A 72,089-nucleotide genomic window follows, 5' to 3' on the forward strand; every position below is an offset into this window, starting at 1 on the left:
TATCGAATATGGTGTATGAGTACAGTGTATGAATGTCGTGAGCAGTGTATGATTACAGTGTATGAATGCCGTGAGCAGCGTACGATTACAGTGTGTGAATGTTGTGAGCAGTGTATGAATGCCGTAAGCAGTGTATGATTACAGGGTATGGATGCCGAGAGCAGTATATGAGTTATAGTGTATCAGTACCGTGAGTGGTATGTGAGTACAGTGTATCAAATGTCGTATTGATAATGTAATGCATCAAATCAGTATAGAACAGATTATGCAAAGTTTTAGGACTGAGGTTGAAAGAACTCACCGGGATACTGTAAATGCTCAGCAAGTCTATGCTCCTCTGTAGCATCCCCATCACTGAGGCTGACAACTCCAGGGCCTTCCCAGTGTACTTGATAGAAGCCTGCAAAGGTGTTGAGGCAATTAGTAATCTGCGGGATGTCAACTGAAATGAAATAAATGTACAGAATGAAAAGCATTGCATGTACCGGGGTCGAACCTCGAACTCCGATGAGCTCATGATCAGCTGGGGGAGGAGCAATCAGAATCTGGTAAGTCTCTCTAGCCTACCTACGGCGTGTCATAGTGGTGGGCAGGGTTGGCCACTCTGCTCTCCGTCCCCTCCGGGAACCACTCCTGTCACGGGCTTGAGTCGCCCTCGGCGCTCCTGCTCCTCCCACTGGGGATGTAGGCCTCTCTCTCTCATCTCGGTGAGCACTGGCCAGAGGCCGCATGAGATAAGTCTGGATGAAGACGCCGTAGTCGTCCTCATCTTTGAAAAAGTCAAAGTCCCAGCCGATAGTGAAATCAATCATCTCTTGCAGGGTGTACCTCTTTGCATGCCTCATATGGGTGAGAGGTGGCCTCGAGACTATCTACTAAGGTAAACCAAGGGTCTGACACAGGAAGCGCTCTCCCAAGTAGCAGATCGGACCCTCCAGCAAGACTCGGAACCAGGTAGTCTCCCGAGCACCCATGTACTGGTCTCTCACCGCATCAGGCAGCACCGCCCAGGGCTGCCAGGTGATCTGCAAATGACAGGATATACAGTTGGTTATCTGCTATTGCAAGTACAATGTAAACCAAAGCTTAAATGAACTGTAATGTTTGAAATACCTTTGCTACGGCTATGGTGTCAAAGTATTTGAGGAAGAACAAGAAAGACTCCCGCGGCCTCTGCTCGCACCTCACATTGTATCGGTGAGAATAGGGAACAATGAGGGGCATCTTCACCTCAGGCTCTGGAGCAAGCCTCGAAAAGTAGGCATACACCCATAACTACAGAATGTGAAAGGGCAACAGTGAGTATGTTTATCAGTAAGGCAGAATACAGATAAAGCAGAAATCAGAGAATGATGTGCAGTGTATCGTGCAGTGTGTGAAGTGTCTTGTGCAGTGCGTGCAGTGTACAGCCAGTGTAAAGCAGATTGCGTGTATGCAGTGTGTGTGGTGTACGGATAATGTAAGGCAAAACTGTAAAACAAAAAGGGAAGGTGTACCTCCTAAGCTCGCCAGTAGCCTCGTAACAGATGTTCGCTGCGGCGGGATGAGGAACTCATGTACCCGTACAATGTGTCTAGGCTTGCGCCACCCCAATCATAGCGTCAGATCCAGGTCACATCCACCAGTGTGCTCAGTAGATAGAGTCCAACTGTGTTCGCCCAGTCGGCGAAAAGAGTGGTGCCTAGCAAGAACATAAGAAACCCTTGGGCATACTACTCGGCCTCCTCGCTGGTCGTCGACACCTATACCCTGAACTGGTCCTCGAACCACAAGTATCTCACGAACCCTGGCCGAGAGAGTGGTGGACGAGCGCCAAGCAAGAAGATCTGGGCAGTATCCCACTCGCCCATGTCGGTGTCAAAAGGGATTAGATCACCCCCTATTTTGATGGCAGTGAGCATGGGGAAGTCGAAGGGAGTCATTGTCATCTCCCCCGCTACGGAAAGGTAGAAGGAATCGGTGGTGTCCCACCACCTCTCCACCAGTGCATCTAGAAGGGGCCTACTCGCAGTGAGATGCGAGAGTCCAATGCAGAAAATGCCGAAGCCGGCCTCGCCGACGATCTGGCGGACCTCATCAGGCAACTTCATGTACCAACCCTGGGCGATGGTATTCCCATACCCCCGGAAGGCATGGGAATCTCCCTTTGTTCAAGACAGACAATTGCAAAGCAGTGTCAAAGATATAGTGTTTGAATGCGTTCAGAATTGATAAAAATGCAGTGTGTGTGCATGTGTTCAAGTTGGTGCAGATTATCATGTATGAATGTGCTCAGGGTCAACTAAGCATGTGATCTACAAATGTGTTAGTGATTATCAGATAAAGGGCAGTATCAACTATCCAAGATATACGACCTACATTGCAGAAAGTAAAGAGGAAAGGCATACCTCAGCGGCGCCATAAGAAAGGTGCGACTCTGGCTCGCGTAGTAAGAGCTCCAATGGCGTACCTCGTGCGAAGCCCTTGAATTGGCGAATGCTGTCGGGAGGCAACACATGTATCGCGGGCCGGTATGTTGCCGGGTCGAACGGTTGAACGCTGAGCGGCAAGAGCTTGACCTCGGGATCAATATCCATCTCCGGAGGAGCCCCACCCTGTGGAGTATCGTCCACCATGTCGAGAAGAGTGAGAAAATGGCTGAGGGTACGAAAAACGGGCAAGAACGCCAAACATCAACTAAAAGGGGTGAAAAATGGAAGAAAATGTCGAAGTGCAGGAGAAGGCACGGAAACCAAGGGAAACTTGGGGGAAACAAACCCCAGGTAGTGGAAATCAAGAAATGAACATCGAATAACCGTTTCGATCGGTTCAAAGTGTTTGAAACGAAGAGGGTTTTGCGAATCGAATGTTGCGGGAGGCTTGAAAATGGGAGAAAAGCTCAGATCGAAGGGGGAAAATGACCTAGAGAGAGAGAAGAATGTTTTTCGGCTAAGGAGAAGTGAGGAAATAGGGTTTGGAACCCTATACTTAAAGACCCGAGGCAAATGGACAAAATTGCCCCGAATTTGCCATTTTTGGCCGATCGGCCAAATTGTTAGCCGATTGGCTAAATTGTTGGCCGATAAGCTCTTTTGATGGCTGATGGATGGCCGATGGCTTCCCCTTGTGGCCGATGTATCTGAAATGTCCTTGTTTAGGGTAGTTTTGTTGTTTGGTACCCTCATCTCTCAAGAAAGTGCAAGAAAATACACTTTTGAAGCTTAAGCGGCCTCCGTGGTGACCTCGAACCGTGTCTTCTGTGTGCGGCACTCGATATGCGCGAGGTGTATCCTTTTTCGTATCCTTTTGTATATTGCAGGATTCGAAAATTGCTTTGAATATGTTGCATTACAGTGTTTTGCCATGTTTGCAAGGTGCGTATTTGTTTTACGCCTTTTCACTGTTACATTGAGCATGCCTCATCTCGTTTTGAAGTTGCATCTCAACATTGTGAATAGCATGCCTTTACCATGCTTACATTGAATATGGCATCCCTATGTCGTTGCATGGAACATGCATGTTGCGTTGTCACTTAGAATATGTATTGTCACGCTTGCATAGCATATGCATGTTGTATTATTTTGCATAGAATATGCATTTCTCCCTCTTGCATAGAATATGCACCATAGTATTCCATAAAGCATACACCACCACTTGTTGCATTGTCATGCACACCTTACTTGCGTTGTCGCGCACACTTGTCGCATTGTCATGCACACCTTACTTGCATTGTCGCGTACCACTTGTTGCATTGTCATGCACACCTTACTTGTGTTGTCACGCACACTTGTTGCATTGTCATGCACTTTCACTTGCGTCGCTACGCACTTTTCACTTGCATTGTGTATGCACACGTTTATTTCATATTGGAATGTGACGTTGAATGTATGTTGCTACTATATTGTACCTGTTGAGTTTCTTTCTTATGCAGGCACGATATTGTATGTACGGTTCATTTGAGGCTGGTGGAACCAGAAGGTACAATGTGTACGTTTCATTCAGAGGAATTCCAGGTAAGACCTTTCCTGCCCTCTGAGTTCGCTTTGTTTCGGTTAGGAACACCCGCGTGCGCTCGGTGTTTACGCTATACCCTTGTTAGAAGCATTGGGACTCACTCCGATGTATATCCAACTCCTCAGTGTTAGCACTGCTTTTTCTTTTCTCTCTTGCGTGTGATACGCTGAGAGACGCTTTTTTCCTCTCTTGCGTGTGATACGCTGAGAGATACTACCTTTTCCTCTCTTGCGTGTGATACACTGAGAGATGCTTTCTTTCCTCTCTTGCGTGTGATACACTGAGAGACGCTTTCTTTCCTCTCTTACGTGTGATACGCTGAGAGACGCTTTCTTTTCTCTCTTGCGTATGATATGCTAAGAGATGCTTTCTTTCCTCTCTTGCGTGTGATACGCTGAGAGACGCTTTTATTCCTCTCCTGTATGTGATACGCTGAGAGATGCTACCTTTTCCTCTCTTACGTGTGATACGCTGAGAGACGCTTTCTTTCCTCTCTTGCGTGTGATACGTTGAGAGACGCTTTCTTTTTTCTCTTACGTGTGATATGCTGAGAGACACTTTATTTCCTCTCTTGTGTGTGATACGCCGAGAGATGCTTTCTTTCCTCTCCTGCGTGTGATACGCTGAGAGACGCTTTATTTCCTCTCTTGCGTGTGATACGCTGAGAGATGCTTTATTTCCTCTCTTGCGTGTGATACGCTGAGAGACGCTTTCTTTCCTCTCTTGGGTGTGATACGCTGAGAGATGCTTTCTTTCCTCTCCAGCGTGTGATACGCTGAGAGATGCTACCTTTTCCTCTCTTGCGTGTGATACGCTGAGAGATGCTTTCTTTCCTCTCTTGCGTGTGATATGCTGAGAGATGTTTTCTTTCCTCTCTTACGTTTGATACGCTGAGAGTTGCTTTCTTTCCTCTCTTGCGTGTGATACGCTAAGAGATGCTTTCTTTCCTCTCTTACGTGTGATGCACTGAGAGACACTTTCTTTCCTCTCTTGCGTGTGATATGCTGAGAAGTGTTGCTTTTTCCTCTCCCGCGTGTGATACGCTGAGAGACGTTGTGTCTGAGACTCTGGGTATTCTCGGTAGTTGCTTTTAGCCTTCTCCGCGTGAGACGCAGTGAGACTTGCATAATTTTCATACATCCTTTCTGCTGGAATGTGTGAGGTTATTGTTTCTTATTCGCTTGCTTAAAATGTTGTATTTATTTTGCATGAATGCTTCATCACAGCTTTCTTTTCATAATCATAAGTTATGTTCGGCATTGTGCATGTCATTTTGCATCTTGCCCCTGCTTGCGGGCGCATCTCTTTGTTATCTTGTATGTTTGTCTAAGTCTTCGGTCTCGTCAAAAATGGATCGTCTCTGGGCTTTGACATTCATTCCCGTCATCTTATGACTTGCAAGTTCTGTCAAAGAGGGGCAACTGTAGACACCCTATTTTTTACCATCCTCAAGACTTAAACGTCATTGTTTGAACACTCGATGATCATCCATACTCGTGTTCGTTTTGAGTTCCCGAAAGTCTCAGCTGCACACCTCGCCTTAAGATCTCTCAACTTGTCTGTTTTGTGCTTGATTTTGGACCAAGAACTTGTGGTTTTGCTTCTGAGGGAAGGCGGTGGCTTGTTGCCCATCCCTACAACCCATCGGCCAAGCCTTGTGCTTATCGGCCTTGTTTTCTTGTCATCGGTCATTAGTAGTGGCCGATTGGCACTCTTTTTGGACGATCGGCCATATCTTTTGGCCGAGGCCCCTTTTTCTGCTTTTGCAGATATTTTTCTTCCAACTGGTGCCAGCTGTTGGTCACTTGGTGTATCCTCCATACACGTGTATGGATGGATTTGGACCAAGTTCTAGCTTGCTAAACAAGCTTGGAACTTGTTTTTCTATAAGAAGGGAGACCCCTCTCCCTTTCTAGAGGTTCTGAAAATCTGATATAGAAGATATATATCACTCTCTCTCTATATTTCCTCTCTCTCTCTCTCTCTCTCTCTCTCTATTGCCCCTTGTTTGTGCCTCAAAGTGATTGTTCTTTACACAGTTTGCCTAGAACCCCTTAAGCAAACCTCTTGACCTTTGAGCTGAGGTTCCATAGGACTTGTTTTAGCATCCTAAGGTTGGTTTTGGCACATAAAAGTTGCTGGTTTTGTTGTTCTTCAAGGGTGACTCTCATATCTTCTTTTAAGCTTTGTTTTGATTGAGTACTTAGCCATATTTGCATGCTTCTTTTGGCTTAGCTTTCAACTGAAAAAAGACTTGTTTTGAAGTGCTTAACATGTTGGTTTGAGACCACTTTGGTGTTGGGGGTGGTCTACCCCCTTTAGAGCCTTGTTTGGCCTTTTTTTTGAACCACCTCTTTAGGCCTTCGAGGTCATCTCTTTTTGGCCTTTCTACCACTGAATTCTAGAGGAATTTCAGTGGTGAAAAGTGTGTTTTGAGGCCTCAAATAGGAGGGGGTTGTCCCCCTCCTCTTCTCTTGAATGTTTGTGTTGATAGCTCACCAAGTTGTCATGTTTTTATGCCTCTTTGTGGCTCCATTTCAATATGTCTTAGGCCTTGTTTTGCCATGATATAACACTGTTTTGGCCTGGTTTGATCATATCTTGCATGCTCCTTGCACTCGTAGTGTAAATCCATTCACTAGCCTAACATGCATCATGTGTTTAAACCATCATTCTAGCATGTTTTGGCTTAACTCCAAAAAGCTTTTGTCCATGTTTTAGCATGCTTAAGCTCTGATTTGTGCTTTTTTGGTCATGCATGACTTGCTTTGTATAGCCATGGTTCAATCTAGCTTGTTAGCTTTGTGTATTGAGTCCATTAGCATGCATTACTTGGACTATTTTCATTATTTGGCATCATTTGAAATGTGATTTCAATACATGTAATGTTGCCATACACTTGCATTTGTCACTCTTTCCATGCTTTGTAAGGTTGGTTCTTTATGCCTTGAGAATGAGCCATTGCGTATGCCATTTTACCTAAACTTGTAAGTTGCCATATCTGTGTGTATTTGGTCTCATTTTGCCATGATATAACTCTGATTCTTATTGTTGAAGTCACCTCATGCTTGGTTTTGATAGGTGTAGTATAATACTCCTTATTAGCCTTACAAGTTCATGCTTCATGCTCACCATGCTAGCTTATTTTGGTTTCCTTCCATGCATGTTTTAGACTCATTTTGGCATGTTCTAGGACTGTTTTGGGTTGTCTTGGCCATATGCTTCGTGTTTTGTATAGCTATAGTGCAAGTATCTATGCTAGCTTCAAGTTTTGAGCCTTCTAGCATGCCATGCTTACGTTGTTAGGATGATTTGGCATCATTTAACATGACATTACAGAGCATATAGGACTGCCATGTTCCCACTTCTTTCACTCTTTGAATGCCTCTAAGAGTTGTGCATTGTTACCTAGCTTATGGACCAATATGTGTGCATGCATGTTTTGCCCTTTTGGTGCCTTAGTTTTGGTGTCATGGCCACTAATTTGGGCATGACTGAGGTCTGTCCATTTTTAGTTTATGTCCATTTAGCATGTTGTTCAAATGTTTTTACATTGCATCATGTTTGCTTGCTTGAGTTGCACAACATTTTCATGCTTGTCGCATTGCCTATTGTTGCATGTTGTTGTATGCTTGTTGCATTGCATTTCCATGTTGTGTGCTTTGCATTGTGTTTGGATAAGGTGTTAGTCCAAACACGAGAAACGAGGGACGTTTCGCACTTGAAGTGACGAAACATGCCTCATTTCTCGGTCACCAACCCTTTTGATCGCGCATGATAACGGTTAAGGCATTTATGTGTTTTTGTGCATTCATTTGACATTGATTTGTGCAACTCGGCCTCTTTGGCCATCATGCATTGAGATGCGTGATTGATGGCTCGAGAGTCGAGCATTACACTCCTTTGAACCTTAGACATGATAAGGAGTGTGGTGGCAAACACATTTTCTTGCAAATACATTGCCAGGCCTCTGTTAGTGTTCTGTTGCAGAAGAGGGAGAATTTGCAGAAAGTGTTGGCCGATCGACCATCAGAACTGCCGACCGGCCATCTTAGTCTACCGATCGGCTATCAATTTGGCCGATAGCCATAAGCTCTGGCCGATGGCCACTCCTCTTGGCCGATGACCTCTCAGCATGTCCATGAGGTGGATCAGAAGTACTTTGGAGGTTGGCACAGTTTTCAGGAGTCTAAAACAGTGCAAACAGAGGCAACATGAGGCACGGTAGTGGATTTCCAAGCGAAGCCGACCGAGCATGCATCTCTTCATCGCCCCCGAGGCCATTTCAGTATTCATGATTAGTTCGTGTAATTTAATCATTTGATTGGCTTTGTAGTATTCATTTAGCTTAGCATAGCTATTTGTTTCAATTCGGTTGTGTAATAATTAATTAGCTAAGTTAGTTAATTAGTTGTGTTGTAATAATTAGTTTAATTAGCGTAGCTAGTTAGCTTCTTATTCGGACCGTCCATCGAGAGGGCACAATTGTTGTAATAAGCGTGCGTGTGTGTGATGCATGTCTTCCAACCCCCATTTCTTTCTTTTTTTATTTATCTGCTTTCAGTGGTTAGTTTTAGGGCATGTTTCAATTAACATCCTTATGCTCGCATGTTTGCATCATTCATCTGTTTTGCATGCACCGGGCTCGACGCATCATACTAACTACATTGTATTTCAATTCCAATTTGAATACATGTATCAAGTTGCATTCCACATGCCATCTTAGAATAGCCGAGCCTATCTTACTTGCATTTTGCATGTGTTGCATCAGCCATCTTAACATGAACTAGGATCATGCATGATTTCTAACTAGTTCTTGGTTTTGGCTCGGAGTACACTGTGAGTGTTTTCGCTTTAGCATCCTTGCATGTGTGTAAGTGGCTGCCATGTCTAGCATGCTTGCCATAAGGCTAACTGCTTAAGTGATTAACTGTTTGAATGCCTGTGGGTGAAGGTTGGATTGCTTGATTTGGAACAATTCATCGAATGTGTGTTTTAAGCTCACTTGAGAGTGGCAAAATCATGTTTTCTAAGCCCACTTGAGGGTGGCAAAATCTATGACTTAGCCTACTTGCGAGTAGTACCTCTAAACCGTTTTTGAAACCAACGAACATGAAATGTTTTGTTCCAACTTAGGCGATCTAGTCTATACTTGTATGTTGTGCGCATCACATAGTAATTCTATGTTAATAACTGGAATAAGGACGCATATGTTTTCAAAAACAAAATATGATGTTAGTAAAGGCCGATCTTTGATCGAGCGAGCCGAGGTGCTCATTGCATGACCTTCCCCACTCGTACCCAAGTTCCCGAGCTGAGGCAACTTTGGTGATGACGGACACATGGCCTTAGGCACGAGTCAGGGTTTCCTAAATTTTCCAAAATAAAATATTTAGATGGCGACTCTGTATCTGGCAAAGCAGTATATGTTTGGCACTTCTTTATTAAATATCAATTTTCCAAAATGATTTGCCGGATTTAGACTCTTTGGTGATTTATCGGTCTCACATCGCACTTTGTGAGATTGGATTCAGAACCGTGACACGAGTCCAAACTGTTGTAGCTAAGAACGAAGCGATTCGCGCCCTCACGCGTGTGAAGAGCGGGAGTTCTCGGGGCGGTCTACAGTAAGTTTGAAATTGAATGACGAGATAATCTAGACAAAAAAATCTGATCTTTTGGTGTTCTAAGACCAACAATTCATTACTATAATGTGTTATTCATCTCTTTAATGGATTCAATTTCTAGTGATTAATTTTGGTATCAATTAATTATGATTGGTTAAATTAGAAGAGAGACGTACGGACGAGAGAGACAACTTTGTGTGATTCCTTCCCACTAACCCAAGAGTGCTGGCAGGGTCACACTATAGCTAGAAACTGAGCTGACTAAACAAGAGTTTATTGGACTGAAAATAAGTAGAATGGAATAGTCATTTTATAGTCTCCTCATGTGATGATCATTATTTTTTAATGGTGAATGATAATTTTATTTTTAATATATTTTTTAGTAAAACCAAATATGAATATAACATTATGATGAGATGATAATTTTATTGCACTTAATTAACCAAACACTAATTTAAGGTAGTTGAATCCTATTAGATGCCTGAGAAGCAAGCCAAAGCCATTAACATATCTGATTTGATCTTGGTGCAAGTTCCACTAAGTCGTTCCCACTTCATTGACACAAGTTTGAATTTTCCACACAACTGATCCAATCAATCAAAATTTCCAGAAGAGAGGGGGAAAAAAATCTAGTAACACTGTTTGGTTTTGGACACTATAAATAGCACAGAGATTGAGTTTTTGTTATTGAGTTGCTTAATGATGGATAAATTCATGAGAGTTATAGCATTTCTAGTTCTTGTGATTCTCACCATAGCAACCATTAATCTTAGCTCTTGCAATGGTTACGTGGTTTGCATTAATAGTGAGAAACAAGCTCTTCTATGCTTCAAACGAGAGCTCAAAGACCCTTCAAATAGGCTCTCCTCTTGGGATGTTGAAGATGATTGTTGCAAATGGGCAAGGGTGGTTTGTGACAAGTTAAATGGCTATGTAATTGAGCTCCACCTTCAAAATCCCAACTCTATAACTCCAGTGGTTGGCAAAGTTCATCAAAGCTCGGCCTTGGGTGGCAAAATTGATCCTTCTTTGGTCAATTTGACGCGCCTAAACTACCTCGATTTAAGTCAAAATGATTTTGGAGGAATTCATATCCCAAGGTTCATCGGAAGCTTGGCAAACCTACACTATCTTTCTTTATCCAGGGCAGGATTTGGAGGATCGATCCCCCTCCAGCTCGGAAACCTGTCAAGTTTAAGCTTTCTAAGTCTAAGTGGTGGTGGTTCATAACCTGGTGTCAAATTAAGTGTTGTTAACCTTCAATGGCTTTCTGGTCTTTCCCGTTTGGAGCGCCTCGACTTCAGTCAAGTGAACCTCAAGAAAGCATCCCATGATTGGCTATAGGTGATTAACATGCTCCCTTCCTTGGTAGAGTTAAATATGTCATCTTGTGAACTTCATCGTGTTCCTCCTCAACTTCATCGTGTGAATTTCTCATCACTTACTCTCCTAGATCTTTCTAAAAATGACTTCAACTCCTTGATACCTGGGTGGATATCGAGTCTCAGTAGTCTCGTTTCACTTCATCTTAGTTCTTGTGGTTTTGGAGGTCTTTTCCTGATGGTTTTTGCAACTTGACCTCTCTCAAAGTCCTTGATTTGTCTCAAAATAACCTTAATTCTTCACTACCCAGTTGGTTATTTAGTTTGAATGGTTTAGTTTCTCTCAACTTGAACTTCAATCGCTTCTAAGGTCCAATTCCACATGGCCCTTGGAACTCGACCTCTTTGAGATCCTTTGATGTTTCTAAAAATGAACTTAATTCCTCACTACCTAATCCATTATTCAGCTTAAATGACCTACTTTCTCTCAACCTACGTCAAAATGGATTTGAAGGTCCACTTCTCGGTTCCCTCTGGAACATGACCAGTCTTCGAGATCTTGATTTGCCCGAGAATAATTTCAATTCCACCATTCCACTCAGTCTGTGCAGTTGCATCCATTTAGAATCACTCAACCTTGGCCACAACCAATTCCAGGGTGCAATCTTAAGCAACGTTGGAAACCTGACCTCTGTCACCATCCTCGATCTCTCATACAATAAACTTGAAGGCAGAATACCCGTGTCGATGGGAAATCTTTGTAACTTGAGGGTTATCAATCTCTGAAGTAACAAACTCGCGGTACAAGTGTTGGACGTGTTGAAGAGCTTGTCTGGATGCATTTTAGAATCTCTAGAAAATTAGGACTATGGGAAAATAGACTTTTCGGTCATTTCACTGAGCGACTTCGACAATTTAAAAATCTACGCGAACTTTATTTTCAAAACAATTTAATTTTGGGTCCGATTCCAATGAGTGTAGGAAGACTGTCATCCTTAGTAGTGTTAGATTTAAGCTACAATAAGTTGAACGGAACTCTTCCGAAAAGTCTTGGACACCTTTCAAAGTTGGGAATACTTTATATCTCTTATAATATGTTGGAAGGGGCTGTGTCTGAAGACCATTTTGCCAATCTGACATCTCTGGTGGAATTATCAACATCCGGAAACCAATTGAGTTTCGATGCAAGTCCAAACTGGATTCCCCCCTTTCCAACTCGAATTGGTATATTTGCGATCTTGGCAGTTGGGACCTGTAGCACGCGCCCGCGAGGGACCCTGCGCTACACGCTACAGTTCGGACTTGATTTTGTTTGCGGTTCTAAATCTGAACCAAAGAGTCCAAATCCGGCAAATCGTTTTGAGAAAACAGATTTTTGAAAAGAAGTGCCAAACATGGACTGCTTTGCCAGATACAGAGTCGCCACCTAAATATTTTAATGGGGAAATTTAGGAAACCCTGACTCGGTGCCAAAGGCCACGTGTCCGTCATCACCAAAGTTGCTTTGGCTCGGGAACTTGGGTACGATCGGGGAAGGTCAACTATGAGCACCCCCTCTCGCTCGGTCCGAAGACCGGCCTCTACTAACCGTGATATATTGTTTTGAAAATGTTATGTGCTCTTAATCCGGTTATTAGCCTAGAATTACTATGTTATACGCACAGCAAACAAGTATAGACTAGATTGCCTAATTTGGAAATAAGCATTGCATATCCGATTGTTTTGGAAAAATGTTTTGGAATTTTCTACTCGCAAGTAGGCTAAAACACGGATTTCAATGAGTCATTCCAACTCAGACAATCCAACCTTCACCCACAGGCATCCAAACAGTTTATCACATAAGCATCTAGCCACATGGTAATCATGCTATCATGGCAACACTCACACGCATGCAAGGATGCTAAAGCAAAAGAACTTACAGAGTATTCCAAGCCAAAACAACAACTAGTTAGTAATCACACGCATGATCCTAGTTCATGTTAAGATGGCTAATGCAACACATGCAAGATGCAACTAAGACAGGCTCGGCTAATCTACGATGACATGTGAAATGCTACAACTGACACGTATTCAATTTGGAATTGAAATACAAATGCAGTTAGAATGATGCGCCGAGCCCGGTGCATGCAAAACAAATGCATGAATGCACGCATGCATAGCATAAGGTATGCTAATTTAAATATGCCCTAGTCTACCATCATAAGCGGGTAAATAAAAGGGAAGAAAGACGTGGGGTTGGAAGACATACACACACTCACGCACACTTATTACAAAATTGCCCTCACTCGGAGGGTCCAAATAAATATTACAGTCCGAATAAATAATACATCGATTATTACAGAATTTCTAATTAATTAATAGAATGAATGCAAAAAGAAAGGTGGCCACAGCTCCCGTCTCGGGATGCGCGAATGATGCATGCTCACACTCGTCTCGCCCGGAAAGTCCGTACCATACCACTGCCGCCTCGGTTTACACTGCCCTACTTCTCTGAAAATTGCCAAAGTTCTGGGATAGGTCCCCTAAACACTGTGGAACACCATCGGCTGGAGGAAATGTCCACCAGCCATTGAAAATATCCATCGGCTGCTGGTGAAGTAATTGGCCATCCACCAATGGCCGGTCGGCACCATATACTGACGGTCGGCTAAAAATCCCTACAGAATTTGGTTTTTGACAGCAACAAGGACAGATAGTGTATGGCATGGAATTTCAAGCAAGTGTATGCATGGTTACTCTCCCAATCATGTAACGGACTCAAGGGAGTATGGCCCTTGACCCTCGGGCTATCAATTGTGCATTTGATGCATGATAGCCTAAGGAGCTAAGGTTGCAATTCAATGTAAAAATGCATGCAACACACAAATGAGGACCAAGATCCTATCATGCCAAAGTCAAGGGCCTCGGTGACCGAGGGTTGAGGTGTGTTTTGTCACTCGAAGTACAAACACCCCTCATCCCTCAAGTTTGGTTTGACACCCCAAACCAAACAATGTAATGCATGTATGCACTTGTGATTCAAGTTATGCAATATGAGGCTAAGTAAACAAACATGCCAAATGCACAATGCTAGGCATGCAAGGTGTAATGCGATGCATTCAAACGTGTGACCTAAAATATGACATGCAACTTAGCCAATAATATGCAATCATGCAAATAAGATACCATAGGTAACACGAATCCTATGCAACATGATCCTGCGATGGTGGATCCAAACCACAAAGGGGGAGGGGACCTTAGCCCACCCAAAACAGTGACCAAAAATGTCCAAAAAAGTGGACAAACACCCAATGCAAACAAGCATGCCAATAGGCCCAAGGACTAAGGCACAGAGTGGAGCACTTTGCTACCACTAACAAGGCCACTCATGGCATGAACTAAGCAACAAAAAAAAGGTTTTTAACATGTGAAATGAGTCCCCGCGGCCCCATGCTATGGCAACCCAAATGCTTAAGCATGGTAGCATACACAATGACCACCCTTTAAGGCGCAAAACTACAACACTTCAAGGCAATGAATGAGACGCAAATGATAATGTTAGATCACATTATATGGAATGAAACATGATATTAAATGATGCCGAATGATGATAACAAGCTCATGCTAAGCATGTTGGTGACCCATACAACCAAGGCCTACAAGCCAAAATGCAAAGCAACTATATCAAGCATGCCAAACATGACAAAATCAGTGGCCAAAAGACTTTAAGCATGACAAATCATGGCCAAATACTTCACAAGGTTAAGTCAAAACAAGAGGATATGCTAAGCTAAACACATAACACACTTCTAGGCAAGATGGAGAATTACAAAGCAAGTATAAAATGCATGCTAAGGGCCAACAAACCACCATTGGACAGAGATATAATATGACCCAAAACACCTAAATAAACTTCTGAAATGGGACCAAAATAATCAAGCATGCATGTTGCCCTTTTAAGCCAAAACAAAGGTAAAAGAAGGACAAAGGGGAGAGGGGTGTCCCTCCCCTACACAAGACTTCAAAATCACTCCATCACCACTGAAAATCCACTGGATTTCAGTGGTGAGAAGACCAACACAACAAAGTAAACAAAGCTTAAAGAAAAGGGCACCAAAATAGGCCAAAAGAGGCCTAAAGGGAGGAGTTCAACCCCCAATGCCAAAACACCCTTAATGAAAGATGTTAAACACAAAAATACAAGACTTTTTCATGTTAAACACAAAGCCTAAATCAGCATGCAAGACAGGTAGAAAACTAGTGCAAGATTGGAGAAACTAAAGCAAGTGTCTCACCCTTGAAGAAACCTTGAAGAACAGATGATCCAGCCACTCTCTACTGATCAAAATCAGTCCAAAACCTCAACAAACAACCCTCAAAGCCTCTCAATCTCGGAGCAAGGTGTAATGGTGTGTGTTTTAGTGCAAAAGTAAGGTCAAAATGCACTTTTAGGCTTCCAAACACACCCTAAGGATGAGGGAGAGGGAGATATAGAGAGAGAGGATGATATATCAGATATATAGATATAGAAGCTCTGGTTTTTTGGTTCAAAAGCTCTAACCTCTGACAAAGGGAGAGGATGAGTGCTTAAATAGGCAAAGGCCAAGGTTCTAGGCTTCTCCAAGAAGCTAGATGAAAGGGGCAAAGGGTGCAAAGGGCTCTTGGCTTCTTGAGGAAGCTAAGACAGCTGGCCAAGCTTCTTGGGGAAGCTTTGACCAAAGGGTCAAGCTTCCTCAAGAAGCTTTGACCAAAAGGAGGCAAAAGGGGCAAAGCAGCCACTTGTTAGCCCCGGGGTAGGTTTGGTGTATTCCAGTTGGCACAGCTGGCATGCACCATGCCTGAAGAAGGCAAAATGGTGTTACCGGCCAAAAAAGGAGGTCGCCGACCAAACAGATAGCCGGCCGGCCATATGGAGTGCCGACCGGCCATTATTGTTAAGAAACCATGGCCGGTGTCAGCAATTAAAGGCCGGTGATGCAAAGGGAAGGCGGATGGGGTGTGGGGATGGTCAACAAGCCATTCCCTACCCCTCAAAGCAAAAACACAAGTATTTGGTGCGAAACCAAACGCAAGACGAAACAAGTTGAAAGATCCTGAGGCAAGGCGCGCAACCAAGGCCTCCGGGAACTCAAAATGAACACGAACATGGATGATCACCGAGTGTCCCCACCGGTGATGTTCAAGTCTTGAGGACGGTCAAAAATGGGGTGTCTACAGTTACCCCTCTTTGACAGAACTCGAAAGTCACAACAATGACGGGAGGGAATACCCATTTTTGACAAGGCCGAAGACTTAGACAAAGCATGCAAGACAACCAAGATATGCGCCCAAAGGCAGGGGCAAAATGCAAGACAATGCATAGAGCCGGACATAACTTACGATCATACGAAGAAAGCTGTAATGAAGCATACATGCGACAATTTTAAGCTGGCAAACACTGAACTACACTACAATGCAGAAAGGATGTAAGAGAATTATGCAATTCTCAATACGTCTCACTCGGAGGATACAATACCTATGCGGCTCATCTGGTTGCACCAGCCTCAAATGAACCGTACATACAATATCGTGCCTGCAAAGAAAACAACTTAACAGGTACAATGTGATTAACAACATGCATATTAATGTATTTGAAAATGCGTGACAATGCAAAGCAAGTGGGAAGCATAACAATGCTATGAAGGCACAGACATGTAAGTGGAGCACGCGGTCTACGCAGGCAACGAAATTGATCATGAGCATGCGGTCTACGCAAGTAATGAAATTGAGCATGAGAATGCGGTCTACGCAAGTAATGGAATTGATTACAAATATGCGGTCCACACAAGGAAAACATGCGGTCTACGCAAGTAAAACATGCAGTCTACGCGAGTAATGAAATTGAATGCAAACATGCGGTCTACGAAAGCAAAACATACGGTCTACGCAAGTAATGAATTTGAACAAACATGCGATCTACACAAGCAAAACATGCGGTCTACGCAAGTAATGAATTTGAACAAAGATGCGGTCTACGCAAACAAAACATGCGGTCTACGCAAGTGATGAATTTGAACAAATATGCGGTCTATGCAAGCAAAACATGCGGTCTACGCAAGTTATGGAATTAATTATAAACATGCGGTCTACGCAAGCAAAACATGCGGTCTATGCAAGTAATGAAATTGATTGTAAACATGCGGTCTACGCAAGCAAAACATGCGGTCTACGCAAGTAATGAATTTGAACAAACATGCGATCTACGCAAGCAAAACATGCGGTCTACGCAAGTAATGAATTTGAACAAAGATGCGGTCTACGCAAACAAAACATGCAGTCTACGCAAGTGATGAATTGATTATAAACATGCGGTCTATGCAAGAAAAACATGCGGTCTACGCAAGTAACGAATTTGAACAAATATGGGGTCTACGCAAGTTATGGAATTGATGTAAAGTACTGTAACACAGCATAATTGAAACGATTTGTGGAAATCCTCAGGACATGAAAAGGATACAGGAAGGGACGTTCTTCGTACGTATCGAGCATCGCTCGCAGAAGTTGTGGCCTAAGGTCAACTCGAAGGTCCACGTTTTAAAAGTATGCTTTCCCGCATTGTTTCAAGTGATGAAGATGCCAAACCATGTAGTTGACCCGAACAAAGGCGCCGAAGGCGCGTTGACCGCAAGGGGAGTTTTACTGGTATCAATTCCGACACTTTGCTACCCTGCCATTCTATGCTTTACTTTCCTTTTTATTGGTAGTTTAAGCACATTGCACTGCCACGGGCAGGTTTTATTCTTTCTTAAAATTACATATTTTGCAAAACACGTGATGGAAATGAAACGACCATTTTGTTCAAAAGATGTTGCATTTGTGAATTTTCTATGCATCGCATCGCAAGGTATCACACCACAATGTGAACGAAATTGAACCTGTTTTGGAATATTGAGTACTTGCATCATAATAATCAGGTAGTGAACCGACTTACAACTCAATAAGCAAAACAAAGGCATGATAACCAATCAAGTGTGAGTACAACTCGATAAACAAATCAAAGATTTAAAAGGAGTGAAATACAACTCAATAAGCAAATGTACAATAACCTGATAAGCAGACAGGTGTGACTCCGCAAGAATTGATCACCGGGGGGGGGGGTTGGAGGTGGTGGAGTTCCCCAATCCTTAGCATAAACAACTCAGGGAACAAGGAGGAAGCCCATCGGCCAGGGGTAGAGGCCATCGGCCACAAGGAATGGCCATCGGCCAGGAATTTGTTCGGTCGGCAAAAAGTAATGGCCGGTCGGCACAATATTTGGCCGGCCGTCCATAAATGAGGGAATCACCAGAATGTTGACACCTGTCCTCCACCCAACCTTATCTCCTACAAAAGACCTCAGCTTCGTAGTTTTTCTCAATTCCACACTGGTTTGCTCTAATGGAAGAGTTTCTTGCTCAAAATCTTACAGCTTGGATTGCTAGCTTGGATGGCTCGGAAAAGTTGAATTTCCGGGGTTTCGGCATAAATGCACTATTCGCTTTGGGTCGTACCCCATTGCACCTTCCGTTTCTTCATGCCACGACGAAGTTTTGGAATCCGGTGACGCATGTCTTTAGCTTCGCTGGGCAAGAGATATGTCCTACCTTTGAAGATTTCCGAGCCTTAATGGAGTCCAAGCGCGACGAGGAGCTCCTGCCCCAACTTAATTTTCGCCATGCCCAATCCTTAGGGCAAATGTGTGGACTCAGTATGCGTGACGCTCGGTCTCTGATTTGTGACGGGATGCTGGACATTCCGAGTTTGACCAATCGGTTTTCTAATGCCGGTGATCGCAACGACCATTATTGGCAAGGCTTCCGGCGACACGCCCTCTGTTTATGCATGTTATCTCATTTTCTATTTGTCTCAGGCTCCGGAGGGTCTAGTGTCCAGCTGACCGAGGTTGCCCAAGGCTTGAAGGAGGGCAAGAGCTGTATTGCCATGACTCTGGCTGAGACGTTGATGGGCTTAGACGCCTTTTATCGTCGTGAGACGACCAGATTAGCAGGAAGTCCACTACTACTACAGGTACTGTTTCCCACCCAATCTCACATATGTATTGCTCACATCACTCAGCCCTCAAGCTCGGTTTTTCTCACAAAAACCCTATCTTCACATTTCTCTCATCGTATATCTCTCTATTCTTTATTCTTTCATTTTTCGTCCCTTCCCAGGTATGGTTGATGGACAAACTGCAGGTCGTGGACTATTGCCCAGCATATTCAGCTCGCGGCTACTTCTTCCAGCACCGTCTAGTCAACGCCCTTGATGAGGGATGGTGGTTCGCTTGGATGTGCCGCTTGTCCGCAGACCGTATTGCTTGGCGGTGCCCTTGGCTGAGCCTTCCGGCAATGAGTTACAATATGTCCCGGCAGGCTGGGATTCAATTGATTGGTCTCACTCACTGTGTATTCTACTTCCCATTCCGGATTCGACGCCAATTTGGCCATGATCAGACCTGCCCGCCAGAGGGGATAGAGTATCCTGCTACATTCCCAACCCGAGGTGCACAGCTTGCTCGGCAGGCCACCGCGTGGAGGACGAGAGAACTCCTGGCCCCCGCTCCCATTTTCAGTTATACTTTGTCTGACGAGTGCGTGGATTGGCTCAATGAAGAGGCACAGATTGGGCCCAGCTTGGCATCAGAGGCTTCGACCAGCTCTGGGAGGGGGCGCAGGAGCACCTGACTTGGCTATGCCCCGGATTTATTGCTTTATTAGTACTTTCAAGTTTTCTTTATGAATGTAAGAAAAAGCAACTTCGATTGTATACAAGAGCAGGAGAACTCTGTTTTGAAATCAATGAAATTGAAGGTTGTGGCACTGAAAATTTTCCACTTTGGCCCAAAAATGGTCTTAGTTGCAAAAAAAAAAAAAAAAAAAAGATTAATTTGAACAGAGTCAACTTTTATTAAAACTTTTCAGAATCATTTTCAATGTGGATCGGAACTGGACACGCCTGATATCTGTCACCGAGATGCACAACCCCGGATCCCTACAACTGGAAAGTTGCCCCTAGTCTGAAGAGTACCGCGGCACTGCATGGCAACGGAAAGTTGCCCCTAGTCTGCAAAGCGCTGTACCGGAGACCTTAACTGAACTCTTGAATACCGAATAGACAAAGATGACCGAGATGATCAACTGGACAAATTTGATCGGGGAAAAGTTCATGGCTGAACTCCAGGATAAAGTTGCCTACGTATCCCAAAGATGGGAATCAAGCCTTACGTAGTTCAGGCTTAGGTTCACTCGAGTATTTTCACTCTCCTTTTACGCTCTAACTTTTGCCAAGGCCGCCCTTTGCGGGTTTTCAACCTTGCGAGCTCAGTTTTTATATTTTCCAATTTTCTATGCTCTAACTTTTGCCTAGGTTGCCCTTTCGGGTTTTCGGCCTAGCGAGCCTCTCAAGGGTAATATTTCTTCAACTTGTCCATGTTGATCGGTTGGGAAAATTCCAGGCCATCTAGGTCCATCAGAACCACAGCTCCACCTGACCAGATAGCTTTGATGATGTAGGGACCAGTCCAATTAGGTCTGAACTTGCCCCTAGGGTCGTAGATGGGAGCTCGGTTGTCTTTGAGCACCAAATCCCCTTCCTTTAGATTCTTGAACTTGACTTTCTTGTTGAAAGCCCGGTCTATTCTGCGCTGATAACTTTGAACATGGTACAGTGCTTTCAGTCTTCTCTCATCAAAGAGCATGAGTTCTTCAAACCTGCTCTGCTGCCAATCTACTTCGGCTATTTGACACTCAGCCAATACTCGCAATGACGGAACCTCAACCTCGATAGGTAGGACGGCCTCCATCCCATAGACTAATGAATATGGAGTCGCCCCAATAGAAGTTCTAATCGAAGTCCGATAGCCCACAGAGCGAACGGCAACTTATCTGGCCAATCCCGATAGGTTTCCATCATATTCTGCAATATGTGCTTGATATTCTTGTTAGCCGCCTCAACCACTCCATTGGTCTGCGGCCGGTATGTGGATGACTTATGAAAAGCCACATTGTATTTCTCCAACAAGTCAATCACTTCTTTCTTGAAGTGGGAACTATTATCCGAAATAATCTCATTTGGGACCCCGTAGCGACAGATGATGTTGTTTTTGATGAACTTTGCAACGTGCGACGCCTTCAACACGGCATATGATTGGGCCTCGACCCACTTTGTAAAATAATCTATCGCGACTAGGATGAACTCATGCCCATTCGATCCCTTCGGAGTGACAGCCCCGATCACATCAATTTCCCAAACTGAAAATGGCCATGGTGAAGTCATGTTGTATAGTTTTGACGGCGGGATGTTCACGCGGTTTGCATGGATCTGACATTTGTGGCATCGCCGAACAAAACTAATGCAATCCTTCTCCATGGTGGACCAGTAGTAACCCTGTCTGAGGATCTTTCTGGCCAGCATTACCCCATTCATATGTGCCCCACATTCTCCTCCGTGGATGGCCTCTATCAGGCGCTTCGACTCTTCAGCTTCTACACAAAGCTTATGCATTCCCAGATGACCTCTCTTATACAGCTTACCCCCGCAGATGATGAACTGAACAGCCATTCTTCTTATTGCCCTTTTATCCTTGGCATTTGCCCCTGGTGGATATGCCTCCTTCTCCAAGAAGTTCCAAATGTCGTAATACCAGGGGTTTTCGTCTTGAACCTCATCTATAGCAGCAATTGACTCATAGGCTGGCGCAAATTTCTGGTTAATGATGACTGGACACATCCAGACTCCGAATGGGATGTCTATCATGGAAGATAGAGTTGCTAACGAATCTGCGAACCTGTTGTTCTCTCTTACTAGATGAGTGAAAGTTAGCTTCTCAAACCGAGGAATTAACAAGTCCAAGGTCTGGTGGTAAATTATCATTTTTTCTTCTTTGACTTTCCAGTCTCCTTTTGCTTGAGACACAACAAGGTTCGAGTCCCCGATAACGTCCAACCGTCTTGCCCCTAGTTCCAGGGCTGCTTGTAGACCGGCGATGCATGCCTCATATTCTGCTTCGTTGTTCGAGACTTTGTGTAGACACCCCATTTTTGACCGACCTTAAGACTCAGATGTCACCGATTGAGCGCTTGGTGATATTGCATAATGTGCTCGTTCAGAAGTTCCAGAGTCGCGGCCGTGAGCCCTGCCTCCGGACTTCCGAACCCTCTTCTGTGCCTTGTCTCGGTTTGCGAACCAGACTCGGTTTTCTCTGTTTCTTTTCCTAAGGGGAGGGAGAGGTCTCGTAGACCATCTCTCAATGTCCATAGGCTACATTTGGTGGCCGTAGGCCATTTTGCCCATTTCGGAGTCCAGTTTCCGGTTTTCGGAGCCGTCAGGCCGTGTGCCTCAGTTCGGGACCGCTTAACCATCTCCTTTTGCTCCGGTTTTTGGCATACTTCCTATTTGCTCCCTTTTGAGGGACACTGGGGTCCGAGAAACCCACTTCGTGGCTGAATGCCATTTTCGGTGCTTAACAGCCCATTTTCGGGATCCCGAACTGCGTGTTTTGGTGCCCGGACATTCGTTTTGCAACGGTTTTCGTTCATTTTTGGCAGGTACCTCTGTTTTATCATGGGGAAGGTCACTGAAGGGTGGGAGGCTAGTAATTGTTGCAGCAGCCAGTTATCTCTCCTCCGGAGCCTCCCGGCGCCCGTTTTTCCAACTTCCGGGCTAATGTTGAACACCTTAGGGTTAGTGTTGCCAACTTTCAACCACATATCTGTGATCTACACACCTAGAAGGCCCCTAAAATTTGGTGGCCGGCCATTAAGGTTGCCTGACCCTTTTGACCCCTTTCTTCTGGGCTAATGTTGAACCCCTTGGGCCCACATTCTTGAACTTTCAACCACATATCTCTGATCTACACACATGAGAGGCCCCTAAAAGTTCATGGCCGGCCAGTAAGTCAACTTGACCCTTTTGACCCCCTCTTTCCGAGCTAATGTTGAACCCCTTGGACCCACTTTCTTGGAATTTTAACCACATGGTTGTGTTGTACACACATAGGAGTACCTCCCCAGTAGCTGGCCGGCCAGAAAATCTCATTGAACCTTTTGACCCCTAGTCGGCCGGCCACCTCCAGCAAAAGTAAGAGGCCGGCCTGCTTCCTTGCACTGTGTACTTTACAGCTGTGGGGCAATATCCCCCAGATATTTCCTGTATCCGGGGGATATTTTGTGGGGGAGTTTTACCCTCCTTTTCCCCCACCTTTACACCCCTTCTTTGGCCTATATAGCAAGCAAACCTTGTTCTTCGTTAGGGTTAGAAGAACTCTCCTTCAAGCTTCCATAGCCAACTCCATCTTCTTCCTTTTCAATTCTTCAAAAAACCCTAAGTTCCTAACCATCATTCCTTCTACACCACCAAGCTCTACCACCACTATCTCATTTCCAGCAACAAGGAAGGATTCTTGAAGGCTAAAGAAGCTGCAAATCCATCCAAGAAGCAACAAAAGTTTGAATCTTCAAGGGTAAGTAACACTTTTACCCTTTTGACCCTTTCTCTTGATCTATTTCTAAGCCCCACTTCTTTTTTGTTTCAAGCTCCGGCCCTAACAGAAAAGGGCCATATTTTGAGCTCATCTTCACTTTTCATTAAGGGCTCAACCCTGTTTGAGCCCTCCATAACACACTTGCTTCATTGATCCTCTTGTATGTCATAGTTTTGCATGCTATTTTTGACCCATGAGCAATTTATTTTCAAGCATGTGGTAAACTGATATTAGGCTTATTTTGATCCCCTCTTCAACATTGAAGAAGGGATCAACACCATTTGGGGTTTCCATGTTATACCTACCTTTATACCCCTCTTTTATTCCCCATTCTTGCATGTTTAGTTAGCCTACCATGCTTTTGTTTTTGGCCATTTTACAGTTCTAGAAAAGTTCTTATTTTGGTCCATACTTCATGTTTCATTTAGGTCCTTTCATGGTTTGGGGCTTCCATAGGTCACTTCATGTTATATCCCTCTTTTATTCCCCATTCTTGCATGTTTAGTTAGCCTACCATGCTTTTGTTTTTGGCCATTTTACAGTTCTGGAAAAGTGCTTATTTTGGTCCATTATACATGTTTTATTAAGGGTCTTTGGCTTTTTGGTGATTATTTTGTATACCTCATGTTGTAGCCACTTTTGAGCCTAATTTTGCATCACCTTTCTACCATATTTGTATACTGATTTTGAGGCTGTCATATACTGTAAATGTTCATATTTTTGGTCCATCTTCAGTGTTGTAGAAAGAAATTTTTCAGTTTGGGTTTTGCTTATATCACTTGCTTCATTACCCATCTTTTGGCCCCTATTCTTGCATGCTATTTTTCCCTTACCTATGCTTGCTTTTTGGCCATGTTTATAACTGTGAAAGTGCATATTTTGGGACTGTCTAGCTTCTGTCTTTGCATTGCATGTCCGTATTGTGCATGTTTGGCATAGCTGTAGGCCATTTCGGGTGCCAAATGTTGCATTTCGGGACAATTCCATGCGTTTCATATCATTTCGCCTCATTTCGGGACTGTTTTCCCCCATATTTTAGTGCTGAAATCCCAGTAGCATGCTTGCATATCATTTGTGCCACATTTCATTGCATTTTATCACTGCCTCGGTTTGCGTGCCTGTGTGCACGCATTTCGAGGCAGTCCATTTTTATCCACCGGCATCCTATGTGAGTGTGGCTGAGGCTCACTCATGTTGGTATAAGCCCATTTGTCATTTCCATGTCATTTCATCGCATTTTTGCATCGCCTCGGTTTGCGTGCCCGTGTGCACGCATTTCGAGGCACCTCATTTTTAACCACCGGCATCCTATGTGAGTGTGGCTGAGGCTCACTCATGTTGGTATAAGCCCATTTGTCATTTCCATGTCATTTCATCGCATTTTTGCATCGCCTCGGTTTGCGTGCCCGTGTGCACGCATTTTGAGGCACCTCATTTTTATCCACCGGCATCCTATGTGAGTGTGGCTGAGGCTCACTCATGTTGGTATAAGCCCATTTGTCATTTCCATGTCATTTCATCGCATTTTTGCATCGCCTCGGTTTGCGTGCCCGTGTGCACGCATTTCGAGGCACCTCATTTTTATCCACCGGCATCCTATGTGAGTGTGGCTGAGGCTCACTCATGTTGGTATAAGCCCATTTGTCATTTCCAGGTCATTTCATCGCATTTCTGCATCGCCTCGGTTTGCGTGCCCGTGTGCACACATTTCGAGGCACCTCATTTTTATCCGCCGGCATCCTATGTGAGTGTGGCTGAGGCTCACTCATGTTGGTATAAGCCCATTTGTCATTTTCATGTCATTTCATCGCATTTTTGCATCGCCTCGATTTGCGTGCCCGTGTGCACGCATTTCGAGGCACTCCATTTTTATCCGCCGGCATCCTATGTGAGTGTGGCTGAGGCTCACTCATGTTGGTATAAGCCCATTTGTCATTTCCATGCCATTTCATCACATTTTATCATTGCCTCGGTTTGCGTGCCCGTGTGCACGCATTTCGAGGCACTTCTTTTTTATCCGACGGCATCCTATGTGAGTGTGGCTGAGGCTCACTCATGTTGGTATAAGTCCACATCATGTTTCCATGTCATTTCATCGCATTCTGTCATTGCCTCGGTTTGCGTGCCCGTGTGCACGCATTTCGAGGCACCTCATTTTCATCGCATTCTATCATTGCCTCGGTTTGCGTGTCCGTGTGCACGCATTTTGAGGCACCTCATTTTCATCGCATTCTGTCATTGCCTCGGTTTGCGTGCCCGTGTGCACGCATTTCGAGGCACCTCATTTTCATTGCATTCTGTCATTGCCTCGGTTTGCGTGCCCGTGTGCACGCATTTTGAGGTACCTCATTTTTATCACATTCTGTCATTGCCTCGGTTTGCGTGCCCGTGTGCACGCATTTCGAGGCACCTCATTTTCATAGCATTTTACCACTGCCTCGGTTTGCGTGCCCATGTGCACGCATTTCGAGGCATCTCATTTTCATTGCATTCGTGCATTTTCTCGGTTTGTGTGTCCTTGTGCACGCACTTCGAGGCATTTCACTTCCATAGCATTATATATGTTAGGATTGTATCTTAGTTGCATTTCATGCATATCATGCATATTGCATCGTGTTCGGAATAGGAGTTAGCCCGGGCACGGGAAACGAGTTACATTTCGTACTCCGAGTGACGGAATGTGTCTCAATTCCCCAGTCGCCGACACTCCGGATTATCCATGATGGAGTTAGGTTTTAGCTGTAGTTTCATATGCATTCATCCTATATTGAGTTGTGCATTTCGACTCCTCGGCCATCATGCCTCGATATGTGTGATTGGTGGCACGAGGATCGAGACATGCATATATCTGTGCAAATACATTGCTATGCCCCTTTCCTGCTCTCTGTTGCAGCAAAACAAAGAATCAGCAACTTCTGGGGCTTGGCACGTATTTCAAGAACAGGTGTAAACAGAGGCTAATTGGGGCATTCCGGTGGATTTCCGCGCAAGGCAATCCGGACATGCATCATCCATCAGACGCAAGGCAGTCCCTGGCCTGCACGCCAGTTTTATTTGCTTCCTTAGTTAATTCTTTAATTAATTAGAATTTTGTAATATTTCGGACTGTAATATTCTTTTATTTGGGACTGTAATATTTGGGGACTGTATATTTATTCGGACCCTCCGAGTGAGGGCATAACTGTAATAAGTGTGCGTGAGTGTGATGTATGTCTTCCAACCCCACGTCTTTCTCCCTTTTATTTATCCGCTTTTGATGGTTAGATTAGGGCATATTTAAATTAGCATACAATATGATAGCATGTTTGCATCATTCATCTGTATTGCATGCACCGGGCTCGGCGCATCATACTAACTGCATTGTATTTTCAATTCCAAGTTGAATACATGATAGTTGTAGCATTTCATATACCATCTTAGAATAGCCGAGCCTGCCATAGTTGCATTTTGCATGTGTTGCATTAGGCATTTCTGTATATTTAGGATCATGCATGATTTCTAATAAATGTCTATTTTGGCTTGGAGTACTCGGTAAGTTTTTATGCTTTAGCATCCTTGCATGCGTGTGAGTGACTGCCATGATAGCATGCTTACCATGATGCTATGTGCTTATCTGATATAACTGCCTGAATGCCTGTGGGTGAAGGTCGGGTTACTTAAATTGGAATAAATCATCAAATATTTTAAGCCTACCTACGGGTAGCAAAACCTCTTTAAAAAACAAACACGAAATGTTTTGTTCCAATTCAGGCGATCCAGTCTATACTTGTATGCTGTGAGCATCACATAGTAACCTAGGCTAATAACCGGAATAAGAACATACAATGTTTTCAAAAATAGATATCATGGTTAGTAGAGGCCGGTCTATGACCGGGCGAGCGGGGGTGCTCACGAAGTGACCTTCCCCAATCGTACCCAAGTTCTCGAGTCGAGGCAACTTTGGTGATGACAGACACGTGGCCTTTTGGCACCGAGTCAGGGTTTCCTAAAATCCCAAAATAAAATATTTAGGTGGCGACTCTGTATCTGGCAAAGCAGTCCATGTTTGGCACTTCTTTCAAAAAATCTGTTTTCTAAAAACGATTTGCCGGATTTGGACTCTTTGGTTCAGATTAGGAACCATGACTACAAAAGTCGAGTCTGAGCTGTAGCGAGGCCCCCCCCCCCCCACGGGCTTGTTACACTTTGAACCGGAGCTTGAATGCTAAAGGGATACGGGAATCGTCAGGCACTATCAGCAACACTCCTATCCCACACCCGTACTGGTTTGACGCTCCGTCAAAGTACATCGTCCAAGTTTCATCTTTGATGTGCAGAATGGCTTCATCTGGGAATAAGTACTCAACCGCTTCATCCCCTTCAACCGGGTGGTCGGCAAGGAACTCCGCTACTGCTCTTCCTTTTACTGACTTACGTGTCACATACTTCAGATCAAATTCAGAAAGCAACAGCAGCCAACGAGCTAGCCTACCCGTAAGTGCCGGTTTCTCGAAAAGATATTTGATGGGATCGAGTCGTGAAATCAACATTACAGAGTGAGCTAACAGGTAGTGCCGCAGCTTCCTGGTAGCCCATACCAAAGCTAAGCAAGCCTTCTCCAATGGTGTGTAGCGAGTCTCGTACTCTAGCATCTTTTTGCTCAGATAGTAGATGGCTCTCTCCACTTTGTCCTCTGATTCTTGTGCAAGCATGCAACCCATCGTGGTCTCAGTCACTGAAAGCTACAATATCAACGGTCTCCCCTGCTCTGGCGACGATAACACGGGCAGGTTCTGTAAATATTCTTTGATCTGTTCAAAAGCAGCTTGGCATCGACCGTCCCATTGGAATTTCTTGCCCTTCTTTAGGAGACCAAAAAGTGGTTCACAAGTCAAGGTTAATTTCGAGATAAACCGTCTTATGAATTGCACTTTACCCAGAAAGCGTCGCACCTCATTTTCAGTCCTTGGTGGTGGCATTTCTAAGATGGCCTTGATTTTTGAAGGGTCGACCTCGATGCCCCTTTGTGTAATCAGAAATCCCAGCATTTTTCCCGCTGTAACACCGAACGTACACTTCTGAGGATTTAGCCGCAACCGAAATTCCCTGATCCTTTGGAAGAAGTTTTGCAAGGCGGTGTAGTGGCCTTCTCTTTCTTTGGACTTGACAATCATGTCGTCCACGTACACCTCAACCTCTTTGTGGATCATATCATGCAATATTGTGGTCGCAGCTTGTTGATATGTGGCTCCAGCATTCTTCAACCCAAACGGCATCACTCTGTAATAGTATGTCCCCTATGGGGTGGTGAAAGCAGTCTTCTCCCAGTCTTCGGTGCCATCACTATCTGATTGTAGCCTGAGAAACCATCCATAAACGAGAGCAAAGCATGCCCTGCTGTAAAATCCACCAACTCATCAATATGCGGCAGGGGAAAGTCGTCCTTCGGACTAGCTCTGTTCAAATCCCTGAAATCCACGCATACTCGGATCTTGCCATCCTTCTTCGGTACTAGAACAATGTTGGCCAACCAAGTCGGGTATTCGGATACTAGCAGGAAGCCTGCGTCGATTTGCTTGGTGACCTCTTCCTTAATTTTGATGGCCCAGTCCGGATGAATTCTTCTGAGTTTCTGTTTGATCGGTCGGGCCTCGGGGTCGAGAGGGATCCGGTGCTGTACAATCTCAGGATCGATTCCAGGCATGTCTTCGTAGGACCACGCGAAAACGTCTTTGAAATCTTTTAATAAAGCGACTAAGCACTCGCGTTCCTCCGAAGACAACGTGGACCCGATCTGGACCAGCTGCGGGTCCTTCTCAGTACCAACATTCACAGTAGTGATTTCATCCATTAAGGGTTTAACAAATCTTTCCTGCTCTTGATCAATTAATCGTTACAAAACCGGAGGAATTTCTTCCTCGTCGTTTTCATCAAAATTTTGAAAATCCTGATTTAAGCAATAAATCAAAGGCACAGAAAAATACTCAGAAACCACATCCACATCATTCTCAATAAATACTTCCAAGCCGCCCGATTTTTCTGTTACAACAGACTCAAAAGAGAAAGAAAATGACGACCTAGACAGGACTGTGGCATCCGGGTTATCACCCCCAGGAATACCAGACTCAGACTCAGTTGAGCTGGAACCTGATTCCGACTCACAAGACTCGGTGGAATCAGATTCCGGTTCACTACCTGACCCGGTGCTACATGATAAAAATCCCTCTTCATATTGCCAGACGAGAGAGGGTGCGATGGATGCATCCAAAATAGTTGATGGTAGGCCCGCAGCCGTTTCATTCCCGATCATGCATACCAAGGAGTTATCCCCCAAACACTTCTGTACGATCGGAGGATCTGAAAGTAGACATGCCAATGCTACCCCCATTTCAATCTCGGCGCCTTCGGAATCCGCTTCCTTACACTGCTCAAACTCAGCTGACGGGTCTGTCTGCTCTTCGGCAACGTCATCCCCGGATATTTGCAGGTCGAAGAAGATCTCGAAACCTGGCACGCACTTCTTTTCCGCGTTTAGCCACGGCTCTGGGAAGCCGCAAAATGGAAAATCCTCCCCCTCCCGGACGAAGCGTCTGTTTAGGGTACCCTGAATGGGCCTATGCATCAACTCAAAAGGCTTCCCAGCCTGCTTTGCTCTGGCATTTCGGGCCATTTCCTTTTCTTTCCTTATCCAGTCCTCTTTGGTGGGTAGATAACCCAATCCAAAGGTATGAGGGTTGTGTGGCACTTCGGCCAATGCTGCGATGCCCTTCCGGCCGCTCTTTTCCAATCCCATCCCGGAGATGTGTTGGAGCTTGTTCATAAGATAGACTGCTTGAGCACTGACATATATCCCTTCATTAGCTACCATGATGTTCTGTACAACCTGAGCCTCAGCCAAGGTAAAACCCGATATGAACACATCCTCCATACCGTGCCCAATTTCTAGAACAGGCGTAGATACCTCCGGCGGCGGATGAATTGATGAATTTTCGAAGAAAATGGCTACTCCCTTCCTATAGGGGTATTTCACCACTTGATGTAGGGTGGAGGAGACTGCCTTTACCTGATATAGCCACGACCGTCCCAAAAGTTGCAGGAACCTCCAAGACATGGAAATCTATCTCATGCTGTCCCGGCCCAACCTTTGTTTGAATCTTAACTGTTCCCATTACTTCCCGGCTTGTGTTGTCGTACGCTCGAATCACCTGGGCCGTTGGCACAAAGTTCACGATTTTCAAACCAATCGCGTAGGCCGTCCTTGCCGGACAGACGTTGATGGCGGACCCTGTGTCGACAAGCACCACGGGTATCCATTTATCTCTGCACTCCACGGAGATGTAGAGCGGCTTGTTATGGTTTGCCCCCTCAGGTGGTAATTCCTTGTCAGAAAATGTCAGCATCGGGGCAACTCCTCCCGAAAAAACTAATCCAACCAACTGCTCTGGCGCAGTCTCTATCGAGAGTTTGGCCTTGTCCATGGCTGAAAGGACAGCCTGTCTATGCACTCGAGAAGCCATAAGCAGCCCCCAGATGGAGATGTCTGCTTGTATCTTTTTCAATTGTCTCAATACGGCCTCATCCTCGAGTTGCTTCTCTTTTTGCTTCTCTGCCTCCCTATCTTTTCCAGACGCCTCTGGTTGATCTAGGTGTGGAGGCTTGAAATACCGTCCACTCCTAGTCATGTGATCGACTTCGCCGATATACCAGGTATCATCTGGTTAGCCATTCCCCCAATCTTCGTCTATGTGGGCGAGACATAGATCATCGTCCTCCCACCACATTCCATCTGCAGTCGACAGGCACCTGTCCGGTTCTGACATGACTGTTCTCATACTCACAGTACCTTCTATCCCTATGTTCGCGGCATTCTCTGTTTCTGTACTCACAGCAGTCTCAGCCCCCACATGGGCTTTCGCTATCCTGATTCTCTCGGAATCTTCAAATCTTTCCTGTTCGGACTGTTCGTCAATTCCTGTATTCGAGATGCTCCAATCCCGAGCAAAATTCTTAGCACCGGCGCTCTCCGGCAATGCACTTTGTTCTTTAACCCTTCCAGCTGTCACTGACATTCTTGCCCCTGTCGGGCCTTGTTGTGGCTGAAACTCTTCTACCACATCTGGTTGATCGTCCAACCACCCGATAACCTCTGTTGATTCCTCATAATCGAACCAGTTGACGGCTGAGTCTCCTGGATCTTGGTTATTGTAAAATCTGAGCTTGGCAAGATCCTCTTCCACAGCCGTTAAATTATCCGTCCCCTGTCCTAGACTGTCCCCTTGGATCACACACAGCTCCCCCTCTGTTGGTAGTTCCATATCTGGCCTGTCCTGGCCTATTGTCAAAATGTAGTCACCTGGACTATAAGCATTCCCAACACCACTCCCAGATTCTGTAGACTCTGGCTCAACAACCCCCTTCTCCGTTGGAATCTTCTCTCTCCTGTTCTCGATAGTCACCACCGCTGGCTTAGGTTGGGTTATGGAGATGTCCATCATGCACAAATCGGTGCAATCAGGAAGGAACACTTCTGGCTTAGGCAGGTGGGAAGGAGTGATATAGATGCTAGGATCGTAAGGCACGACCCCAGTTTGGATGAAGTTGACTCTTTTGGGTGGTGCAGTTTGGTTATGTGTGGGGAGAGGGTTTGTAGTAACATTGGGTTTCTCGGGAGGCAAAATCACCCCGTTATCAATGAGATCTTGAATCTCATGACGTAATCGGAAGCACAGATCGGTATCATGACCGTGCTGTTGGTGAAATGCACAATATTTGGCTGGGTTGTGGGCAGCGGGGAGTCTTTCTGGTAAGGGCAGCGGGGAGTCTTTCTATTAAGGGCCGCGGCTCTAGGGGCTTCAGATGCCCTTTTCTGATTAAAACCCCCAAAGCTTTGGACAGGGGCATATAAAGCGGAGCGAAGGTTCTGGTGTTTTTGGGTGGGTATTTGACTGTTTGTGGGTTGCTTCCGGACACACCGGAGAATGGTGCGGCTACCATAGTTCTTGAGGGAGGGTTGGTAGTGACCATACTCACTTCGGAAGGTCCTGGTAGTTGTAGCGCCACTCGGGCCTGCATTAGTGTTACGATTGAAAGTTCTGCGGGGTTGCTCCCGGTCATTATCAATCAAGCCTTGCTTTAAGGCATCCTCAATCTGCACCCCCATTTCATGTAGATCAGAAAAGGTAGGGAAGGGAAGTACAATCATCTTTTGCATCAACTTCAGCTGAAGATTGCGCACAATCATCCGAATCTGATCTTTGTCCGTGGGCCTTAAGGTCATCATCGAAGCCTTAGCCCGCCATTTGGTTACGAATTCTGAGAAGCTCTCTTTGGGTTCTTGCCTCATTATCTCGAGATCCCGGGTCGTAATCTCGATTTGTGTATTGTATGAGTACTGCAAGATGAAGGCCTCAGCCATCTCGTCCCAACTTCTCTTGACGTCATCCTCCAATTTGGCATACCATATGGCCGCTACACCCGACAGGGTCCGGCCAAATAGAGACGACTTCTGCAGTCTAGTAAGGCCCATTGGCCTTAGGATATCTGAAAATAACCTCAGGTGCACCATGGGGTCCCCGGACCCATCAAATCGATCAATGTGCGGCATTTTGAATCTGTCGGGCAGCGTCACGGCTGCGTCAGTATACCCATCCTCGATGTCAGGGATGGTCTTGACTCCCTGGGACTTCTTAAACATCTTTTCCAACTTGCTTAATTTTAAGGCTGTGGGGTCCACTTCGAACTCAAAAGGAGAGTCTGGTATATTGACAGGCGTGGGTGCCTTGGATAGTTGTGGTGGAATCGGGGGGGGGAGCTGGCCCCGCTGGAAAGTCTGTATCCTCTTGGACATTCCGGGCATTCGGTGTTTCTTCGGGTATTGGAACCCTTAATGGGGAAGGGACTTGCTGTGAAGCAGATGCTCCGGTTTGCTGCTGCAACCTCATGATTAACTCTGCTTGTTCATTCATAACTGTGGCCTGCTGTTTGGCGAATTCTGCCTGTCAGACAGCATCCTGCTGCATCACTTTCATGCTTTCTTGGAGTTGGAGCACCATCTCCTCTGAACTAGCCATACTTTTCTGTTCTGACTGAATTATCAGTATATGTTCCCTCTCTGTGGGTGAAACAGAACCCTGATCCCTACTGTACACAGGTGGGGTAGATAAAGCCCTCTGTACTGACTGTTGAACCGATGCCCTGTGCCTAGCTATCCTCCGTCTAGTAGCCGGGGGTAGAGAGTGGTACACTGGTTGTCCGTCTACCAGATCCTCAGATCAATGGAGCCGACGACCTCTAATCCAGAGTGCTTGGGGAATATCTACCGGGTTGGAAGCAATGGTGCTAAACTACCTAGCAAAAAGATAAATAAAGCAATAAATAACCAAACAATTGGACAACATAACGGCATAAAATAAACACATATAACACGCAGTTGGGTATTCATAATACACAGTTGGTAAGCCGAATACACTGTTCCTTGATACTGATCATTGTCCTCAAATCACTGTTCCCAAAACTGAACTTGATATTCGCAGATAACCGATTCCTCAACAACACTGATACTGGTGCCCTCGGGCCTAATACTCAATCTTGCAAACTGGTATGCACGTTCCTGCAGAGATACACTCTAAAGAACATAGCAAATAAAGAGAGCCAAAACACCCCTATGTTGGGGTAGGGTTTCCCTGTCCTATTTCGTCAGGAGTTAGGTTTCACTATGCACACAGCGGTTTCAAACAACCTAACATCGGGTAAGCGACCTGTCCTAATTTGGAATGGTCACTATGGATTTCGATATGCACTAGGTCGAATGGTCGAAAAGGGTGCCCCGGTAAAACCGGGGTTTGTGTTCCCATACTGTCAGAGCCCATAACCGGTCAGCCTTATGGTCATGCCTTGACAAGACAAGCCTCCAGCAAACCGTTCAGGAATGGCAGATGGCAAACATGGTGTCCTAGGCTCACCAATGCACATGCAATGCAAAGAGACACATAAATGAAATCAAAATAGGATATCACGAGTTCGAGTCAAGCTCTCTAAATTCCCCAACAGAGTCGCTAGAAACTTTAGCACGCGCCCGCGAGGGACCCCGCGCTACACGCTATAGTTCAGACTCGATTTTGTTTGTGGTTCTAAATCTGAACCAAAGAGTCCAAATCCGGCAAATCGTTTTGAGAAAATAGATTTTTGAAAAGAAGTGCCAAATATGGACTGACTGCTTTGTCAGATACAGAGTCGCCACCTAAATATTTTAATGGGGAAATTTAGGAAACCCTGACTCGGTGCCAAAGGCCACGTGTCCGTCATCACCAAAGTTGCCTTGGCTCGGGAACTTGGGTACGATTGGGGAAGGTCAACTATGAGCACCCTCTCTCGCCTGGTCCGAAGACCGGCCTCTACTAACCGTGATATTTTGTTTTGAAAATGTTATGTGCTCTTAATCCGGTTATTAGCCTAGAATTACTATGTTATACGCACAGCAAACAAGTATAGACTAGATTGCCTAATTTGAAAATAAGCATTGCATATCCGATTGTTTTGGAAAAATGTTTTGGAATTTTCTACTCGCAAGTAGGCTAAAACACGGATTTCAATGAGTCATTCCAACTCAGACAATCCAACCTTCACCCACAGGCATCCAAACAGTTTATCACATAAGCATCTAGCCACATGGTAATCATGCTATCATGGCAACACTCACACGCATGCAAGGATGCTAAAGCAAAAGAACTTACAGAGTATTCCAAGCCAAAACAGCAACTAGTTAGTAATCACACGCATGATCCTAGTTCATGTTAAGATGGCTAATGCAACACATGCAAGATGCAACTAAGATAGGCTCGGCTAATCTACGATGACATGTGAAATGCTACAACTGACACGTATTCAATTTGGAATTGAAATACAAATGCAGTTAGAATGATGCGCCGAGCTCGGTGCATGCAAGACAAATGCATGAATGCACGCATGCATAGCATAAGGTATGCTAATTTAAATATGCCCTAGTCTACCATCATAAGCGGGTAAATAAAAGGGAAGAAAGACGTGGGGTTGGAAGACATACACACACTCACGCACACTTATTACACAATTGCCCTCACTCGGAGGGTCCAAATAAATATTACAGTCCGAATAAATAATACATCGATTATTACAGAATTTCTAATTAATTAATAGAATGAATGCAAAAAGAAAGGTGGCCACAGCTCCAGCCTTAGGATGCGCGAATGATGCATGCTCGAACCCGTCTCGCCCGAAAAGTCTGTACCATACCACTGCCGCCTCGGTTTACACTGCCCTGCTTCTCTGAAAATTGCCAAAGTTTTGGGACAGGTCCCCTGAACACTGTGGAACACCATCGGCTGGAGGAAATGTCCACCGGCCATTGAAAATATCCATCGGCTGCTGGTGAAGTAATCGGCCATCCACCAATGGCCGGTCGGCACCATATACTGACGGTCGGCTAAAAATCCCTGCAGAATCTGGTTTTTGACAGCAACAAGGACAGACAGTGTATGGTATGGAATTTCAAGCAAGTGTATGCATCGTTACTCTCCCAATCATATAACGAACTCAAGGGAGTATGGCCCTTGACCCTCGGGCTATCTATTGTGCATTTGATGCATGATAGCCTAAGGAGCTAAGGTTGCAATTCAATGTAAAAATGCATGCAACACACAAATGAGGACCAAGATCCTATCATGCCAAAGTCAAGGGCCTCGGTGATCGAGGGTTGAGGTGTGTTTTGTCACTCGAAGTACAAACACCCCTCATCCCTCAAGTTTGGTTTGACACCCCAAACCAAACAATGTAATGCATGTATGCACTTGTGATTCAAATTATGCAATATGAGGCTAAGTAAACAAACATGCCAAATGCACAATGCTAGGCATGCAAGGTGTAATGCGATGCATTCAAACGTGTGACCTAAAACATGACATGCAACTAGCCAATAATATGCAATCATGCAAATAAGATACCATAGGTAACACGAATCCTATGCAACATGATCATGCGATGGGGGACCTCAGCCCACCCAAAACAGTGACCAAAAATGTCCAAAAAAGTGGACAAACACCCAATGCAAACAAGCATGCCAATAGGCCCAAGGACTAAGGCACAGAGTGCAGCACTTTGCTACCACTAACAAGGCCACTCATGGCATGAACTAAGCAACAAAAAAAAAGGTTTTTAACATGTGAAATGAGTCCCCGCGGCCCCATGCTATGGCAGCCCAAATGCTTAAGCATGGTAGTATACACAATGACTACCCTTTAAGGCGCAAAACTACAACACATCAAGGCAATGAATGAGACGCAAATGATAATGTAATATCACATTATATGGACTGAAACATGATATTAAATGATGCCGAATGATGATAACAAGCTCATGTTAAGCATGTTGGTGACCCATACAACCAAGGCTTACAAGCCAAAATGCAAAGCAACTATATCAAGCATGCCCAACATGACAAAATCAGTGGCCAACAGACTTTAAGCATGACAAATCATGGCCAAATACTTCACAAGGTTAAGTCAAAACAAGAGGATATGCTAGGCTAAACACATAACACACTTCTAGGCAAGATGGAGAATTACAAAGCAAGTATAAAATGCATGCTAAGGGCCAACAAACCACCATTGGACAGAGATATAATATGACCCAAAACACCCAAAAAAACTTCTGAAATGGGACCAAAATAATCAAGCATGCATGTTGCCCTTTTAAGCCAAAACAAAGGTAAAAAAAGGAAAAAGGAGAGAGGGGTGTCCCTCCCCTACACAAGACTTAAAAATCACTCCATCACCACTGAAAATCCACTGGATTTCAGTGGTGAGAAGACCAACACAACAAAGTAAACAAAGCTTAAAGAAAAGGGCACCAAAATAGGCCAAAAGAGGCCTAAAGGGAGGAGTTCGACCCCCAATGCCAAAATACCCTTAATGAAAGATGTTAAGCACAAAAATACAAGACTTTTTCATGTTAAACACAAAGCCTAAATCAGCATGCAAGATAGGTAGAAAACTAGTGCAAGATTGGGGAAACTAAAGCAAGTGTCTCACCCTTGAAGAAACCTTGAAGAACAAATGATCCAGCCACTCTTTATTGATCAAAATCAGTCCAAAACCTCAACAAACAACCCTCAAAGCCTCTCAATCTCGGAGCAAGGTGTAATGGTGTGTGTTTTAGTGCAAAAGTAAGGTCAAAATGCACTTTTAGGCTTCTAAACACACCCTAAGGATGAGGGAGAGGGAGATATAGAGAGAGAGAGGATGATATATCAGATATATAGATATAGAAGCTCTGGTTTTTTGGTTCAAAAGCTCTGACCTCTAACAAAGGGAAAGGATGAGTGCTTAAATAGGCAAAGGCCAAGGTTCTAGGCTTCTCCAAGAAGCTAGATGAAAGGGGCAAAGGGTGCAAAGGGCTCTTGGCTTCTTGAGGAAGCTAAGACAGCTGGCCAAGCTTCTTGGGGAAGCTTTGACCAAAGGGTCAAGCTTCCTCAAGAAGCTTTGACCAAAAGGAGGCAAAAGGGGCAAAACAACCACTTGTTAGCCCCGGGGTAGGTTTGGTGTATTCCAGCTGGCACAGCTGGCATGCACCATGCCTGAAGAAGGCAAAAAGGTGTTACCGGCCAAAAAAGGAGGTCGCCGGACAAACAGATAGCCGGTCGGCCATATGGAGTGCCGACCGGCCATTGTTGTTAAGAAACCATGGCCGGTGTCAGCAATTAAAGGCCGGTGATGCAAAGGGAAGGCCGATGGGGTGTAGGGATGGTCAACAAGCCATTCCCTACCCCTCAAAGCAAAAACACAAGTATTTGGTGCGAAACCAAATGCAAGACGAAACAAGTTGAGAGATCCTGAGGCAAGGCGCACAACCAAGGCCTCCGGGAACTCAAAACGAACACGAACATGGATGATCACCGAGTGTCCCCACCGGTGACGTTCAAGTCTTGAGGACGGTCAAAAATGGGGTGTCTACAGGACCACAGTTTCCCATTTGGCTACAGTCATAGAAGCGTATTTCAAAATTGGACCTGTCCTGCACTGGCATATTTGTTGCCGTTCCTACTTGGTTTTGGAATGTGTCTTCCTCCATTACTTATGTAAACCTCTCACACAACCAAATCCATGGTGAGGTTCTAAAAATCCCACACGTTCATTTCGCAGATGATTTTAACGTTACATTATTGTTTTACTTGGGTTCCAACAACTTTAGTGGTCCATTACCCCGTCTATCATAGGATGTGACCGAGTTGGACCTTTCCAACAATGCATTTTCGGGAGGTTTGTCCGATTTCCTATGTGATTCAGAGGATGGACCATACCAATTGCAACTTTTTCATCTCAAAAGAAATCTTTTGTTGGGACAAATTCCTGATTGTTGGACGAACTGGCCTTTATTGTTCGCCTTGAATCTGGAAAACAATTATCTGAGTGGGAAGATTATACCATACTTGCATTCATTGCACTTGCGCAACAATAATCTCTCTGGTTTGTTGCCTTTGTCTATGCAAAATTGGATCGCCTTATTGGCACTTAACCTCGCTGAGAATGAGTTTACTGGAAACATACCGACATGGATAAGGAAAGGCATTCCAAATTTACAGATTCTTAGCCTTCGGTCGAATAATTTTCATGGAAAAGTTTCTCCTGAATTGTGTCGCCTTGCCTCTCTTCAAATCCTAGACCTCGCAGACAACAATTTATCTGGAAGCATATCGAGTTGTATTAACAATTTCACAGGCATGCTCTTTGAAAAAACTTTAGCTGAAAGGAATTCGTATTCTTTTCACTTTGGAGCATTCTTAGAGAATGCATATGTGGTGACAAAAGGCAGCGAGTTTGATTATAGTACCATTGTTAAACTGGTCACTAGCATAGACCTTTCGAGTGACAATTTTTCAGGAGTAACAAGTTTGTTGGGGCTGCGATCATTAAATTTGTCAAGCAATCATTTGAGTGGAATGATCCCACCAAAGATTAGAGAAATGGAATTGTTGGAGTCGTTGGATTTCTCCAGAAATCAACTTTCAGGAGAAATCCCTCCGAACATGTCAGATTTGATGTTTTTGAGTTACTTGAATTTGTCTTACAATAACTTGACAGGGAGGATTCCATCAAGCACGCAACTCCAGAGCTTTGATGCTTTTAGCTTTATCGGCAACAAGCTTTGTGGACTTTTGCTCACAAAGAATTGCAGTGTCGATGGTGTAGCACCTAACCCCGAAAACAATGGTGATGATGGAGGAGCTAAATTTGAAGTGTATTTGTTTTATTTATGCGTGGCTTGCGGATTTGCCATGGGTTTTTGGGTTGTCATTGGTCCTTCGTTGTTCAGAAGATCATGGAGAATTGCCTATTTTCGATTTCTAGATGACATGTGGGATAGGTTTTATGTATTGTTACGAGTCAATTTTAATAAATTTCAAAAGTAATGTAAAGATATTGTACTTATGCTTTTTTTAAGTTGATAGGATTCAAATCCTAGCGTCTGTTGGGGCCAAAAACACGAGTTGTGATTTGGCCCTCTTTAGTTATTGTTAGAAATTGGGCGCCCATGTGGCATGACCCTTAGAACCTTTTGAACCTTATCCATGTAAGTTTGAATTTGAATTCAAAACTTATTTGGATAACCATTCAGGATATTTATATCTATCATATCAATAGATATGGATAGATAGATATTGGTTGTTATATCTGATTATATATTTTATATATAATATATTTAATAGATCAGATACGTATATCAGATATACGTTATGTGATTTTTACCCATAACCTTTTTTCCCAAGCTCTCTCTCTCTCTCTGACTCTTTCCCAGAAAACAACGATCAAGTCATTTTGCACTGTGACTTGTGTTGGTGATACTCATTTTGTAGTATCACTCCACTGCTGGGTTCGTTGACTGATCAGATTTTGGAAGCACATGATTTACCTACGAGGTTGTGTCATTAAGGTATGATCCGAATTATTTTTATCCGTTGCGTTAATTTATAATGCTTTATGATTTATATTGGTATCAGAGCCTATATGGGTTTTTTCGTGCTTATTTTTTATGCATTAAAATATGTGTATTTTTTTTATATAAATATATACACATTATATGCATGAAAATAAATGATGAGGAAGATGAAGTGCACGGTTTTTTGCACTTCAACTCTCATTGATTGAGAATGTGATACACTTCATTTTTATGTTCATTAAATGTTATTTTTAATGCCATAAATGTTTTTATTGTGAAAAATGGAGTCCGGCAGTACAAAAATTGAACCAAAAAACACCTTGGAAGGCGGAGCGTGGGCCTCACGCGCCACCTGACGCCATGGGAGGCTTCCACGCGCCTCCACGCGCTGCCACGCGCCTCCACGCGCACGCTGTTCCGCGCTTTCCACGCGCGCGCCCTTCGCGCCACACACGTGGGCCGCGCGCTGAGCCGCGCGCCGAGCAGCGTGCTGAGCCGCGTGCTGAGCCGCGCCGTTTTTCCTCCGCCGGCTTGGCTGCTGATGTAAGGGTCTGTTTGTTTTGTTTTTAAATTCAGAATTACGTTAAATGGTCATAATTAATTCGTTATAGCTTTGTTTTAAGCGTGGTTAGTACCGTTAGACTTAGAATTATATTTTCTATCTTTTGTAAAATTTTGAAAATTTTATGAAAATAAAAAGTATTTTTCCTGTGATTATAATTCATTATTTATGCTTTAAAATGCTTCTGGTATTGCATAAATTATTTTCTGGGGTTGAATTTTTTATTGTAAACTTCTGAAATGTTTTAATATTTATTGGAATAATTTTTTCAATTTATCAGATTCTGGAATTTTTTATTTCTAATTTAATGTGTGTTTATTAGTTATTTAGAATTCCAGAAAATTTCAGAAAAATTTCAGAAAATTTCAGAAGTGATACAGTTTCTGTTATGGCATAATTTGAATATTAAATACAGCATATTTTTTTTTTAGGGTTTGTAAGATGTTGTGATTAGAATAGCATGGTTAATTATTTTTTATTTTAATTCCGTTATTAAATGTAACATAGCATGTATTGATTGTGAATCTACATTATGATGCTATTGTATGGAATTAGAATTTTTTTTATCATGCTTTTAGACATGCCATAGTCAGTGGGAGGTTATTCGGTTGAGAGAAATCTTTGTAGATTAACTCCCGAAAACCAATATTTTGCGCAAAAATTAAATTAAATCTTGGATAATTATCACCTGTGCCGCAAGAGATGATTACGAGCATAGCGGATTTTCGATCTTGCGACTTGTGTAATATTGTCACTATTTAATTTAGATTTTTGCGGCAAAATTATATTATGCTAATCAAAATTAATCCCAATACGAATTTCTCTCTAAATTGACTTAGCATATGGAAGTTATTTGGTTGACCTAGACTTAGTAGAGATGTTCAAATGTGAACAATGTAATCCTATTCTTTAGATGAGCAAAAGTCTTGGAGACTTGAGGTCAGACCTTAATTGAGCCAATGTAAGGAAACATGACTCAAAATCGTCGTGGTTTTGTTGCCTTATTTGGCATAATAAAAACTAATGTGTGCGCTATGGTTAGTGGCACGCTACGTAGTTTTGGTTGGCGAGTTTTAGAGTTATGAAACTAGTAAGCCCTCAATAGATTTGTATATGATCTTGACCATTGAGCTGCGCAGATTGACTTTGTAATTTGATTTGTAAATAATGTTACATCATTGGATGAAGTAGCATTCAAGAGTCACGTCATCCAAGAAATATGAGCTTAAATAAATTAGTCATTAAGTGTAAGACCAGTAGCCAATATGAGCAGTGTTTTACTCTCTACCCAATTATTGGCAGTGGATGGAGCAAAATTTCATGCACTATAATAGTGTGCGTTGAAATATCACGTGAAGTGAAAAGATTAGCGCTTAGTGGCTGCAAAATCTATTAGCATTGCCAACTTGTCTAAGTCTGGACACTTATTGTTTCCACACTTGAGTGTGAGACATGAGGAGGGGCTTCTTTGTATGATTCCTTAACTAGGCTAACGTTTTTGAATAACGTTAACCACTAAGCGCAAACGTTGCAGCATAATAATGAAAAGGTCAAGGCCGACAAGGTTGTTATGACTCTAAGAATTTGACGTATCGCTTGTGAGAGCATTGTGTTGAATTAGACTCTTCAGCCTAATTCGCGCTTAAGTTACTTCAGGAGCTGTCATAGATTGATAGCTTATTCTCTCCTTCTTGTGGATAGTAGAATTTATTGCAAGTAACTATGAAGCGAGAAATAGAGATGGCAAGAAGAGTATTGTCATCTTTCAACTAGATGCAGTAAAGTGTATGGAGAATAAAATTGACTTGAAGGTGCAGGGAATTAGCACTTACTAGTTAAATTTGCGACTTAGGCGCACTTGATATCTCCATGACATCCTTTTATGATCTAGTGAATATGAATTAGTTGTGAGTCATTACCTAGTTGGGCCTAAACCTTTTAAACTTGTCTTCGAGAACTCACACATTAAGATGATTGGAATTAGTTTATGGCATTGGTCATAAACCGGTAGCTTAATTATACTTAATCACATTAAATGAGATGATGACACGATGATTTGAGTAGCCCTTCTCGGGCCCACTCGCTTATGACATCCTGCTCTCATGTGAATGTGTAACTTTGTTCACAATGGTTGCGCACAAGTAAGTAGGAAAGCCATAGAAGGTCATTTGTATTGGCGCATTTAGTCCACTATGATATTTGTGACTAGATATGTGTGAGGGTATGATAGCTAAGCCTCAATCTCGACACATTTATAGATTACGATACGCATCTAAGTTAAGACTATTTGATCTCCCATAAGTCAAAAGTTTTGAGATATTTTTTGACATTGCACATATGAGGTTGAGATCAATTAGATAAGAGCTTTTGTGCTTTTAGTTTTGACCAAGGTGGCGAGTATCTATTTGAGTTATTTTTAGAAAGCTCTGTGAAGAGAGATGGATGCTTAGAAAATTGATTATTCCTAATACTCAATAACACAATGGTGTAGTAGAGATAAGGAATTAAGTATTGTTAACGTTAGGTGGATAATGGCGCAAAATGTTTCCCAATTGGGAATTGCACTAGTTTGTTGTCTATATCCCTAACTAAGTGCCCTTCATATTAGATTTTACACTCCATTTTGAGTAATGGGTTAGCAGAGAGCCATCTATAGGCGATCTGTAACCGTTAAGCAGCTTATCTTTATTCTACTTCTCATAAGATTGCGAAGTTAAGACCTAGGGTTCTATAGCGCATTATTGTATGCTGTCTTGTAAACACAAAGGGTCGTGTGGCGCATTATTGTATGAGGTCATTCAAACCCTTCGGGTCATGTGCATATAGGTAAGCAGCTTTGTGATAGTGTAACTAAGTCACATAAAGTTTTCTTAGTAAAGGTGATGTGAATAGAGTTTTGGAACTCTATAATATAGAGAATTCTAAGCATAGCGCTTTATGTAGCCTAGTTGAGAATGGAAAGAAATTTCCAATATCCTAGGGACAGTGGGAGCGATGTGCCTACTAATGGATTACTCCATTAGAGAAGAATACTCTACATTCTTAATTGTGTGGTAGCGAATGTGAAAATTTTCCACGTCATCACTGGGTGATTGAGAGGGAAACATTCATGATTGCTTCGCAAGATGATAAAGAGCCTAGGATAATGCCTAAGGCTCTAGTCCTCTATTTTTAGAAAGTGGATCAATGTTGCGCAGTTTAAGACAAAGTCTTTGAGGATTAACCATTTTTATAATTTGGTTGACTTTCCATTATGACACAAAACTGTTATAAAGTTATGTGTAATTTGGATAGTCATTGTTGAGGCATAAGGGTCGCTGGATACCGAAAAGTCGCACCATTGAGGAAAGTGTAGACCATGAGAAGACTTCCTCCTGGGGAGTGAGATTATTTTGACTTAGGCTATGATTGACATAAGTTCGGAACATTGATTTGTGGACATTGTGACCCAACTTTCTCGTTAGAGAATTGGATAAGTAGATCCGTAGGGATTTACCTTCTGCTTTTATGGTGAAAAGTTAGGAGCGCAAAAAGGTTGCTAGTGCCAATAAATCTTTTACAGCCTAAAACAGTTATCCAAATAGTGGTTCGTAGATTTCGTCAAGCCATGATAGGCCAACGATGATCAATGAAGACCACTGAGGCATGATCAATGGTCCAAAAGAAGTTTTTCCTTACTTAGTCATTATGAGCTAGGAATTTATAAGGTTGTCGCCACCTAGGGTGGGCAGTCCTCTATTTTAGATATGATGGACATGGGTGATGTAATTTATATGCTCGGATGTACGATCCTTAGGGATTGCTTTGGGAGAATTCATGTTTTGTCTTCGATGACTTACATAAGGAATATCCTAGAACGATTCTAGATGCAAAATTGCAAACCCATTGACTTACCTATCGGTAAAAGCCAGAGCCTTAGCTATTGAGTGAATCCTCGGATTGTCTTTGGGAGAAACAGATGACCTATATTCCTTGATCTTTTCTTTGTTGTGGGAGCCTAAAGTACGCTATGTGGGCGTATTCGGCATGATAAGTGTTATCTTTGGTAAATGGTCAACTGAGTTGTTTAGACATTGACCTTGCTCATTAGACTGTGAATAAAATGCTTTACTAGTAGTATATTAATTTGCTCCTTGTAAGATTCAATGTGCTAGTTGGGTGCATATGCACTAGTTGGGCACATCAAGAATGAACGCAAATTGGTCACCAAAATATCTTTAGAGAGGTTATTGCGCAAGAGGTAGTGATCTTAAATCACTTCATGTGAGGCGCACATGGTGGATTCCGTTGTATATACTTATCGCAAGAGGTGCTGATAAGGTCTACGTTTGGAATCTAGAATTGTGATCTTGAATCACTTCATGTGAGGCGCACATAGTGGATTCTGTTGTATATACTTATCGCAAGAGGTGCTGATAAGGCTTATGTTTGGAATCTAGAATTGCACAAGCTGTGGTCAATTTTTTTTTTAATCGATCACTTATTTTGAGATGATGGGATGTTGACACTATTATGGTTTGTGTCATAATGATTAGCATATGATGATGTCAGCAGGCAAGATTGGCTCACTCACACGAGCAATCGCCCTTGGCGCTTGGGAGCGAGCAAGGATGAGACTAGTGGTTTATTTTTATTTGGAGCCAAGAGAGGCTTAAATAATCCACTATATATGTCGCCTTGGTTACAACCAAGATGAGGTCGTGTTAAGGATCAAACATGGATATTAGTACCCACTTTCCATGTTGTGCCTGTTATGATTAGCCAGATGCGAGATCTCATTTGGCGCCTAGAAGGCGAGCAAATAGAGAATTCGGGTTAGGCGCTAGAAAGAGACTAGACTTATATCTGTACGGTGTATCGAGGATGACGTCACTCTTTTGGAAGAGTTACTCCACCGTAACATGTATTCATACTATATATGCTTGGCGACTGAGTAATGAGGTGAGAGAATGGATCCCTGTTTCCTCACCGTGTGAGTCTTACGTGTCATTATTGATATGACTTTCATTTATGTACCCTTTTGTGACTTTTGACTATGTCATAAGGTAAGCGGTTGATGTTCTGCTACTTTGGTATGTTGCCTGCGGTCATGTATGATTCGGCCTTAAGGGACATCACTGGGAAAGCGGTCAATCCTAAACTAAATGGCATGAGGGCAAAGGGAAGATCATCTAGTATTACACCACTGTTGTATATTCACTGCCGGCAACTCACATCGCTCTGTATGAGAAGCAGATTGAGTGTGAATATATTGCAAGAATTGAGAGGGTTAAACATGCTCTTTTGAGGGATTAGAGATGTTTTTTGGACCGGTGTAATTAGATGGGTCTGGGGTATATGAGACACTATTTCTGTTCTTTTTGGGTTGATGTCTCTATGCTGGCTCATTTTAAGTTTCTAGTATAGAGCTCCCACATGCAGGTGTTCTCAGCAGTCGCACGGTGCAGTGGCTAGTATGAGATTGTTTATTTTTTGGGGAGATTGAGATAGAGATGTGGTAGTGTCATGCGAACTCATGTCCGAGTGGGAGATGTTAGAAATTGGGCGCTCATGTGGCATGACCCTTAGAACCTTTTGAACCTGAACCTTTTGAACCTTATCCATGTAATTTTGATTTTGAATTTGAATTCAAAACTTATTTGGATAACCATTCAGGATATTTATATCTATCATATCAATAGATATGGATAGATAGATATTGATTGTTATATCTGATTATATATTTTATATATAATATATTTAATAGATCAGATATGTATATCAGATATACGTTATGTGGTTTTTACCCATAACCTTTTTTCCCAGACTCTCTCTCTCTGACTCTCTCCCAGAAAACAACGATCAAGTCATTTTGCACTGTGACTTGTGTGGGTGATACTCATTTTGTAGTATCACTCCACTGCTGGGTTCGTTGACTGATCAGATTTTGGGAGCACGTGATTTACCCACGAGGTTGTGTCATTAAGGTATGATCCGAATTATTTTTATCCGCTGCGTTAATTTATAATGCTTTATGATTTACAATTATAAATAAATAATAATAAAATGCGTCTTTTAAGGAGTGTAGCTCATCATTGTTAAAGCTTTTGTGGTTCTTCTCAATTATGAAACTTATGGAAATGCTTAAGAAAAATAAAATAGAGTATATTAACCTTCATTGCAGAGAATTCTAAGAGTATCATTTCTTGCCAAATATTAGCTAGAAATTTCAACCAAAGCTGTAAAACAGAAAGAGTAGGATATATTAAAACAGAAATACCATTTGTATGGATATATTCAGCAGCTGATTCTTTACACAAACATTAAAAAAAATTAAATAAAATAAATTACACTTGTAGTTTTTGTAGTTTGCCTCTTATGTCAATTTGATCATTTGTATTTCTAATTACATTGATTTTATCGTTTTAATTTTTCACACTGTGTCCAATTAATAGCGTCCTTTAGAAATAAAACTGAAATTATAAAGCAAAATAGTCCATTTACACTCCTCAAAATAATTGAGAGATTAACCTCCAATTTTGTAACGCCCTCAAAATATGATGTAAATCAACCGTTCATAAGATCTATAAATATAGTAGAAATGTTATATTTTCCATTCATCTGAATCTACATTACAAAAGATGTTACATGCATTACACTTTCATGAATGTTCATCTTGAAACTATAGCATGTAACTCTAACTGATAACAACAAAATAAATGCCCTACGGGCTTACATCTTTCCAAGGCTTCGCTTGGTTACAACAAGAGAAGAGTCTAAATCTCTTTACAAGTAAAGCCCTCTGCTCGAATAAACACTTAACATAAAAAAAGAACAACAAAATAAAGTCCTCAGCCCCAAGTCCTCCCAAGTTATACCCTTGGAGATGGCATGTCACCTGTACCTGAAAATGGTTTCCCAAGTAGGGTGAGCCAAAGCCCAGTAGAGATATACTAACACAATGTATGAAATTTAACTAAGATATATGTATTTGATAAATGTTCAACACTTAAAACCAACTTACACTCTTTCCATAATCAATCATTATCGACATCTATATCCCAGTCCATTTCTATTCATTTATCCAAATCAATTCATTGGTATAGTTCATTGTAACCTAAACAATTCAAAACGAGACTACAACTCATTTAATAACACTTCAATAACAATTATTATTCAAACACTTCAATTTTCTTGCCATTTTACGGAATCACATCCGAGGGAACCGATAGCCATATATATATATAAGGTTTTAGGACTTGCATCCTGGACACTCTGGCCAACTTAGTTTTCAATGGAATCCATCCCCTATCTTCTCCCAAACAATGGACTACATCCTCTATCTCCTCCCAAACAAAGATACATGTACAATGTATTTAAAGCGTTGTCATATACGACGACTACCAAATTCACACATTCAACAATTTAATCAACCGTCATATCCAATGACATAATCCGTATGATTAGTTTCAATTTACCTAATTCTCTTGCAGTTTCTACAATAATCATAGCTATCCTCTACCGATAGCCCAAAATAGATATTTCTAAATAGATAAACAAATCTAACCAACAGATAGTTTGTCCAGTTTTCCATAGATGAATGATTTATCAAATCTAATTACACCATTCATTTATACATCCTCCCAATTCCATATTTACAAAATAATTAATTAACACAAATTAGGGCGATTTTCTCCCTTTTACCAAATATCAATTACAAGTCTAAATTTCATCATTTTAACCCATATAATTCCATCTTCAATACCCTACATATATTTTCATGACCCAAAATAGAAAGCCCCTCTTTCAAATCTTAAGCTCAAACCCTAGTTCCATCCAAATACCTCCAAATTCTACCATTTATACAAAATGACAAATACCTAGGGTAGAAATCATACTAAGGTGTAGAATATCCCTACCTCAACGTTAGGAGAGCAAAGGAGAAAATGGAGACACTTTAAACACGCCGACACCGTGATCTATTCGGATCAACACGAAGCCGTCAAGGTGCTCTACATTTTTAACAAAGGGACTAGGGTTGAGAGACTCCCAAATCAAGATGTATTCATAGAGAGAGAGAGAGAGAGAGAGTATTTTAGAGAGAGAATAAGTTGGGCTAGGGTTTTGAGTGGAATGAGATGCAAAAGTGATGCAGAAGAGCTCTGCTGCGAACTGATACACGCAATCCTCGCTCGAGCGAAGGAGTTGTTGCACGAGTGACCAGACACAACAAGGGACCTCGCTCGAGCGTAGAATGCAAAGATTCAGGTCTGCCACAGACGCACACGCATGCTCGAGCGAAGAAGTAATTTCACTAGGCTCGCTCGAGCGCAAGAAGCTTCGCTCGAGCGAAGAACTTCCCCTTCCCAGAAAAACTACATCTGGGAGAGAAACCTGAAGACCCTTAAACCTCACTCGAGTGCAAGAAACCACGTTCGAGCAAAGAAGCCAATTACACAAGGCTCGCTCGAGCGCAAGAAGCCTCGCTCGAGTGAAGAGCCCAAAATCTGGGCAACAACAATCTAAACCAATCAACAACCAACATGTTCCAAACACACCCAACAAGTTTCAAAACTCAAATACAAAGCGTCAAAGGGGAAAAACAAGACATGGATACAATATTCAACCACGGAACCCAAGTCCGGGACACAATGAAGGTCGGGGCAGAACCGGAATCGCTATAAATTTGAAAAGTCTAATTTTCCCTTCTGAATGAATTATTTTTCCCTCCATATCTGTCCAATTTATTGACATATGTTATAATTAAACTAATTGATATGATAATAAAAAAATTAAAGAGAAAAATTGATACAATAAAAACTACATTGATCAAATTGATGTCATAGGCAAACTAGTAGTAACCCGTGCTATGGACAACATATAAAAAAATTAATAATATATTTTTATACAAAATAATATGAATAGTTAAATTTTTGTATGCAAATTATGAAAACAAAGAAGATTGAAATTTACAATTTATCACAATTTATTTATTATTTTAAAATTTGTCACAAATTCATGTAACTTTTAACCCCCTTTGCTAGAATTGCAATTTTAGGTAAGCTCAACCCAAACAACTTGAGTTGAGCTTAAAATTTTTTGAAGATTGAACAACATATTTTTTAATTAAGTGAGGACCTATGCAGAAATTCAAAAATTCAAATTAAATTTAAGTGGATTTGGGCAGATGTAGTGGCTCGGATTCTAATACGTATCGGATTGGTGTAAATTGGTGCTCGTCACTTTAAAATTTGTGTGGTTGCCAGACTCTTGGTATTGATGGGTTGGGAAATGAACTTTAAATATTATAATTGAGGACCCTTTGGTGATGTTTGGAACCTTGATTGAAGCCTTAACAAGATATTTAGGCAAGATTAGATCAAAAGCCCCAAGTTTGTATTTTTGTTTTTGACCAGCCTTCACTATTTTGACATTTTCTCTTTCCATACTTTGAATTTGAATGTGAGGCTAGAACCATTGGAAAGCTTGTTTCTGGGGATTCGATTTGAACACAAGAATGACCTAAAACAGAGTCCGAACGAAAGAGTTATACACGTTTGAATTCTTAGTGCCTCTGTTGGTTTTCTATAGGGTCGACCCTCTTATGTTGCAGAATTTGTGTGTTGGTTGCTGGAAAATAGGATCGGCCCCCTCTTGTCTAAGGGTCGACCCCCCTTGCTTGTGCCAGATTGTCTTTTCTATCTAAAGGGTCGACCCCCCTGCCCGAAGGGTCGACCCCTGCGTGTTCTTTTTTCCAGATTTTGGGGTTCAAATGGGCCCTACCTTTGAAGGGTTTGGGGCTTATTATTTTATTAACCTTAGGGCTACTTCTCTACTACTATAAATAGGCTCCAAGCATGGTTTCATTTCACTTTTCTCCTCTCCTTTCCTCTCAAACAGTGAGCCTCTCTCATCTCTCTCTAAACCCAACTTTTTCTCACTTAGATTGCTAGATCTACTCATCTAGAAGCATCTTCTCACCTAGGTCCCTTGAGAAAGGTTATAGAGCACGCCAAGGGCTTTCAATCTATTCAAGCAGATCGTGTTTTTGTTCAAGTCAAAACTTCAAGTTTCTCTCTGTCCTTGCTCAAGGTACGGATTTTCCTGGCTTCTCTTCAATATTGTCTTATGGATAGATAGGTGATACTTTTTATTGCATAAAACCCTCATTTTGAGGAGATTTTTAGAAATGGCATGTGAAGGGAGCTAGGGTTTCTGATTTATGGAATTTGAATTGATTATTTAAGTGGAATATATGATGTTTGGGTCATGAGAATGTGGTTTTGTGTTAAATAGCAAAAAGCCCTAATTTATGTTTAACCTTAGTTATGGAATCTATGTTGGGAATAAAGAAAGCTTCAATTGACATTTAATTTATGGAATTGAGTTCATGTTTTGTAGAAGATGAGAATAAATTATGATGAATAATGGTTAGAAAATAACTATTGTATAGAAAATTAAGATGAGTAATTAATTAATTAATTGAGGATAATTTATGATGATTATTGTGTTATGAAATTGAGTATGAAGATTTGATAATTTTGTGGACATGTTAAAGGACCTTTGAAATATAAGAATTGTGAATGCTTCTAAAAATGCGTCAAATGCTCTTAGTGGATGTGTTATTGGATGAATTTTGTGATAAAAATAATGAATGTTGCTATTGGTTTTGTTGGGATTGTAACAACGAATGAATTGATGAATACTAGAGAATGGTGGAAAATAATGCGTACGTGTTCATGAGCTAATAAGTAATGGAAATGATGAACGAATGTGTTGGCTTTGCCCACAATTCATAATGAGTAATGACTTAAGAAATTGATGGATTATAATGTTGCCTTGGGGTTCGTTTCCCACCGTATTTGAGCCGGCAAAGCGTGGCGCTTAATAAAGGTTCCGCCTTCCTTCCGGAGTAGCGACCGGTAAAGCGTATAGGTTGATGAAATGTGTTAAGGTTTCGCGTTCCTTTTGGCTTGTGACCGCTAACGCATGAGGTTCCGCATTCCTTCCGGCTTGTGACCAACAAAGCGTGTGGTTAGATGTTAAGGCTTGGTAATGGAGCCAGTGTCCAATTTGGATTGTGTGGAATGATTATAATAAGATTTGTACATGGGTTTGAGATAATGGAAAGTGAATAATCTTGATTGGGTAAAGTCGAATATATGGAATTGTGTGGGTTCTTTTTATGTGGATTATAATGGGTTATAATGTGTTGTGACATGTAGGAGAATGACTTGTTGCTATGTTTATAATTCTAGATAAAGTTAGCAAGGAATTCTTGAAAAGACTTTTTTTTTCGAAACATATATTTGACTGATACAGAAACAAACGAAAGGGGTTTTTCTTTGAAAAGTTTTCATGAATTTCCTTTATGAGAATGGTGTTACCTATATGTATTGTAATTTGAGTATAAAAAGAGCACAAAGAATTTATGTTTATTTCACTCCTTAGCACTTCATGATCTCATGTATTTAAGGACTATATTGTTTAGAACCAGGGAAGATTCCTACTAGATTTCGTGTTCATCCCAATTATTTTAACCATTTTTCAGGAACAAAGTTTGAAACACCGTATTGAGAATTGAAGAGTTTATTTTCTATTATTTGGTGATAGTGTAAATGAGAGATGTTTGTTGTAAATGAGAGATTCATGTGTATTTCAATGTGAATTTTGTACATGTATTAATGTTGTATTAATTTCAAGTAATAAAACTTGGGGCATGACAGCAGAAATATCAAATAACCTCAGCAACGAAAACAAAATTATATATATAAATTATATGATAATTTATTTTTTAGAATTATAAATAAAATTAATTAAAAATTTAATATTAATGAACAAAAGAAAAAACAATATACTTAAGATTTCCAATAGAATTTTTCTTGAAGATATTTTAAAAATACATCTTTAAGAAAGGGATCATCGAATAAAGGGTTGTTTGGGAAGTATCATACTAACTCACTTTTTTTTATCTTTTTGTCTTTTTGAGTCACATCGCATCTCTATTTTTCTATATATATTTTCATAAAAAGTAAAAAAAAATATACTTATTTTGGACTTCCCAAACTACCACTAAGTGGATATTAAAAAAATTTATTTTTTATAATGACAGAAATAATTTAAATATGATTTTTTAGAAATTATTTTTAATTTAAAAATTATAATAAAATAAAAGATTAATGTTTTAGAAATTCTTTACAAAAAACGTTTAAATTATTATTTACAATGAATTCTTATTTATTAAATTCTTATGATTTTTAAAAATTGCATAGCACGGGTTACACTAAGTTGATATTAAATTCTTATTTACAATAAATTTTTAAATTACAATAATTTAAATATTATTTTAAAAAAATTCTTTTTAATTTAAAAATTACAATAAAATACCATATTAATTTTAAAATTACAATAATTTTTGCGCTCGAGTGGAGCAAATTTTTGTGTCTGACGCTCGAGCATCAACTCTTCTGCTCGAACAGACTGTGCATATATCAGATCGTGAAAATCACTTTTTGCCTCACTTTTTCAGATCTGTTCTTCTAAAAACCCTAAAGTGAAACCCTTTCTCTCTAAAATACTCTCTCTCTCTAGATTTCCACCTAGTTTTAGTGGTTTCTCAACCCTTGTGCCTTCATTAAAAAGGTGGAGCTTCTCAAGATCTTCACTTTGATGCGAATAGAGTTGGATTTCGGCATCTTTGAGGTTTCTCTCTCTCTTGGCCCATCTCCTCTCTTTGAGGTAGGGATTTTCTACACTTTAATATGATTTTTAACTTAGTTATTTGTCGATTGTGTAATAATGGTGGGATTTAGGAATAGTTTGAACAAACCTAGGGTTTGATAAAATGAAAAGAGGGGTTTTTGGGTGAAAGTGAAATAAATGAACATGGAGTTTGAGAATGAAGTCATGTGGTGTCAAAACGATTGATTTTGGTATTTGGATTGATATTTTGAAAAAGAGAGATTTTGCCCTAAAATATTATCATAATTATTTTGTATAAATAATTGAAATTCGTATTGTAAACATGAAATTGAGTGAGTATTGGAATAGATGGTGGAATCGAATATGTAATACTTCATATCTTTGGAAATTTTAGATAATTTATCTGTCTTGAGATTGTATATCTGTTTAGAAATATCTGTATTGGGTTATCGGTGGAGGATAGCTTTGATTGTTGTAGAAATTGCATGTGGATTAGGTGAATTGAAACTAATCTCTCGTTGGTTATCATTGAATATGACTATGATTATATACATTGTATATGTATGATTATTTGAAAAGAGAAAGGGTATACATTGTATATCTATGATTATTTGGGAGAAGAAAGGAGATGTACTCCATTTGTGATTATGTATTTATATACATTGTAGATGTATAATTGTTTGGGAGGAGAAAAGGGATGGACTCCGTTATAATTAAATTGGTCGGAGTGTCCTGGGTGAAAGTCCCAAAATTTATACATGGGTGCTGATCCTGCAGACGAAATATCCGTAAAATAGCAGTTTAAAGTGTTGGTGTGTTAATTATGTAATTGTTGAACCATTGAGTTGTAGGCCCATTTGGGTTATTGAAAAATAATGATATTGGCTCATGTATTGAAGAGGAGTAAGGGAAAATGAAACAGAATGTAGACTTGGTATTCTATGACTATATAAAGATGTGAATGTTTTATCGTTAGCATTGCATATGCACATTGCACTTATATCTTCGTTAAACTCCATATACAGTGTTAGATTATTCCTGCTGAGCTGTGGCTCACCCTATTTGGGAAAAACATTTTCAAGTAGTGATGGCACGCCTCTACCAAGGCAATAGCATTAGAGGGACTTTTGGGAAGCAAGAGTTTCTTTATTTTGACTATATATTTTTGTATAGCCAAGGACTTTATTTGTAAGAGCTAGTCTCATTTTTATTGTAACCAAGTCAAAACTTGGAAAGATGTAAGCCTATTGGGCATTTATTTATGTTAAACTCTTTTGTACTTTTAATGTTATGACATGAAAAGACTTTGCACACTGATTTATGCTTTGGGTTATATTTATTGTATTATTTCGGAGGCGTTACATAATAATATTAAATATTCAAAATAAAAAAACACAATAATATTAAATATTTAATATGATATTTTCCTTTCTTGTTGACTCATATTCATTGCCTATATATATACATATTACAATAGTTAATCCGTACATATAAGCAACCATTTTCTCATACAACAAAGAGGGACAAAACAATGGCAAAAGGATTCAAGGTTTTGATCTCCCGAATCATCTCATCCTTTTAGTAAATTGCTTCCATATTAATAATTGAGCATACTTTCCTTTTAGAAGTCGTAATTTATGGAATAATTAGAGTTTAATTGTTATGCTTAAATTAGGGTTAGCCAATAGACTTTTTTAAAAATAAAAAAATAATTAGATTTTAGTGAATTGATTCCATATATAGTGGCACTCAAATTTAAATTTTGAAATTATGTAGCATACTTTCCTTTTAAAAATCGTAATTTATGGAATAATTAGATTTTCATTGTTATAATTAAATGAAAGTTTAACCAATAGAATGTTTTTTATAATTTAAAAATCAAAAAATCATAAAATTTAGTTTGAGGGTTTAGAGCTCCTACAAGCCTTGTTATTAGAAACACCATTTTCCTTATATAATATATAGATAGATATCCATATCTTATTTATTTCAAATTTTACCTTTTTTCATAAAAAATAAATTTTTATTAGAAATTAGAAAAAATGGAAAGGAAGATTTATAAGACTGCCAAGTAAAAAATATAATAATAGAAGAATTGAGAGTAAAATATTTCGTTTATTTTTTAATAATTAGATTTCAAATATTTTAAATTAGAATTTATCATATCTTTTTGAGTTCTATATGTATATACATATCTTTCTTATTTCAAATTTTACTTTTTTCATAAAAAATAATATTTTTTTTTTAGAAATTAGGAAAAATAGAAAGGAAGATTTCTAAGGCTGTCAAATAGGAAAATAATAATAGAAGAATTGAGAGTAAAATATTTCATTTATTTTTTTAATAATTCCATTTGAAATATTTTAAATTAGTATTTATCATATCTTTTTGAGTTCTATATGTATATCCATATCTTTCTTCTTTCAAATTTTACTTTTTTTTCATAAAAAAATAATTTTCATTAGAAATTAGGAAAAATGGAAAAGGAATATTTATAAGGCTACCAAGTAGGAAAGATAATCACAACTTTGAAAGAGAGACCAAGTTTGAGATTTAGAAACATTGAAAACTATACTATATGTAACCCCCTCAAAATATAACCATAGATTCAACTGAAATATATATAAATAACTGCATGAATCAGAGTGTAACGTTCTTTCATTTCATAGAGTTAATAATACAAAAGAGTTTAACATAAATAAATGCCCTATAGGCTTACACATTTCCAAGCCTTGGCTTAGTCACAACAAAAGTGAAACTAGCTTATACAATTTAAGCCATAGGCTATACAAAAAGTGAAACAAAACAAAGAAGCTCTTACTTCCCAAAAACCCCTCCAATGCTATTGCCTTGGTGGAAGCATGCAATCAATACCTGAAAATGTTTTTCTCAAATAGGATGAGTCACAGCCCAGTAGGAATAATATAGCACAATATATGAGATTTAACAAAGATATAAATACAATATGCATAAACAATGCCTGTGACAAAACATTCATATTCTATATAGTCAAAAGGTACCAAATTCAAATCTCCAATCCATTCCCATTCAATTCATCCCAATACATGAGCCATATGAGCCAATTTCATTATCTTTTAATAGCACAATTGAGACTACAACTCAACGGTTCTACAATCACACAATTACCACACAAACACTTTAATCTGCTATTTTATGAAAATTTCATCCACAGGATCGTCACCCATGTATAAATTTCGGGACTTTCGCCCAAGACACTCCAGCCAACTTAATTATAATGGAGTCCATCCCATTTCTCCTCCCAAACAATGGAGTACATCCCCTTTCTCCTCCCAAATAATCATACATATACAATGTATTTATAACATGATCATATTCAATGATAACCAACTGTAGACACCCCATTTTTGACCGACCTTAAGACTCAGACGTCATCGATTGAGCGCTCGGTGATAGTGCATGTCGTGCTCGTTTCGAGTTTTCAGAGTTTTGGCCGAGTGCCTTGCCCCCGGGCCTCTTAACTCTTTACGCTTCAGCTCGGTTTACGGACCAGGCCTTGTTTCTCTTCCCTAAGGGAGGGAGAGGTCTTGTAGACCATCTCTTTGTGGTCGTAGACCACTTTTCCCGTTTGGAGACTAGTTTCCGATTTTCGGAGCCTTCGGTCGCGTGCCTTGTCTCGGGATTGCTTAATGTTCTCTGTTTGGCGTGGTTTTTGAACCATACCTTGTTTCCTTGGCCTAGAGGGCCACTGTGGTTTGGGAGACCACTTTTGTGGTCGTAAACCACTTTTGGTGCTTGTCAGCTAATTTTCGAGGCTCCCGGCTACGCGTTTTGCCTCCCGAACTTTCGTCTTGCATCCGTTTTGGTTTGTTTTTGGTACAAATCTTGTTTTCCTTGTTTGGAAGGTGGTACAAGGGTGGGAGACCATTTTTTTTCCTTGGAGACCACTTTTCTTCTAGCCAGCCAGTTTTCTAGTCTAACAACTGGTCTCCTTGGTCTTTGAGCCATCTTTTCTGGTTGACTACCCCACTTCTAGCTTGTTTTCAATGTGTTGATCATCTCCCACCATGGCCGACCACTTGCTGTCTTGTGAGACCACTTGTGGTGGTCGGCCGACCACTTGAAGTAGCTGGCCCTGGCTTGGTAGGCTGCTTTTTGCCACATTTTTGGAGATATTTTCCTCCGGCTATCAGCTAGAGGGAATTGAAGCTATCCTCCATACACGTGTATGAAGGGAATGCCTTGAACCTTAGCTTCTCCAAGAAGCTTTGCTTTTGGTTCTCTATAAGAGAGAACCATCTCCTCCCTCCTCTAGGTTGAGAAAAAAAGGGCTGGAGTGATACATATAGTTTTGTATCTATACTTCTTCATTTTGCTCTTGTTTTGTGTTCAAAAGGGTCATTTTGTCTTACTTTAACACACAAACACACACTCAAACACCATCATTTTGCTATTGAGGTGCTTAGGAGCTGGTTTTGGTGTTCTTGGGTTGGTTTGAGCTTGAAAAACCTGCTGGAGTTGCAGCCTTGATGAAATTCATCAAGGGTGAGTCTTTAACCCTTAAAACCCCCATTTTTGCTTAAGCTTTTGAGCCCTTTTGCATGCTATTTTGAGCCTAACTTCCTACTGAAACAATTTCTGTATTTTGGTGCTTAAGAAGTTTGTTTAAGGTCACTTTTGTGTTTGGGATTGTTTACCCCCTCTTAGGCCGTGTTTGGCCTTCCTTTTGTGCCTTCTTTGTGAGCCTTTAGGACCACCTTGTTTTGGCCTTCTCACCACTGAAACTCAGAGGAATTTCAGTTGTGGGGAGGGTGTTTTGAGGTCCTAAATAAGAGAGGGTCATCCCCTCTCCTTGTATTTTCAATACTTGCCATATATTCCTCATGTTTGAGCATGTGTTTTAAGCTTGTGTTGGCCATATCTTAGCTTGTATTTGTAGTTATTTTGCTGAGGCTCACCACTGTTTTTGCTTGGTTTGGTCATCCTTTGCATGCATAATACACTTGTAGTGTAAATCACACAAACTAGCTTTGTATGCTTCATGAAGTAGCATGTCATTTTAGCTTGTGTTGAGTCCATTTCAGCATGTTTTTGGTGATGTTTTGCCATGTCATACCTCTGTTAAGGTTTGGTTTGGTTAGCCTTTTCATGCTCCATGCACTTGTAATGTATTTCCATGAAATAGCCTAACATGCATCATGCTGTAACATGTCATCCTAGCATGATTTTGGCTTAACTTCATGAAGCTTTTGTCCATGTTTTAACATGCTTTAGCTCTGATTTTGGTTGTTTTGTCCATGCATGACTTGCTTTGTATAGCCATGGTTCAATCTAGCTTGTTAGCTTTGTGTATCAAGTCCACTAGTATGCTTTACTTGGACTATTTGAATGATTTGGCATCATTTATTATGTGATTTCAGTCCATGTTTCATGGTCATGCACTTCTATTTATCTCTCATTCAATGCGTTGGATGGTTTGCCCATTTATGCCTTAACATGAATCATTGTGTATGCCTTCATGCCTTACCTTGCGAGCCATCATTTCAGTGCTTATTTGGGGTTATTATGCCATGATATAACTCTAATTTTTGTTGATTAAGTCATCCCAAGCTTGGTCTTAATAGGTATACTGTAATCCACCCTATTTGCCTTGTATGCATGCCTTCATGCCTTAGCTTGCGAGCCATCATTTCAGTGCTTATTTGGGGTTATTTTGCCATGATATAACTTTGATTTTTGTTGCTTAAGTCATTCCATGCTTGGTCTTAATAGGTGTAGTGTAATCCACCTTATTTGCCTTGTATGCATGCCTTCATGCCTTAGCTTGCGAGCCATCATTTCAGTGCTTATTTGGGGTTATTTTTCCATGATATAACTCTGATTTTTGTTGCTTAAGTCATTCCATGCTTGGTCTTAATAAGTGTAGTGTAATCCACCTTATTTGCTTTGTATGCATCATGCCTTATGTCCCTCATGCTAGCTTGTTTTAGCTTCCTTCCATGCATGTTTTAGTATCATTTCGACATGTTCTAGGACTGTTTTGGGTTACCTTGGGCATATCCTTCATGCTTTATATAACTGTAGTGCAATTGGCCTTGCTAGCTTTGTGTTTTGTTGACTCATGCATGCTATCTTTAAGCTATTTAGATGATTTGGCATCATTTAATATTTCATTTCAGAGCTTATAGCATGTTTATATTCCCACTTCTTTCATGCTTTGAATGCCTTTAAGTGTTGTGCATTGTTGCCTTACTTGAAGCCTAGCTTTTATGCTTGCATGCCTAGGTCTTTGAGCCTTCATCTCAACATGTTTAGGTCTTTGTTTTAACCTCTTTGAGCTCTGTCCATGCTTAGTTCATGCATTTTTGCCATGTATTGCATGCCTCCTTTGTAGTCCTCTTTATTAGCTTTCATGCTTTAAGACCCTAGCATGATTTACTTGCATTGTTTAAGTGATTTGGCATCATTTCTTGTCTAATTTCAGTGCACTTAGTGTCGTTACACTTGCACATTTGTCACTCTTTGAGCACTCTTGAGAGTTGTGCTCTTAGGCCTCTTTGATGGGCCATTGCATGTGCATACTTGTATATGCTTCGTGTGCCTTAATTTTATCACCAATGGCCACTGATTTGGGCATGACTGAGGTCTACCCCTTTTTGGTTTAAGTCCATTCAGCATGCTTGTTTATATGTTGTCCACATGCTTATTGTTCATTGCATTAAGTATGTCATCTTACATTGCATTGTGTATTCCATGTAATTCTATGCATTGTGTATGCCAAATAGTCCTTTGCATTGAGTATGCATGTCCCTAGCATTAATAAGTTTCCCTTGTTGCATTGCATTGTGCATGCATGCATTACATTGTATTTTAAAATCTAAAGTTACTTTGCACTGAGCATGCATGCCATCGAGCATTGAGTATGCTATGTTATGTTGCCTTGCATGTTTGCATGCTTGTCCCTTGCATATTGTTCACATGCTTGTTTCATTGCATTGCATGTTTGCATGCTCTGGTTGCATTGCATGTTTGCATGCTCGAGTCGCATTGTGTATGCCATGTTATGTGTTGCATTGTGTTTCGAATAGGTGTTAGTCCAAACACGGGAAAAGAGGGACGTTTCATACTTAAAGTGATGAATCGTGCCTTAATTCCCAGTCGCCGATGCTCTTGATCGTACATGATAGAGTTCTAGGCCTTATGTGTTTACTTGTGCATTCATTTTCATATTGAATTGTGCAACTTCGCCTCTCAGCCATCATGCATTGAAATGCACAATTGGTGGCCCAAGGGTCGAGAACTACACTCCCTTGAGTTCATGACATGATAGGGAGGGTGGTTGTGCATACATATCTTGCAAATACATTGTCATGCCCTTTCTTGCACTCTGTTGCAGCAAATTGCAGTTCAGCAGCAACAACTGGTCACCCAGCTAGAAAAACTAGCTGGCCGACCACTTTTTCTAGCTTTCAACAAAGATAGGTGGTCGGCCATGGCTGCAGACACCAACAACTGGTCGGCCACCCTCCCACGAGTCCCCAAGGTGGAGTTTCAGCTTTCTGGAGCCTTGTGCAAACTTCTGGAAACAATTGCAAACAGAGGCAAGTTGAGGCATCGCATTGGATTTCCGAACGAGGAACCAAGCATGCATCCAGTCTTCTCCCTCTGAGAACCTCCTGTTTTACTGCTTTCCTTAGCTGCCATGCTTAGATAGCTAGTTTGCACTTTGGTTTGTACCTTTAATAGTTAATGCATTAGCTATTTCAATTTGTTTTGTAATAATTAGTTAACTAGGATTAGTTAATTAATTTGTGTTGTAATAATTAGTTTAATTAGCTTAGATTAGCTAGTTAGCTTCTTATTCGGTCTCTCCCTCGAGAGGGCCAATTGTTGTAATAAGCGTACGTGTGTGAGATGCATCTCTTCCAACCCCCATTTCTTTCTCCCTTTTACTTAACCGCTTACGATGGTTAGTTTTAGGGCATGTTTCATTTAGCATACCTTATGCTTCGCATGCGTGCATCATTCATCTCTATTGCATGCATCGGGCTTGGCGCATCATACAAATCAGCATTGTATTTTCAATACCTATTTGAATACATGTACCAAGTTGCATTTCAAATGACACTCTTAGGATAGCCAAGTCTATCTTAGTTGCATTTTCACATGTGTTGCATTAGCCATCTTAACATGAACTAGGATCATGCATCATTTCTAACTAGTTCCTTGTTTTGGCTCGGAGTACACTATGAGTGTTTACGTTTTAGCATATTGCATGTGTGTTATCGATTACCATGAAAGCATGCTTGCCATGAGGCTAATTGCTTATTTGCTATAACTGCCTGAATGCCTGTGGGTGAAGGTTGGATTGCTTGAATTGGAATAATTCATTGAAATCCTCTATTTAGCCTACTTGCGAGTAGTAAACTTCAAACCATTTCCAAACAAACGGATATGCAATGTCTTGTTCCGAATTAGACGATCTAGTCTATACTTGTATGTTGTGCGAATCACATAGTAATCCTAGCTAATTAACCGGAATAAGAACGCATGTGTTTTCAAAAACTAGATATCATGTTTAGTACAGGCCGATCTTCGATCGGGCGAGTGGAGGTGCTCATTTCATGATCTTCCCCTCTCGTACCCAAGTTCCCGGGCCGAGGCAACTTTGGTGATGACGGACACGTGGCCTTAGGCACGAGTCAGGGTTTCCTAAATTTTTCCAAAATAAAATATTTAGGTGGCGACTCTGTATCAGGCAAAGCAGTCCATGTTTGGCACTTCTTTATAAAAATCAGTTTTCCAAAACGATTTGCCGAATTTGGACTCTTTGGTGATTTATCGGTCTTACATCGCACATTGTAAGATTAGATTCAGAACCGTGACATTTGAGTCCGAACTGTAGTAGCTCAGAGAACAAAGCGAGATCCGCCCCCATCGTGGGCGCGCGCGGATGTCGAGAAGTTCCCGAGAGCACGTCTACACCAACCATGGATTAGTTTTAATTCACCTAATCCTTATGCAACTGCTACAATAACCATAGCTATCCTCTACCGATAGCCCAATATAGTTATTTCTAAACAGATATTCAATCTCAACACAGATAGTTTATTCAAAATTTCCAAAGACAAGATGTATCATTTACTCAGTTCCACCATTTATTTCAATACTCGTTCAATTTCATGTTTATAACACAAATTTCATTTATTTATACAAAATAAATATCATAATAATTTTAGGACAAACCCCCTCTTTTCCCAAGTACCAAAACCAACAATTTTGATCCCACACAACAACATTTTCAAACCCCACAATCACTTATCCCTCAATCATCGAAACCCCTCTTTCTATTTTACACCCAAACCCTAGGTTTGTCCACATTATACCCAAATCCCACTATTGTTATACAATGACAAATAATTAAGTTAAAAACCATATTAAAGTGTAGAAAGTCTCTACCTCAAGAAAAGAAAACCAAGCAAAGCAAAGTAGAACCCTCACGACATCGAGACCACATTCCAATCAAATCAAAATGAAGCCTTTGGAATGCTCTAATTTTTTCTCAAAGACACTAGGGTAGAGAACCCAAAGGATCTAGGCCAAAATGTAGAGAGAGAGAGAGAGAGTCAAGATCTAGGTTTTTGGAAAGTTTTAGAGAGAGAAAAATGAAAAAGTGATATCAAAATGACACTTTCGCAATCTGATATACGCACAATCTGCTCGAGCGGAAAAGTTGACGCTCAAGCGTCAGACACAACAAGTTGTTTCACTCAAGCGCAAGAAGTCCCGCTTGAGCACAAAATACACACTTCCAGTACTATTGGAAACAACAAACAAACTGCTCGAGCGCAAGAAGGGTCGCTCGAGCGCCCACCAACTCGAGCATAGAAAATTCCACTCGAGTATGGAAAACACCCCTCTAGTACTTTTATAGACGTGCAAAGTATTGAGAGTTTGCAAACCCCGCTCAAGCGAAAGAAGGGCAGCTCGAGCGGAGGACCAAAATTTTAGGCAACACAAAGTTTAAAAACCAAGCAACCAACCTGTTCCAAACACACTCTACACGTCCAAATAACCAAATTTAAGGAGAAATAAAGAGTAAGGACAATGAACGACACACACAACCCGAGTCCAGAATACAAGTGATGTGTCAAAACTGGAATCACTATAACCTCCTCCCTTTAAAGAATTTCGCCTCCGAAATTACAAATCAAGTTCAAAATCAACAATAGACCATTCAGAACAATGTCATTCTCACAAATTCAATACCATGACCCATTCTTCGGTCATCCATTCTCATTGACTCGATACACAAGTCTCATATTAGAATGAAATTTACAATTTGCCAAAACATTTATAATGCTTAATCAGAATCCAAGTTTTCCAAAATTTTCAATATATATACAATGCTTCAAAAAGTGATACAACACCCACAATATTCCATATTCTCAAAGCATATACGTCACTTATATTGAATCCATGTTTCCAAACTCCCATAACATATGCAATATTTTCACAATTTAAGGCATATACAATGTTATTACAGTTCATTAACATAATCAAAATCTCAATACATGCTCAGGCATCAACAAACAAGTTCGGATATTTTTCTCGGAATTCCAATTCACGCTCCCATGTCAGTTCCTCGACCCCGTGATGTTTCCACAATACCTTTACTATGGGAATTGTCTTGCCTCGCAAGACTTGGTCCCGAGTATCCAAAACTTTCACTGGTCTCTCCTCATACGAGACATCCTCTTCTACTTCTAAGTCGGTCCAATTCAACACATGCGATGGATCCGGCTCATTCTTATGAAGGATACTAACATGAAACATGTCATGAATCCCGAAAAGTTATGGCGGTAACCCCAAATGGTAAGCAACCTCCCCAATCTGCTCAAGGATTTAAAAAGGACCAATGAATCGAGGGGACAACTTCCCACTCTTCCCAAACCTCATCAAACCCCGCCTAGGTGATATCTTCAAAAAGACATTATTTTCCACCTCAAAAGACAAAGGTCTCCTCCTACTGTCAGCATAACTTTTCTAACAACTCTGAGCTACAAGTAACTGCTTACAGGTAAGTGCCACTTTCTCCATCGTTTCCCGAACTAACTCTGGACCCAACAAAGGTGCATCACCCACCTTGGCCCAGCACACAGGGGACTTACACGGTCAACCATTCAAAGCCTCCAACAATGCCATGCCAATACTTGACTGGAAGCTATTGTTATAGACAAACTCTACCAAGGGCAAGTGCCTCTCCCACGAACCCTTGAAGTCAAGGATACAACCTCGAAATATATCCTCAAGGGTTTGTACAGTACGTTTAGACTGCCCGTCAGTTTGAGGGTGATACGCAGTGCTAAAAGTCAATCTAGTGTCTAAGGCACCCTGTAAGCTTTGCCACAGCCGAGCTGTAAAACGCGGATCTCTGTCCGATACAATTGTTACTGGAACCCCGTACAACCTCACTATGTCCCGAATATACAAGTCGGGATGGAAATCTACTGAGTCACTCATACTCATAGGTATAAAGTGCGCTGTAGCTCGACTTTTCGCGCTCCCTTTCGGAAGAATGAAATAGCCCTTATAGTTCGAACTCCACTTGTGTTGGTTCTGAATCTGATTTCACAAGTGCAATATGAAACAGTAGAAACACAAAAAGAGTCCAAATTCAGCAATTATTTTTGGAAAATCGATGGTTGAATCAAATGCCAAAAATGGACTGCTTTGCCAGATTTCAGAGTCGCCATCTAAATATTTATTGTGGGGAATTTAGGGAACCCGTGACTCGAGCCAAAGGCCATTAGTCCGTTGTTACCAAAGTGTCTTGGTTCGGGAACTTAGGTATGAGAGGGGAAGGTCAATAATGAGCACCCCACTCACCCAATCAAAGATCGGTCTCTACTAATTATGATGTGATTCTTATGTACAATATATGTTCTTATTCTGAGTAGTTAATAAATCCTAAAATGTATTATGCGAAGCTTACAAGTATAGACTAGTTTACTCAAAGTGGAACAATTCAATTTCATGTTTGTTTCTCGAAAAGGGTATGAATTTGCCACTTCATGTGGGCTTAATTTGCCACATAACAAAGTGGGCTTAAAGTTTGTGAATTTGCCTCTACAAAGTGGGCTTAAAACGTACATTCGTTGAATCATTCCAATTCAAGCAACAAGCCTTTATCCACAGGCATTCAAGCAATTTATCAATTAAGCACTTAGCCTCATGGTAGGATACTAAACATAATAAGAAAATTATGTACAAGCGAGATGCTAAAGCATAACAACTCATATATTTACCGACGTCCTGCGAATAGCTATAAAACAAAGTTAGAAAATATGCATGATTCCTAACTATACAATATGACAAATGCAACACATGTGATATGCAATTACTAGGCTCGGCTACTAATATGGCATATGAAATGATTTGATCACATGCGATCTAAGCATGTATTCAAAGAACACTACAACAAAAAACATTTTTGGCGACGCTTTTTAGCAACCAAACAAAAATTTAGTTCCCAAAGATATATCATTGGCGACAGAATAGTTGTGGTCACTAAAAACTAAACTTTTGGAGATGAATTTAAAATTATGGTCACTATTGAGTTTGGCGCCAAGTCATTTATTTGTGCGGGAGCGCTAAAAACAATTTGGTGACCAAATTAATTTTTAGCGACGGAAATTTTAGTCGCCAACTATATGTATTTGGTGACAAGCATGACTTGGTTGCCGAAAATTTGAATAATATGTATGGCAACCAAATTTATTTGGTTGCCAATAAATTATTTACCTTTACCCTAATTTTTTATTGCCAAAAATAATTGACTGAGTGAATAAACAAACAATTGACCATCACTTTCCTTCTCACTTTTTCACCCCATCTGAAACGGCACACACAGGTCGATCCAGGTAATGTCTTCTTCTCTTCTTCTTCTTCTTCTTCTTCTTCTTCTCTTCTTCTTCTCCCTCTCCCTCTTGCTCTACTGCATCGCCAAATGTGAAAGGCACCGGAGCGCTATTGACAGCAGCGCTGCACGGCGGCAGATCGCACCCTCTTTTTGGGTTGATCCCCTCTTCTCTTCTCTATCTCTAATATGTTGAGTGTAGTCCCTCTCCCTCTTGCTTTCTCGAGCCGTCGAATGCCAATGGCACAGCAACGCTGGGCGGCAAATCAATGCCCTCTTCTTTGGATCGATGCCCTCTTCTCTCCTCTAGGCCAAATGATATTCTGAATGTATGTTCTTAAACCAATTTTTAAAGTTACAGAGGTGAAATAAACTAATTTTTATTTTATTTTTAATATGTATTATATTTGTTGTGTGACCTAGATGAACTATATGTCTAGTAGTGACTCCAGATCAGTAGAGCTTCAGCTATAATTGCATGTGTGATTACCTTCATTCTGTTTTATGTTGTAAATAGTTGATCTGTTAATGTAGATTACCTCCTCCCTCTTAAGAAATCCAAATATGCGAGAGATAGTTAATGCTCCATGATTAGATTTTGTCGAAATATGCGTCAAACCAAACTATATCTATTTGTTGATGTATGTCAACAGCTTGAGGTTCATGGTTAGTCATCTTAGTTATCTTAGAGAATGGAACACTTTGTGAAGAGATTTCAATTAAGCTTTTTTTTATGCTAATATCAACATTTTGTTTGAAGACAGTGGTATGGAAATACTTTAGTCACTTACTTTAAAAAAAAAATGCTAAGATCTTGTGCAATATGTAAAATTTTTATAAGCATTTTTTTTTGAGTTATTAGAGAAAAACATGCAATGGATCTTTATTGACACTAGCAGTAGATCTTTGTAGTTATGGTTTCCTTTTCTTTTTGAATTTTTCCTCTTGACTTATATTGGCAGTAAAATGGTAGTTTATTGGTGCGTCATGGTTGGCTATTCATTGACCTGACAATCTGTAAATCTATACAGTTTGAGTATGTGGTTGGTGTTGGTGTTGTTGTTGGTGTTGGGTTGTGATTTATAATGAACACTTTGAACAGGTGACCTCTTTTTGATGGCATTGGTTGTTTGTGGAGAATGCAGGTTATTTATGGTTTTTTCTTTAGGGATCTGTGTCTGTGATTTTAACACTCCATTAGGATTCTAGTGAAGCTAAGAGTATTTCCTGGTATTGTATTGGAAGGCATATCATGTTGGATGTCAACCATATTCAATGGGCAACATGACTTGTTTTCTGCCCTGGAGTGTACCTTCTCATTTTGCATAACTTGGTTGATTGGAAGGCCAGTTACTTGCCAAGAATAGGCTCTCTTTTTTTTCTTTTTTCTTTTTGGGATGTTGAGGATGTTTGGATCATTACATTGGATTGTCCTTGTAACTTGAATATGCATCTACTTGTTGATTATATTTTCTGATTGGATCTTATTCTTCTTTCTTTCTTAACCTCCTATTAACACAAAATGGGTATTTGGGGTTAATAATTATATTTTTTGAAATTGTTTATTTTGCACATATACATGGCAAGGAAGTAGGACAAATAAGGTAGAAAATTAAAAAAAAAAAAAAAAATTGAAGATAGGACATGAGTATCCTTATTTGTTATTTGACATTTATTTCATGCCCATAACTCTCCATTAATTTCATGTATAGTGCGATTTTAATTTAAACTTTGATTTACAATTGCCAATTGGTTATAGGTTATCGGTTAATACATAGAGATAAAAAAGCTGCACTTGTTCGTTGGAGGCAATTACTACATCAGGTAATATTTGACTATTTGTTAAGGCTTTTTTCATTTATTTAGAGAATTTTGACACTTTTTTTTTAATTAAATTTGTAGCTATTAGAGGATTCACTTATTGTATTCTTTGTTTCTTTTTACTACTATGAACGTATCATAACACATACTTACATAAAAATATGGAATCCTAATGTTTTGAGCATTCATGATATGACAAATAATTAGATGATTCAAGGAACTATTTGATATATAAATAAGATAAGACCAAATATGCTAATTAGGAGGTGGTTGTTGTGTTTTGCTTAAAAATCTCAAGTCCATGTCTAACTCAAATAAATAAGTCAAATTACTAAAATCACGTCTATTAAAGAAATTGAATGAATTTGATTAGTTTTGTTTTTTTTAAAAAAAAAAAAAATCCTAAATGTGATTTCCATTCAATTTTTTCCCATCTAATCCATTCAACTAATCAATACTTTTTCACAGTGAAGGATTTCTTTTTTCTATTTTTTAATTGTGAAACGAAATAGTTTCACTTTCACAGCAAAATATTGATATTTGGTTAGGTTATAGCAACACTTGTATCCAACCTTCCATTTTTTTTTTGTTTTTGTTTTTTTGTTTTTTTAACAAAGCAACTACCTAAACGGTGATTGTTCATCAGAGGAATATTATTGATAGCTTGCTCTGTTATCAGGATCTTCTTCAACAACTCATATTCCAAGTCCCATGGTTTTCTGCTTCTTCTATCTTGCGTCAATGCTATTTCTGTAATAAACTAAAATGGAATTCTCTGAGGTAGATGGTTAGTGAGTTACGCCCTTAAGTGTGGGCTTCTAGTACGTTAGTGCATAAATTTTGGAGGTAGAATACATATACCACAAGCTTGCTTTGGAGAGTTAAAGGTCAAGAATTGCTGGCTACATATGTATGACATATGATTGAAAAAGTGATTGAAAGTTCTATTCAGACAAAAGAAGTTGCATAGGAATTTGTGGTCAAAAGCTGCCGAAAGAGACCAAATAGATACCAGCATGTGGTTCAGGTATTTTTACGAGACTTTATGTTGATCTTTGGATACTGTGTGCTTAATAATAATTAACATCTCATCATTTTCTCTCTTGTTATGTGTTATCATGCCTCCTAAATTTGCTTTAGATACATGTTGATCCTTTCACTTGTTCGCTGTAATGGGGCTTTATCCCTCAGGTTGTTTGGGATCTGGTTTTTGCCAAAGCTTAGTATGAAAGGCTATTTCTTTTGGTTGAGTTTCATAGTTTGCTTGTGATAGTTTTTCTGCGATTTTCATACATGTAATGTAACTGTTAAAAACTAATAGGACATGTTCTGATGTGTGGCCGATGCGTGTCAAGAGTGTCCAACGAGTACTTTACATGTTTCTTTGCTTAAAAGGATTGCTTCATGTTGTTGCAAAATGAAGTGAATTTTCACTCTAGCGGTAGCAAGGATATCATGTGCAGCACTTGTCATCATGTACCGAAAATAGTAATATGAACACAACAGAAACCGAGAAGCTTAAAATTTTATTAAGCTTTGAACAACACCACAGTTAAAAACCATGCACTCTCAAATCTCTAATAATGAACAAGTCAATTTTAGTCCATTGGTGTAGAATGGACTCTTGGTCACCAGACACAACCAAAGTTTTTGGTTTTTGAAATTTGAACCTTATGTTTTATATTGGTGGTTTTTTTTTTTTTTTTTTAACATCATTTACAAAAGAGATGATAACTATGTTTGTGATACAAACCTTCTTGAAGAACAAAATCGGAACATTATGTTTTTTTTTTTTGTTTGGCTAGTGGAGCAATGGTGGTGTATCTGATTTGTCGACAAGAATGAGTTTGCTTTTGACCTTAAAATTTTGCTACTTTTTGTTCAAGTTATACGCCTGAATTTAGAAGTGCTTGCATTTTCTTTCCAAATTTGTGGTCAATTTTAAAGGGAAGAAAAGGATTTTTAGAGATTGATGATATATATATATATATATATATTAGCTACTTGAGCAATTTCCTAGTACAAAATCAATGACAATTGGAAAGCTGACAACAGAAAATACAAATTAAAACCATATTATACTGAGAAAATTTGCTAGGTTTGCAGCATTCGTTATATGATACATGCTAAATTTTAATGCCACAAACTTGAAATATTCTTTTTTTCTTTTCGAATATTATAATCTCTGTTTGTTATTTGAGTGTGGCTGTTGCTGGTTTGTATATTGGGTGTGGCCTATTTGTTGTGTGGCTACAACCTAGCAGAGCCTAGAAAACAGAGCCAGAAAAAAAAAAGTAGCAGCAAGCTGCAACCACCAAGATCAGCAACAGTGCACCAACATCAACCCAGATATAGCCACACACTTGCAACAACATTGCAACAACAGAAGCCAGCAAGCAGCAGCCACCAGGGACAGCGACACTGCTCTAGCAGCAACATAGCTTCAACTAGTAAACCAGCAAACACCAGCTGGCAGCTAGCAGCAGAAGCACATTGTGCTTTGTTCCTCTTTTTATTCTTTATTCTTTCTTCTTTCTTCTTTCAAATTTAGATTCGGATTAAGCTAAAACCAAATTTAGCTTCGGATTATGCTAAAACCAGTCTGAATTCAATCTGTTGAGAGGCCTATGCTAAATAAATACCTTTGAGTAATGGATCATGAAGGTGATCACTGACAGATCCATTTTGAATGTACTCATAAACCAAGTAGAGGTGGTCATCTCCACTGGCATACCCCAACAACTCCACCTATAAATACATATAGGCTTGATTGGTAAAAAATGTTTGAATTTTGTTAAATCACATTAAATTTCATTTTGCAGATATGAAAATGTTACTTACCACATTAATGTGATGTATCTTGCACAAGACCTTGAGCTCTGCAAAGAACTCCTTGGACTTGTTAGATCTCATCTTCTTAATCTGCAAAGAACTCCTTGGATGATTTAATTCCATATAGGTATGGCTACTATCTCTCTATTGGCTGTGATGGCTATTGTAGGTTTAATGCTAGTGGGTTTGTATGGTGGGATGTGTGGGTTTAGAGAGGAACTAGAGAAAAGAAAATGAGAGTTTAGGAAAGAGACTAGTAAAGTTTAGGAAAGAACTAGAGTTTAGGAAGGAACTAGAGTTTAGGAATGAGAGTTTGAAGAAACGCCCAATGCGATTCATGAGTTGACATTAGCAAGTAACTTGCTTGACTTCGCCTATAAGATAATTGTGTTCCCTTTTTTCATGCATATTGCTATTGTTCATAAACCTATTCATCTGTTGATTCAAATGATTAATATCTTGCTTGAATGTGCTTTCTTGTGCAAGTCTAAGACACGGACAGAGAGACCCATTTATTGCTATCCATCTTTGCTGATTTTTGACTTTCATCTTGTTGCATTGTTAGCTTTGCCAATGAGCTACTAGTTGTTTTTGTTCTTTTCTATATCATGTGTATAGTAAATTGGGAATTGCCTGAAGCAACAAAATGGCCAAACTGGTGAGGTTGAATTTCCATGAATTTCCATTGTAGTAGTAGTTTTTTTTTTTTTTTTGTTGTTGTTGGAGTGTTAGTTAACTTATGTTGCATTCGGTGGGTTTGCGTGCCAAAACTTTGAATGAGTGCAAAGCATTCAAACACAATTCTGAAATCTCCTTTTGGAGAGTGATTGTAGATGCATGTGATAGATTAAAACTAACTTTATGAATAGTTTGATTCAAGAAATATGCATCAACAGTTAATCATGCAAAATGCGTCAGCTAATAC

At 40.7% G+C, this 72,089-nt stretch overlaps 1 protein-coding gene across 1 annotated transcript; it reads left to right on the top strand.

Annotated features, from left to right (window-relative positions):
- The first annotated feature begins 10,322 nt into the window (after positions 1–10,322).
- On the top strand, positions 10,323–39,843 carry LOC145807173 (uncharacterized). The gene is made up of 2 exons (XM_082905111.1): positions 10,323–10,553; positions 38,650–39,843. Exons 1-2 carry the CDS (start codon positions 10,323–10,325, stop codon positions 39,841–39,843), a joined length of 1,425 nt encoding a protein of 474 aa, XP_082761237.1.
- The last annotated feature ends 32,246 nt before the right edge of the window (positions 39,844–72,089 follow it).

This window comes from Camellia sinensis, chromosome 14 (assembly GCF_055761805.1).
Source record: "Camellia sinensis isolate YWXY chromosome 14, ASM5576180v1, whole genome shotgun sequence".
Classification (NCBI taxonomy): domain Eukaryota; kingdom Viridiplantae; phylum Streptophyta; class Magnoliopsida; order Ericales; family Theaceae; genus Camellia; species Camellia sinensis.

Excerpts from the sequence above, each read along its gene's own strand:
- LOC145807173 (XM_082905111.1), top strand. The coding sequence starts at position 10,323 with ATGGATAAATTCATGAGAGTTATAGCATTTCTAGTTCTTGTGATTCTC. Across the intron at positions 10,554-38,649 it reads GTGACAAGTTAAATGGCTAT|GATGTGACCGAGTTGGACCT; the intron begins GTAATTGAGCTC and ends CGTCTATCATAG.